We start from the raw sequence: 72,089 nt of genomic DNA, 5'->3' as shown, positions 1-72,089 counted from the left end.
TGCGGCAAGGAGCATGCTGGTCGTTGTGCTTCAGGTCAGCTGATCTGTTTCCAGTGTGGACTCTAGAGACTGTCCGTCGTCGACGGCGAGAGCTGCAGTTGTTCAGGCAGTTCCTTTGCAGATGGTTCTGATGGCTTCTACTTCGGCACCTGCGGTGCCACCTTCAGTTGGGCGTGTGTACACCTTGGATAGGCAGCAGTCGGACCGCGCTCCGAACCTTGTTAGAGGTACTGTGTCTATTGGTGGTATTGCTGTTGATGAATTGTTTGACTCCGGGGCTACGCATTCGTTTGTTGCTACCCCGATTGCTTTAGGGCTTGAGTTGCCCATGTATGTGCTTTCTCCACCGTTGCGGGTGACTACCGCCACCGGAGAAATTTGTGATTCTACCACTATACATCGCGACGTAGCGTTTCAGTGGGATGGCCGTGAATTCTCGGTGGATCTGATAGGATTGCCGATGGCCAACTTGGAGATTATTCTGGGCATGGATTGGTTGTCTAGAAACTATGCACTGATTGATTGTTGTGCAAAGCGCGTGGTGATGTCTCCGTGTGATTCCACAGCTAGTTCCTCGCCATATATTTCATTGCTGCAGGCTAGGAAGGCCTTGAGAGTAGGGGCATTCGGGTATGTCATGTTGGGAGGTTTGGTGAGTGTGACACATGAGGATATCACTGGCATTCCTGTGGTGGGGGAGTTCCTCGAGGTGTTTCCTGAGGAGATTCCTGAGTTTCCGCCACAGCGGGAGATAGAGTTCTCCATTGATTTATTGCCTGGTGTGGGGCCGATTTCATTGGCTCCATATCGGATGTCGCCACCGGAGTTGGCTGAGCTTAAGAAGCATATTGAGGATCTTTCAGCGAAAGATTTCATCCGGCCGAGTGTGTCTCCTTAGGGAGCACCGGTCATCTTTGTGAAGAAGAAGGACGGGACAATGCGATTGTGCACCGACTACAGGCAGTTCAACAAAGTGACGATCAAGAACAAGTATCCCCTTCCTTGGATTGATGATCTGTTGGATCAGCTCAGGGGTGCTTGCGTGTATTCCAAGATTGATCTCTGGTCCGGATACCATCAGATTCGGGTGAAGCCGGAGGATGTCCCTAAGACCGCGTTTCGTTCGAGATACGGTCACTTTGAGTATTTGGTGATTCCTTTTGGACTCACAAATGCGCCAGCAGTGTTCATAGATTACATGAACAAGATTTTCCAGCCGTATCTGGATCAGTTTGTGATCGTCTTTATTGATGGCATTCTGATTTACTCCAAGACTGAGGAGGAGCATGTGGAGCATCTGAGGATTGTTCTGCAAGTGCTGAAGGAGAAAAAGCTTTATGCTAAGCCTTCTAAGTGTGAGTTCTGGCTCAAATCAGTCAAGTTTCTGGGGCATGTGATTTCAACGGATGGAGTTGCAGTGGATCCCAACAAGATTGAGGCCGTGCTGGATTGGGAGAGGCCCAAGATAGTTAAGGAGGTGAGGAGCTTCTTAGGTTTGGCAGGTTATTATCGGAGGTTCATCAAAGGGTTTCTCCACGATGGTTCTCCCTTTGACTCGCCTTACTTGAAAGGAGACTCCATTTGTGTGGATTCACGAGTGTGAGGCGTGCTTTCAGGAGTTGAAGGAGAGATTGACTACTTCACCTGTGTTGATCCTTCCTGATCCTGAGGAGCAGCTTGAGCTTTACTGTGATGCTTCTGGAAAGGGGCTGGGTTGTGTGTTGATGCAGTCTGGTAGAGCTGTTGCTTTTGCTTCGAGGCAGTTGAAGCCTCATGAGGAGAACTACCCGACTCATGATTTGGAGCTGGCTGCGATTGTGTTTGCTTACAAGATTTGGAGGCATTACCTGTTCGGTATGCAGTTTGCGGTGTTCAGTGACCACAAGAGCTTGAAGTATCTGTTTGATCAGAAGGAGCTGAACATGAGGCAGAGGAGATGGATGGAATTTCTGAAGGACTACGACTTTGAGTTGAAGTACCATCCTGGCAAGGCCAATGTGGTAGCTGATGCTTTGAGTCGGAAATCCATGAGTCTATCCAGTTTGAAGATGGGTGACTTCGACCTCATAGAGAAGTTTCGAGATCTGAAGGTGACAACCTTGTTTGGGGGTGCACTTCTTGAGATGGAGACTGTGAGAGTCAGGAATGAGCTTATGGAGAAAATCCAAGAGGTGCAAGTGCAGAGAGAGTGTCTCGACTACGTGAAGAACCAAGACGGTGTGTCTTGGAATGAGGATGGACTTCTGTTGTTTCAGAAGCGTGTGGTGATTCCTCGAGGTTCTTTGACCGAAGAGGTTATGGCGGAGGCCCATAAGGGACAGTTTGCTGTTCACCCTGGTGCCACAAAGATGTACCAATACCTAAAGAGGAATTTCTGGTGGCCAGGAATGAAGAAGGACATAGCTGTGTATGTGTCCAAGTGTTTGATCTGCTAGAAGGTGAAGATTGAACACCAGAAGCCGTCTGGTAAACTTCAACCTCTTGAGATTCTGGAATGGAAATGGGAGAGCATTTCCATGGACTTCGTTGTGGGTTTGCCGAAGACTCAGGTTGGCTGTGACTCGATATGGGTCATTATGGACAGACTGACGAAGTCTGCCCATTTTCTTCCAGTGAAGGTGAGCTTCACTACTGAGCAGTTGCCCAAACTGTATGTTCGCGAGATCGTGAGGCTTCACGGGGTGCCCGAGAGTATCATCAGTGATAGGGACCCGAAGTTCACATCTCGGTTCTGGGAGGCGCTGCAGGGAGCTTTTGGTACTCAGTTGAGATTGAGTACAACCTATCACCCTCAGACTGATGGACAGACTAAGCGGACTATCCAGACCATGGAGGACATGTTGCGGGCTTGCACGTTGGAGCAGGGCTCGGCATGGGATAGGTACCTTCCGTTGGTGGAGTTTTCGTATAACAACAGTTTCCATGCTAGCCTGGGCATGGCACCCTACGAGGCGCTCTACGGTAGAAGGTGTCGTACACCTATCTGCTGGTCTGAGGTTGGGGATCGTGAGTTGTTTGTCTTGGACTTTGTCCAAGATACCACCCTGCAAATCCAGATGATCAGGGAAAAGCTGAAGCAGGCGCAGAATCGCCAGAAGAGTTACTACGATGTCAAGCATCGTCCACTGGAGTTCAGTGAGGGTGAGCATGTGTTTGTGAGACTTTCACCTGTCACCGGTGTTGGACGGGCACTCGGAGTGAGGAAGCTGAGCCTGCGATTTATTGGGCCATACCAGATTCTTGGTAGAGTAGGACCTGTTGCCTACCGGCTTGCCTTGCCTCCGAACCTAGCCAATATCCACGACGTATTTCACGTGTCACAACTTCGCAAGTATGTAGCGGATCCTTCGCACGTGGTGCAACCGGATGATGTGGAGGTTCGGGAGAACTTAGAGACTCTCGTCGGACCACTCAAGATTCTCGATCGTGGCGAGAAACAGCTGAGGAGCAAGATCATTCCGATGGTCAAAGTGCAATGGTCAGGAAGAACTCCTGAGGAGTGTACCTGGGAGCGAGAGGACGAGCTTCTTCGGCAGTATCCCGACTTCCGAGACAGGTATATTCTAATTTTGAGGACAAAATCCTAAAAAGGTGGGGTGAATGTAAGAACCTGCACCGTTAATTAAGGAAGTTAATTAATTAAATATGTGAAATTAGAAAATAATTTCATAATTGACTCTAATAGTTATTTTGAGGCTCTAATAATTATAGTAAGTGAGTAAGAATGCTGAAAGTCGCTTTTCGGAAGAAAAATGCAGATATCGGTTCTGCTAGTCGGTATAAATGCGTACCGAAAAAGTATCCCGCAAAATTATAATAAGTGCATGATAATTACTAGAATAATATGTAGGACTTGTAAAACGAGTTTCAAGTCAAGATAATGAGAACTGGTGCCAGAAACTGGTACTGGCTATGAAAAGCGCGTACCGGAAAGGTGCTCCGAAAATTATAAGAAAAATATGTTAATTCTTGTAAAATTGAGTAGGTTAAGAATCCAAAGTTTGGGATTAAAATGCTAAGTGTAGCAATTAAAGTTAATACTGTGTGTTTAAATGTTAAATGGCTATATATAGGCTTGTTAGCACAAAACCCTAGGCCATAACACATTCTCTACGTGAGTTTGGGGCTGGCCAGCTGCTGAGTACTGTTCCATTATTTTTCCTCTTCCATTTCTTGAGCTTTGAGGCAACTTCCTTCACAAATCCTTCTCCTAAACACTTGGTGTGAGTGAGAGTAGCTTTGGGGCTGTGTTGTTGACCTTGTTCTGAGTTGGGGTTGCTATTTGTGAGAGTTGGAGGGGTTGTCCTCTTGAGTGGAGGTGGTGAGAGTCTTGTTCTTGGCTTGTGAAGCTCCAAGGAGCTCCCTTTGTGTTGAAAGGGCCAAGCTTTGGTAGCATTTTCGTGTACCCTTCAAGTCAGACTTGGAGAGGCAGTGTGTTGAGCTCCAAGAGCCTTTGCTTCTCTGTTTTGAACCTTTGGTAAGTTGTACCAACCTTGGTCTTGAGTTTTCTTGCTTAAAGATGAAGTCTTGGCATGATTAATGAATTAAACAAGTAACCAACTGTCATATGAACCTCAATGAACCTTAAGATGCATGTTTAAGCTTCTGGAAGTGTTAAAAATGGAACCTTGGAAGGATATCTTCGCGAAATGCAGAAACTGCATTCTGTCGCGAAATATCCAGCAATATCCAGAAATATCCGGATATGGATATTTATCCGTGGATATCCGAATATCCGGATATTATGGGTTTGTGGACCCTAGTTTGAGGAAGTTGATTCTGTAATTAATTGATATAAGTCAGATTTGCATATGATCTTAAGGGCTTATGGCTTGTGAGAAGCCTATCCGGATATTGATCCGAATATCCGGATATGGATATCCGGATATTGCCAGAGTGATATCCGGATATTGGATATCCGGATATTGCCAGAGTGATATCCGGATATTGGATATCCGGATATTGCCTGTGAGATATCCGGATATGGCATATCTGGATATGTCCCCGAGGAATATCCGGATATTCTGGGTTTGCGAGGAACAGTAATGTACTGTTCATCCAGAACTGATCTATGGGTTTGTGGACCCTAGTTTGAGGAAGTTGAACTTCTGTAATTAATTGATATAAGTCAGATTCATATGATTAAGGGCTTATGGCTTGTGTGAAGCCTTAAGACGTAAAACGTAATGGAAAGGCGTGTCTTAATATTGTATGCTTGCGGTGCATGTTTATTGATATATTATTGGTCCATAACAGATTGTGAATCTGTTGTGTTTGGACTTTGAGCTGTGGACTCTTGGCTTTGGGTGTTAGCTTGCAAGGTAAGCTTTCGTGTCCTCGTTTTAGCAATGTTTGGAGTATGTTTAGGAGGAGCCTTGTGCCAAGCTTTTGGGTGAGTTTCCTTGTGTTCCAATGGTTTAATTTTGTGGTTGAATTTATGAACCCTAAAGAGGGCTTGTTGGATTGATGTGTTTAGAGAGCTCAATTGGAAAATGTTTGTACATGAATGTGTCTTAGAATGATGTGTAGTAGCCATAAATGCAATAAAAATTATTGATGAAAAATGTGAATTTTTAACTTAGAAAATTTTGAGGTTGTCATGACTTTGAGTTTTGAAAATGTGTTAGGATTGGATTGATGAGTTGTTGTATGATTGTATGTTGATATAATAGGATTGTATGAGGTGTGGAATGATTAAAGTTGTATGGAAATTCCTTGGAATGCCATAGGGTAAAATTCGATTCTTTGAGGAAAGATTGAGGAATTGATGTTGAAAAATGATTTGGATGATGATTTGTGTAGTTATATGGTGCTTAGATGGGTTGTGTTGTGCTTGGAGAGTGTTTGAATCAATGGAAAAAAATGAATTGTGTTAGAGACCTAAATGAGCCCAGAATGAAATATTTCGCAAAACGATGCGTAAATGTCGGAAAACGGAAAAACGACGATTGAACTAGCCTCTAAACAACCTAAGGGAGTGTTATAAAATGAGAAAGAAAATTTAGGAAAATAAATCTCAAATTTACACCTACATGGCCGAACCTCCAAGGGAAAAGCGGTGATTTGGCGATTTCCGCGTTTTGATGTAATTCGACGCGAAAATGACGAACCGGCACTTGAACTGGCCTATTGACAACCTAATGAGACGTAACAAAATGAGAAAGAAAATTTAGAAAAATAAATCTCACATTTACACTACAATGGCCGAACCATCAAGGGAGGATGGGGAGGATTTTTGTGTTTTTGCGTTTTGATACTATTTGACGAGTACTGATGGATGTACGTTATTGTATAGGTTGCCGTACGTCGACCTGAATCCCGAATCTTGAATCAGTGAATTGCCCTTGGTCCGGGACCAAGTGGATTGAGGTAAGAAATTGGTTCATTGCATGTGTAATTATAAATTAACATGTATGGGTTGAACTGAGAGTGATTGGGAATGTCCTCTGTGTAGGCATTCCGCTGTGTACCGAGTTGAGGGATAAGCTGCTGCGGAGCTTGTGGAAACACGAATTAAGGTAACCTCTTGGTACTGGGGCTTGTTCCCCTTTTCTGTTCCACCTTGCCAGTTGATGGTAACGGTAGGAAGTGTGTATGAATAGTATATAACACATGAGCATGCATGCATTATTGCTATGGGTACTTATGTACCGAGTCTCTGGCCAGTAGACAGTTTTATTAGCCTTCGGGCATTTTCGGACTTCCGCTGGATAGGTCTCCAGGAGGGAGTTCCAGTTGACTGCGTGTCATGGTGTGTGATCCGGGTAGGAGCACACTAGGAATGTCTTTGGCGTTTTGGTTGGTTTGGGCATCATGGTTGTGGTTTCTGTGAACACACCTTGGATGATACCCATAGGCTTATATATGCCGAGGGCGTACGTGGAATTGGGGTTACCATCCCGTATCGTCGTATTTTGTTTTCTTTATATTCCCCATTCTCTAAATCCCTTGCTATATCCCGTTTTCAAAGTGGTTGTTGTATTCTATTGATATGCATCGAAGTGAATCATTGGGTGGAGTTTTCTCCAGAACCTCTTGGTTACTGAGATATATTCGTATATCTCACCCCGTCTCGGGGCATTTATTTCAGGAGGTAGCAGTGGAGCAGGAGCCTCGGGCAAGAGGCCCGCAGAGTGAGCGATGGAGCGTTTCTTATTTTGCATTTTGTTGGCCGTGTGGCCTAGGCTAGACTTAGGGCATGAACATGTCATTTGTATTTATTAGTAGCTTCATTAGCATCTTGTTCATGCCATTTTGCCTAAGTCTAGTAGTGATGTATTTGGTTATGTTGTCTTTTAAATTAAGTTGAAATTTTAGAAGAATGTAATTTGAAGTTTTAGTTTCAAGTTGTAATTTGTAAAGCCATATTGTAATAGTATTGATGCATGTCTAATTATGATGGAAGGGCCTTAGGCCTATTTTAGGTTATGATAATATGTATGATGGAAATATGCATGAAAAAGGTGTTAGTGATTGCAACTACTTAAGAATGATTAATATGGACTCTATGTTTAATAACTATAAACTGGATTGGGTTGTAAGTGCCCCAAGGCGTTGTTGGTCCTTGTGTGTGCCACCCATTGGATTATTACTGTATTATCATGTGTTTTTTAGGTACATTTGAGGTTTAAATGATCTTTTACAAATTTGGGATTATTGGAAAAACAAAGGAAACTCTGGCGAATTTTCTGTAGAATTGGCAGATTTTAGGCGAACTTCGGGAGAGCATATCTCCCTCCATAGAGGTCCCCTAGGGACGTGCCATACGCCATTTTGAAGGTTGAGATGTCCTCTACCTTGTGTCAAAATTTGAGGAAATTCTGGGTTGATCTTCGGCCTGAAAAAAATAGAGAAACACGGACTGCCCATGTGCCCCTGCACCTGAGGCAGATTCTGGACCGGATTTGGAAAATTAATTCCCGCTTCGTTTCTCCGCCAAATTAAGCGTGTGATATATCAAAATGAATTTTTAGATGTCTAGTTTGTAGGATAAAAATTTGAGAGCAAATGGTTGAGTCGATTGAGTGCAGTAATTCGAGCAATGTGAGTGGTTTGGAGCTGTTTTTGGGGTTGTTTGGGCTAATTGCTTATCCAACTTCAAACGGCGATAACCGGAGCAAATGAGCTCCGAATTGAGCGTATGTTAGCTTGTTAAAAAGGTAATTAAGTAACACAAAGATATAATCTGAGAATAAGGGTTGGTTGCGATCGGTTTGGTCGCAGAAAAACTTAGAGTGAAACATGTTAGAATTGGTAAAAAACGTAAAGTTGGAAATTGGCTAAGTGGGTTTATGGGAACTCCTTAGTAACTTATAATAAGTAACGTAAGTGATAAAAATAGTTTAAATAAGTCTTCCGCAAGAGTTTACGGTTACGGTCACAGCTTTTAATTATTACGCCTTTTATGTTTTAAATGCTCGCGTAATAATCGGAAAAAAATTTATTCGCGTTTTATAAATGAACTGCTGTGATTGTAACTGCGCTTAATATCATAATTAATGTTAACAATACCGGTACGTAACGGGCTGTTACATTTTATGGTATCAGAGCAGTTTTGTTAGGGAACTCTGATAATGTATATATAGTTGTGTTGTGTGTTGCATAGTTGTATGTAGATTCTTATCGATTACTGCATATGTGATTCCTTAGTGTGGGTCTGATCAACCCATTCCTTTGTGTTACATGCGTAGTCATCGTAAGAAGCCTACGTGGCAACTGTGGAGCACCAAATGTAAGTCTTTAGCCTGATGTTGTGGATGCAGTGTTGACTGCTTCATGGACAAGAGATGGCAGTAAGTAAAATATGAATATTATAGGACTTCAGGGAAACATACTTAAATGTTTTGTCTGACCTTGTAGATGAAATTTATAAAGCTGGATTGTAAGTGAAAGTTGTAAACAAATCTATGATATGTACGGTATTGCATGGATGAACCTTGTAGTACCATGAATAATAAAGATATATAATTGAGATGAGTCCATAGTATGGAAAAGGTATTGGTGAAGCTTCCAAGTATATGTGTTGTATAGTAAAAACAATTATGTCCAGGTGGACGTGGTGGAGGGACTTCATCAAGGTGGAAGATTAGAACCTGTTGGGTTATTGAAAATGATGAACATATATGCTTAGGCATGAGTTTGAATATTTTATGTTGACTAGAAGTTATAAGTCCTTGATGGATGATGTACACTTAAACAAATTGAGATGGTTCATGCAGAGAAATAAATAGAATAATTGATGATTAATCCTATGGGATTTGACCACTTGAAATTATAATGCTGGTCAATTGTTAAATTGAGATATATTGAAATATGGGATTTAAACTCATAAGGAGGTAGTGCTGATTAAACATAGGCGAGATGAATTAATTATGTATTATATGTATAAGGAAGAAGTTGAGAGAATCGCCATGGATGGCATTGAACAAGGTTCATTGAGAGTATGATTGTCCGTAACGGAATAATGGTTTAGCTTGACCGATATGCCATGAAGGAAACAAATATGACTATATGTGTGCGTTAATGTGTGGAATTCTCCTTGGAAATGGCTACTATGTAGAGATTCAGGTGTTACGAAGCATAAGAGGATTGATCCATGATGGAGGTCTCTTGGAAATCTCAGAGAATGAATATCGTAATTTAAATGGCCTAATTACTTGTGGATGTTGTAATGCATTGTGAATAATACCTAATGGCCTGATGGCCAGTATACCTATTCTGATGAATAAACGGATAATAATCCAGTGATGGCCTAAGTGCCAGTATACATATATATGTATGTACACCTTGTGACGGCCTGAGCGCCTAATTATCCGTGTTGAGGTAAATTATTAAATTTTTTTGTAAAAGGACAATGAGGCCGAATGAAATCCCCGATGATGGGAAGTATCTGAAGAGATTGTATGATTAGAGAATGAGCTAATGTACAACCTGATGGGAAATCATGTGATTAGTGTATGAACTAAGTTACAATAAAGTGTGGAATTATGTGTTTAGCAAAAGAGCTAATGTGTAATGTCAAAACAAAAATGATAAGATTAGTTAATGAGTTGAGGTATAAGTGTTAGTGCAAAGATTGATATAATTTTCCAGTGCACGGATTGAGGTGAAATTAGTCTTTTGTGATAGGACGAATATGTTTAGAAGATCCCTGTGTGATGGGAAGTATATGTGAGATGTGTACAGAACTTTGAGAAAATTCTGGATTCACGGAATAGAGATTATGTTATGAACTATGCCACTTGAATAGTCAAAGTAAGAGAGAAAATAATCTGTGAGAAGAATAAGCAAGGAAGAGATAATGGACTATGGATTTGAACGGTAACATGACAGAAAAAACTATTAAAAGTTAGAAAACGTGTACGAAATTACGAAGAGAATGTGAATTATGATAATAGTGACTTATGTGTAAACTATCAGTGAGAAGAATGAAATGAGAGAGTAAGACGAATTGACTTATATGTAACAGGGTATATTATACCACTACTGCTATGATTATGGGGATAGCCCCATGTGAATATACCAAAGATATTTTGCTGTTATATATACAGAGGTGAGACAGACACCAAATGGACTGGGTCCATGTGTGATCTGGAGTGTACGGAGTACCAGTTTTGCCGTTATATACGGATATGTTATAAGTATGAACTCCCCTGTGTACTGGGTACACGTTTGCTGTTGTATACAGATGTGATATAAATATGAACTCCTCTGTGCACTGGGTGCACGTTATGAGACTTGATATTACCATCTCTGTGCGGCCTATGTGCCCGGAGTGTGTAGCCATCTCCGTGTGGATTATGTTCCCGGAGACTATTATTATGTTATATGAGTGATATGAGAAGAGGAAGTATCCCGCAGTGATGAGACTGCTATTATAGTTGAGTTGGTCTACATAAGTGCTCAAATAAGAAACGTTGGGAATACTATTAGAACACAGTCAGCAGGTGGTAGTTTATCATTAGTGCATGGATCATATGGGTGGATTCTCTGATCGGTGGGTCATTACATCTGGGGCCCTGAGGACAGCAAGAGCTCGAGCGGTTAAAACCTAAGAATGTTTTTACCCACTGTATTGAGAGAGTTCTTCCATGTGATTAACGCAAAATATGAGGTCAGATATTTGTAAATGGACAATAGTATGTCAGAATTGGATACAAGAGGTGAGGCATAGTGTGTAAATTTTTTTTGAAGTGTGATAGTGAAACACTATTGTGGGTGTAAAGTAAGTTTGATGAAATAATTTCGGCTCCAAGTGAGGTAGTAAATTTGTTGGAATTCTCGTCTTATGATGAAAGAGATAATAACGAGATTGATGTTGACAGATTGAGTGAGTGTCCTTCTAGGAAGGCTGGTAATGATCAAGAGTTCAGGTTAAAACGGTGAATTATTAGCCCTTATAGAAGGTAAATTGTCATGGAATCAAGCGCGAATGTGTAATAATAGTTGGAAACTGGAATTGCGATCGGTTGCCTAAAAGTTGATAGCTTGGTTGTACTGATAGAGTGGATTGAGGAGTGTTATATATAATCGCATATGCCACTTATGGTGGAAAGTGTGTGGAAAATGCACAATGATAATATTGTTTTGGTTAAGTATTAATGAGGTATGACTGAGTGTTTGTGGTAGCTTTGAATATTCTGAGAGATTGAGATACCAATCGGTGGGGAATTGTATAAGTAGTGGCAAGGATGGATTTAGTTTTATGTGACTTGATAATTAAGTTTCAAAGATTCCTATAGAACGAGACTTGCATGTGAGAGACATGGCATTTTAAGGGTCCATCAGTTAGTAGTGAAATGGCTTGGTGTGGTTGATTGATTCGAACAACCAAGATGATTGGTGAAAGTTGGTGAAAACTGTAAGGTGATGTTATATTGAGTTTGACATTCAGGATTAAATGACGATGATTACGAAAAAGTGGTATAAATAAGTTGAACATATGGTTAAGTTGCAACGTCGGAGTGGAATAAAAGTTGAAAATAGTTAGTGGGAGAAAATATTAAGCATGAGGCCTTGATGTGGAGGTCATTGATGAGTGTTGTGTTTAGACTGTGAGAGGTCTAAGTATGGAGTTGAGCTGGTTGAGTTGGTAAAGTTGAGATGGTTAAGCTAATAAAGAGTTTAACAATGAGTGTAAATTATGAATATGAGTTTGTAGATGGAAAAATTTCATGAGTATTTGTGGTCGAAAGGCCTTATAGGGCTAATCGAAAATATAAACTAGTATGGGTATTGCTAGTTTCGTATCACAAAGAGAAAGATATAGTTGTGAGTACCTAAAAAGAGGTGAAGACACGTGACAAGGAAAAATAAAGTATATGAGTATAGAATTTAATGTGAGTCGTAATTGTAGGACACGACAAAGTGCCTTTGAAACTAGAAAGTATGTGCTTGGGTGAAAGCCAAGAAAACAACGAAATGATAAGAGTAGTAACAGTAATAGAAAGAAATGGTTGTTGGGGTATTGTGAAAACAGTGAGGACAGCGAAAAGAGTTAAGTACTAAAGAACATGTGAGTTGGAAATACTCCAGGAATAACTAGTGAATGTGCATGAGAACAGTTAGAGCCTAGTATGAAAACGATTAGGTGCTTTTGAGAACGACCATGGGTCAGAAGGATGGATAAAGATGAGAATGAGGTAAATTGATACCGACAAATCCGTAATATGGTTATATTATTACCTACAAATCAGCGAAAGAGAAACGGTAAACCAGAGAAAGTTTAAAGTATTGGGAATTAAAATGTCACAGAACCATGAGAGACGAGTAATTATGAAGGATCAAAGGATAATGAGTATCATAAAAAGGAGATCATGCTTGTGATAAAAGTAATATGGTAAAGATACACACTTGAGGATGCTACTTGGGAGCGGGAGGATGAGATTCTCCGGCTGTGTCCTGAGTTAGCGGGTGAGTATGATTTAATTTTGCGGACAAAATTCTAAAAAGTTGGGGTGAATATAACACCTCACAATTTTAAATCAAGTAATTAAAATATTAAGTGAGCAATCAAGTGATGGATTAGTGAAAATCCAAAAGATTAGGCCAAAATACAAAGAAAGGGCAAAACGGTAATTAGCCAACACGCAACCCTAGGAAGATAAAAATTGAGTAGAAGGTCTCAGATGGTAAAAATAACCCTGGAAATGGGTTCAGAACGAAAAATTGAGTGGACAGGCAAGTTTCAGAAAAATCAGTGAATAGTGTTTTTCGCGGGTAAAAATACCGCGGTACGATTGCACCGTAAAACGTGCCGATTGAGTTTTGAGCTCTAGGTTTCAAATATGAGTTAAAAATGGTCTAATGAGTTAGGAAATATGATTTCTTATAATATTCGATGAAATTAAGACAGTTTGGGGAAGCGTGCCAATGGCGCGCATAATAGCTTAAAACAGTGTTTTCTCCGAACGAATGGAGGACTCTTAATTCATCTGATCAAGCCTAATTAAAGGGGAATAGTTAATGTTAAAAATTTGAGTTTCTAAATAGGTTGTGAATTTACGGACGTTTAGTGGAATCGGAGGAAAATTCGGATTAGTTTTAAATCGCGTGAGGTGGCGGTGGGACCCACCCCACTTAAGTGACTCAAGCCACATGTGCTTGGCACTATTCATGCATCACTTTCCTCCCTCTTCTTGCTCAAACCCGCAGCCACCATAGCCCTTCCCCTCCAAGATTTCATTTCACCATAACTTAGCCATTTCTTCACCAAATCCATTGATTCTTGTCTTGAAATTTGATGGAAATGGCCTTCTAAATCCATTGGTGGTACTCCCAAGCCTTGAAAGCCACTAGATTTTGAGAAAAACCCTCCCCAAAGCTGCGGCCCTTTCCTTTAGATTTGTGAAAATGGTGTTGATTGATGCTCCAATGGTGGAGTATGTTTAGGAGGAGCCTTGTGCCAAGCTTTTGGGTGAGTTTCCTTGTGTTCCAATGGTTTAATTTTGTGGTTGAATTTATGAACCCTAAAGAGGGCTTGTTGGATTGATGTGTTTAGAGAGCTCAATTGGAAAATGTTTGTACATGAATGTGTCTTAGAATGATGTGTAGTAGCCATAAATGCAATAAAAATTATTGATGAAAAATGTGAATTTTTAACTTAGAAAATTTTGAGGTTGTCATGACTTTGAGTTTTGAAAATGTGTTAGGATTGGATTGATGAGTTGTTGTATGATTGTATGTTGATATAATAGGATTGTATGAGGTGTGGAATGATTAAAGTTGTATGGAAATTCCTTGGAATGCCATAGGGTAAAATTCGATTCTTTGAGGAAAGATTGAGGAATTGATGTTGAAAAATGATTTGGATGATGATTTGTGTAGTTATACGGTGCTTAGATGGGTTGTGTTGTGCTTGGAGAGTGTTTGAATCAATGGAAAAAAATGAATTGTGTTAGAGACCTAAATGAGCCCAGAATGAAATATTTCGCAAAACGATGCGTAAATGTCGGAAAACGGAAAAACGACGATTGAACTAGCCTCTAAACAACCTAAGGGAGTGTTATAAAATGAGAAAGAAAATTTAGGAAAATAAATCTCAAATTTACACCTACATGGCCGAACCTCCAAGGGAAAAGCGGTGATTTGGCGATTTCCGCGTTTTGATGTAATTCGACGCGAAAATGACGAACCGGCACTTGAACTGGCCTATTGACAACCTAATGAGACGTAACAAAATGAGAAAGAAAATTTAGAAAAATAAATCTCACATTTACACTACAATGGCCGAACCATCAAGGGAGGATGGGGAGGATTTTTGTGTTTTTGCGTTTTGATACTATTTGACGAGTACTGATGGATGTACGTTATTGTATAGGTTGCCGTACGTCGACCTGAATCCCGAATCTTGAATCAGTGAATTGCCCTTGGTCCGGGACCAAGTGGATTGAGGTAAGAAATTGGTTCATTGCATGTGTAATTATAAATTAACATGTATGGGTTGAACTGAGAGTGATTGGGAATGTCCTCTGTGTAGGCATTCCGCTGTGTACCGAGTTGAGGGATAAGCTGCTGCGGAGCTTGTGGAAACACGAATTAAGGTAACCTCTTGGTACTGGGGCTTGTTCCCCTTTTCTGTTCCACCTTGCCAGTTGATGGTAACGGTAGGAAGTGTGTATGAATAGTATATAACACATGAGCATGCATGCATTATTGCTATGGGTACTTATGTACCGAGTCTCTGGCCAGTAGACAGTTTTATTAGCCTTCGGGCATTTTCGGACTTCCGCTGGATAGGTCTCCAGGAGGGAGTTCCAGTTGACTGCGTGTCATGGTGTGTGATCCGGGAAGGAGCACACTAGGAATGTCTTTGGCGTTTTGGTTGGTTTGGGCATCATGGTTGTGGTTTCTGTGAACACACCTTGGATGATACCCATAGGCTTATATATGCCGAGGGCGTACGTGGAATTGGGGTTACCATCCCGTATCGTCGTATTTTGTTTTCTTTATATTCCCCATTCTCTAAATCCCTTGCTATATCCCGTTTTCAAAGTGGTTGTTGTATTCTATTGATATGCATCGAAGTGAATCATTGGGTGGAGTTTTCTCCAGAACCTCTTGGTTTCTGAGATATATTCGTATATCTCACCCCGTCTCGGGGCATTTATTTCAGGAGGTAGCAGTGGAGCAGGAGCCTCGGGCAAGAGGCCCGCAGAGTGAGCGATGGAGCGTTTCTTATTTTGCATTTTGTTGGCCGTGTGGCCTAGGCTAGACTTAGGGCATGAACATGTCATTTGTATTTATTAGTAGCTTCATTAGCATCTTGTTCATGCCATTTTGCCTAAGTCTAGTAGTGATGTATTTGGTTATGTTGTCTTTTAAATTAAGTTGAAATTTTAGAAGAATATAATTTGAAGTTTTAGTTTCAAGTTGTAATTTGTAAAGCCATATTGTAATAGTATTGATGCATGTCTAATTATGATGGAAGGGCCTTAGGCCTATTTTAGGTTATGATAATATGTATGATGGAAATATGCATGAAAAAGGTGTTAGTGATTGCAACTACTTAAGAATGATTAATATGGACTCTATGTTTAATAACTATAAACTGGATTGGGTTGTAAGTGCCCCAAGGCGTTGTTGGTCCTTGTGTGTGCCACCCATTGGATTATTACTGTATTATCATGTGTTTTTTAGGTACATTTGAGGTTTAAATGATCTTTTACAAATTTGGGATTATTGGAAAAACAAAGGAAACTCTGGCGAATTTTCTGTAGAATTGGCAGATTTTAGGCGAACTTCGGGAGAGCATATCTCCCTCCATAGAGGTCCCCTAGGGACGTGCCATACGCCATTTTGAAGGTTGAGATGTCCTCTACCTTGTGTCAAAATTTGAGGAAATTCTGGGTTGATCTTCGGCCTGAAAAAAATAGAGAAACACGGACTGCCCATGTGCCCCTGCACCTGAGGCAGATTCTGGACCGGATTTGGAAAATTAATTCCCGCTTCGTTTCTCCGCCAAATTAAGCGTGTGATATATCAAAATGAATTTTTAGATGTCTAGTTTGTAGGATAAAAATTTGAGAGCAAATGGTTGAGTCGATTGAGTGCAGTAATTCGAGCAATGTGAGTGGTTTGGAGCTGTTTTTGGGGTTGTTTGGGCTAATTGCTTATCCAACTTCAAACGGCGATAACCGGAGCAAATGAGCTCCGAATTGAGCGTATGTTAGCTTGTTAAAAAGGTAATTAAGTAACACAAATATATAATCTGAGAATAAGGGTTGGTTGCGATCGGTTTGGTCGCAGAAAAACTTAGAGTGAAACATGTTAGAATTGGTAAAAAACGTAAAGTTGGAAATTGGCTAAGTGGGTTTATGGGAACTCCTTAGTAACTTATAATAAGTAACGTAAGTGATAAAAATAGTTTAAATAAGTCTTCCGCAAGAGTTTACGGTTACGGTCACAGCTTTTAATTATTACGCCTTTTATGTTTTAAATGCTCGCGTAATAATCGGAAAAAAATTTATTCGCGTTTTATAAATGAACTGCTGTGATTGTAACTGCGCTTAATATCATAATTAATGTTAACAATACCGGTACGTAACGGGCTGTTACAATATGCATGTTGTGTTATAAGCTTTTGATATATGAAATGTTGTTGAGCTTTATGTGTTAATGGCTTTTAATATGCATGTGTTGTTCCATCTTGATGGTAAGCCTGAGTATGTAACGTCATACAAGACGGTGATCCGGGGTGGATGCAAGTAGCATCTTGCACTATTTGTGGGTATTAGACGTATATAAATCCTGCATTTCTCTGGCCAGTAGAATAGAATTGACACACATGACATGATTATCTGCTGCATTGCACTGTTTTAGAAATGATATTGATGAACTGCTTTTCAACTTATATTGCACATGTAAGTGAGCTTGGGGTGGAAGATCCTTGAGGACCCCTTGTCTTACTGAGATTTCTTGTTTAGAGATCTCACCCCACGTTTGGGGAATGCTTATTTCAGGTTCAGGTAGTATGGTGACTGATGCCTCTGGCGGCAGGAGGCGCTTAGCTGATTCTGATATTTATGTTGTATTGCTGACATGACTGGATTGGATGCAGTTTATGTTTTCTGCTCTTTATGTTTTGAGTTGAGACTTATGTTGGACTTTGTTGCCTTATTTGGGTGAGCATGGGAGTTGTCCATGCCATTATGTTGTTAGTACTTTTGAGTTGAGTTGTATAAACTGCTAGTTGGTCTGGTCTACGTGTTGTAGTTCCGTGACTAGAGACATATATTATGTTATTTTAATTAATGAGGTGTTTCAGTTAGCTGTTTTATTGCAATTGCATACAGGCGATGTTTTATTAATTGATTAATAAGCAAGTTGATAATGATAATGACTTCATAATTGAAAAGAAAAAGATATTCCATAATTTTTAATTAAGCGCAGCTTAATACGATAGTATGATAACATTACCGAATATATACGGAGTGTTACAGAATCCACAAGGTGCAACATATTTATTGACCATGAATTTAAAATAATAGCATTCCCAAAAAAAACAAGTGCCTCATTAGCCTGCAGATGAGCTTTACTCAAAAGATTTTCATCAAAGGTATCATGGATTTATGTATTTTTATTCATGTTGAATTTAATGTATGTAACCCACATAACTACTAAATAGTTTTTATTTTAAATCATTGATTCCAAGTATTTTTAAACTAAATACAAAAACACCAACGGTAATGTATTTATTTCTATCCAAATATTTTCCTTAACCTACAATCACACACATAAAGATATATCTCTAAAGCTTTCAATCAAATCCAACAAGAATTTTCTAAATCCATAAAAATGCTATCTATTATGGATTTAAATTCCAAAACAAAGAGAGCTTCTTCTAAATTAACCATGTCAAAATCTCATTTTTTTTCTTACAGACTATGCTTTATGAAATCATTTATTTCAATCATTTTCTTTAATATTTCTCTACATTCATACTGAGAGGAAATCCATTCCAATGGTTTGATTATTGTGATTAATTCACTTATGTGATTATTCTCCGTAGAAATTGGTATCACTAAGGTAATTATTTACCACACAAAAAATTAGTTAACTATCACAATCTCTTTAACATTATCTCAAAATTAAAGCGCTAGTGAAATTTTTTCTTCTCATTACGCGGTTCTTCATGCCTCTTTTGTGTTTTGCCTTAATTCCAATTCCCCTACAATTTTTAGTCATCTTGCATGCACCATGTGATGACTTGGCCATCATTAATGTCAACCACAATTAATAATATTTCCAGACTCAAATATGGTCATCAAAGTTCGAGATTAATTAATGTTTCTATTGGGATGTAAACGGATAAAGTAGATTTAACAGATTCCTTATTATACGCTTCAGTTATAACTGATTTAGTTATTACAGTTATTATCAGCATTGTATATATGTAACAGTTCACATTATGATTCAATTCAAGATTTCTATTATTCAGTTTATTTCTTTCTTCTTGTTCATCCTCTATTCTCTCCATCTCTCTCTCTGGTTCTGATACCTTACATGGTATCAAAGCTCATTTGATCCATGGAGACCAATACCACTACTTCCGCACAACATCCATTAATGGAGACCAATACCACTTCTTCACAACCTACTCTACACACCTTTTCAAATCCAGTTTCATTCAAATTGGATGAAGGCAATTTTCTGCCATGGAAGCAGCAAGCTATGGCGACTGTAAAAGGTTTCAATCTGCAAAAGTTTATTGAAAATGAAGTTCAGCAATCTTCTCAACAGCAAGATCAGCTACTGATGTCTTGGCTTCTTGCGTCAATGTCTGAATCCTTACACACAAGGATGGTTGGATGTGAGTCATCTTACCAAATCTGGAACAAGCTTGAAGAGTTCTTTGCATCTCAGACTCGTGCCAAAGTGAAACAATTGAAGATTCAGTTGAGGAATGTCAAGAAAGACTCAACAGTGTCACAATATCTCCTGCAAATCAAGAAAATAATTGATTCGCAGCAGCTACAGGATCACCAGTAACTTCTGAAGACCATATCGATGTTGTTCTTAATGCTCTTAGTGAGGAGTATGATGCTTTCATCACATCAGTTATCTCAAGAACTGATCCATACTCAGTGAGTGAAATAGAAGCGCTACTCATGGCTCAAGAAGAACGACTTGAGAAACACAGAAAGAATGAAGTTCATATGTTACAAGCCAATTTAACTCAGATGAATATGAGAAGGCCTCAAGGATTTGTCACTGGCAGAAATCCTCAAAGTTTCTACAGAGGCCGCAACAACAATAACAGAGGAAGATTTGGCAGAAATGGAGGAAGATCAAGCCAACAAAGCCAACAAACAGGAAGACCTCAATGTCAAGTATGTGGTAAAACTGGCCACATAGCTTGGGATTGTTACAATCGGTTTAATTAAGGATATCCAAATCCTTTCAACCAGTTCAACAATAAGTTTGAACGTGGTGAATCATCAGCACCAAGTTTACATGCAAATGTTGCAGTAGTGACTGGAAATGCAGCAGGCAATGTTCTGTCTGTGAATCAAGATGACACTACATCTGAATACTACTCTGTGTTTGACCCAATGTGGTATCCTGACTCAGGAGCTTCAAACCACTTCACACTTGATGCTTCCAATTTGCACTCCAAAGCCAGTTACAAAGGGCAGAACACAGTTCAGATAGGTAATGGTGCAGGTATGAAAGTTCAGCATGTAGGTCATTCTATTTTACATTCTTCCAATTCCTTATCCTTTACCTTACCCAATTTACTTCATGTTCCTGGTCTTTCTAAAAATCTTCTCAGTGTATCACAATTTGCCAAGGATCACAATGTCTTTTTTGAGTTCCATGCTAATCATTGTCTTGTTAAATCTCAGGCTACCAAGGAGATTCTTCTCCAAGGCAAGCTTAAAGATGGACTCTATGTCTTTGAAGGAGCCACTACTCTACCTACTTCAAATTACTCAGCATTACAAGTGCAAGCTGTTTCAAATAAGTGTCAATCAGATTCAACACTTGAACTGTGGCACAGTAGATTAGGTCATGCCTCATTTTCCACTGTAAAATCTGTCCTATCTCATTGTAAAATTCCATTTAATAATACAAAGAGTTCCTTGTGTTGTGCCTGCTGTTTAGGAAAAATGCACCAGCTTCCATTTTCTATTTCCACCGCTGTCTATCATAAACCTCTTGAATTAGTATATTCGGATGTTTGGGGTCCATCTCCTACTGATAGCATAAATGGATCCAAATATTACATATGTTTTGTTGATGCATTTAGCAAATACACTTGGTTATATCCTATGCGATCTAGATCACAGGTCCATGTTGTCTTTATGCAATTTAAAACTATGACTGAACTTCAACTCAACAGCAAACTAAAAGTCCTCCAAACGGATAATGCCAAAGAGTATCTTACTCTCAAGAATTTTTTTCAAACTGAAGGAGTTATCCATCGTATGTCATGTCCTCATATTCACCAACAAAATGGAACTCCAGAACGTAAACATAGACACATAGTTGAAATGGGTCTATCAATGTTAGCAGCCTCACATTTACCACAAAAATTCTGGGAGGATGCCTTTATCTCAGCTTCATACATCATTAATCTTCTTCCATCACCCACACTCCAAAATTTGTCACCATTTCAGGTTCTGTTTAACCGTGAACCAAACTATTCTTTCCTACGCACATTTGGTTGCCTTTGCTTTCCCTATCTTACACCATATAATTCGCACAAATTGGATTATAGGTCTGCACCTTGCACTTTCATTGGCTACAGTACATCACATAAAGGTTACAAATGTTTAACTCCATCAGAAAAAATCATCATTTCAAGAAATGTATTATTTGATGAACAGAATTTTCCTTTTGTTTCCAAGTCTATACCTATAGAGTCCATTGTCCCTCCTTCTAGTGCTGCCTCTGTTCCCTTTATTCCTATAGTGTCTACTGTTGTCCCTCCTCCACCATCCAGTGATGTACATGCTGAGGTTTCTACTAACCATATTACTCATGATTATGTTTCAACTGCTAACATTAATTGCAGGTCTCCTTCACCTCTTTCTACACCACCTATATCAACAAATTTACACCCAATGCTTACTAGAGCAAAAACTGGTACCTTCAGACCTCGGGTCTTCACTGCTTCTTTAGAACCAAGCTCAGTTGATCAAGCAATGGCTGATCCTCAGTGGCTACATGCAATGAAGGATGAATATCAAGCTCTCATGAAAACAACACATGGGATCTTGTCTCCTTTCCTAATGACAGAAAGCCCATAGGGTGTAAGTGGGTATTTAGAGTGAAGTACAATCCCGATGGCTCAATTCTCAAATACAAAGCCCGTCTTGTTGCAAAGGGCTTCCATCAACGTAAAGGCATAGACTATGCTGAAACATCCAGCCCAGTAGTTAAACCTGTCACCATCCGAATTGTCCTCACACTTGCACTCTCCAACAAATGGCCTATACATCAACTTGATGTAAACAATGCGTTTCTTAATGGAGACCTCACTGAGGAAGTTTTTATGACTCAGCCACTTGGATTCTCTGTCACTAACACATCTCTTGTGTGTCGATTGCGCAAAGCTCTGTATGGCCTCAAACAAGCGCCCAGAGCATGGTTTGACAAGCTTTCTGCCACTCTTCTTCGTCTTGGCTTCTCTGCAACCAAGTGTGACTCTTCCTTGTTTGTTTCCTATGCCAATTCAGCCACCACGTATGTCCTGGTATATGTGGATGATATCCTTATTACTGGATCGTCTTCATCTGTCATCTCCACACTAATCCAGTCTCTTCATAAAGCCTTTACTCTTAAGGATTTGGGCAACCTCCATTACTTCCTTGGCATTGAAGCTCAATCTTCATCCAATGGTAATCTGCACTTAACTCAAACGAAATACATCACTGATCTGCTAAACAAAGCTGGTATGACGAGTTGCAAGTCTCCCAACACCAATGGTTGCTGGTGTCAAACTCTCTGCCAGAGATGGATCTCCCTTTCATGATCCCTCTTTGTATCGTTCCATAGTGGGTGCACTCCAATATGCAACAGTGACACGTCCAGACATCACCTTTAGTGTGAACAAGGTCTGCCAGTTTATGCACTTTCCTCTTGACACCCACTGGCATGCTGTCAAACGGATACTGAGGTATCTAAATGGTACACTTCATCTGGGCTTAACCATTTCTCCTTCCTCCCATCTTCATCTCAAGGCATTTTGCGATTCTGATTGGGGTTCTGACATCGATGATAGACGCTCCACTTCAGGGTTTTGCATCTTTCTTAGGGGGAATGTAGTATCATGGTCCTCCAAGAAGCAAGCAGTTGTGAGTCGCTCTAGCACCGAAGCTGAGTATAGATGCTTGGCTGCAACCATGACTGAACTAACTTGGATCAAGTCCTTGTTATCTGAACTTAGAGTAACATTATCTCAAACTCCCAGCATTTTCTGTGACAATTTAAGTGTTGTTTTACTTACTGCAAATCCCCTTTTTCATTCAAGGACAAAGCATTTTGAATTAGATCTTCATTTCGTTCTTGAAAAGGTGCTGGACAAGTCTGTTTCAGTACACCATGTTCCTTCATCAGATCAAATAGCAGATGGCCTTACGAAGGCAATAACACGCTCAAAGTACTTGGATTTTAGAGACAAGCTCAGTCTCTCTGTTCCTCCGACACTGACCTTGAGGGGGAATGTAAACGGATAAAGTAGATTTAACAGATTCCTTATTATACGCTTCAGTTATAACTGATTTAGTTATTACAGCTATTATCAGCATTGTATATATGTAACAGTTCACATTATGATTCAATTCAAGATTTCTATTATTCAGTTTATTTCTTTCTTCTTGTTCATCCTCTATTCTCTCCATCTCTCTCTGGTTCTGATACCTTATGAGGGGGCGTGTTGAGATATATAGTCTCACATTGATTGTGTGGGCAACTAATGTGGCCTTTATATGGCCTTGGGCACTCTCACCCTTTGAGCTAGCTTTTGGGGTGGTGTATCCCAAGGTTCTTTACATGGTATCAGAGCTTGAGTTGACTATAAGGTCACAAGTTCGATTCTCACGGCCCCCCACTTTCAAGTGGAATTAAAATAAAAAGCACAAAAAGGTAAACCAAAAATTGGGCCTGTGCAATTTCACGCTTCTCGCCCAAAGGGCTCTTGCGTGAGGGGGCGTGTTGAGATATATAGTCCCACATTGATTGTGTGGGCAACTAATGTCCTTTATAAGGCCTTGGGCACTCTCACCCTTTGAGCTAGCTTTTGGGGTGGTGTATCCCAAGGTTCTTTACAATTAAATTACAGCTGATGTTTTGGCATGGATCACAAATATGGCTGTACATATACAAGCAACTGAAAACTAAAATGTAATATAATAATATCAAAATCCCTAAATTTGGTTCTCGGCAATACAAGGAATTTCTAATCACAATTATGTTTAAACCCATGACTGCAGCGACTTATCATGGAATTGGATCTATGAAAACCGCAAGGTTATTGACTTAGTTTATTAAAAATATTGATTAATAAATTAATAAATAAAATATGCAAGAGCAAAGGATCATTATGTGGGTGAGGTACAATCTTTAGGGGTATGTGTCCATTCTCCGTTTGTGAAGATTTTGAAAAATGGTACTGTAAAAACTGCCACAAACATTGGGAAGATTATATGCCTGGGTAATATATCGCTGCTAATCTTTAAACTGTATTTGTATCGGTTGAGTAATTATCTGTTTGTGATACATGTCTTTTTAAATATTTATAGATTTAGTGTTCAAGTCAGAGTTGTAGATAACACAGATTCTGCTTCTTTTTTGCTGTTTGATCGAGACTGTGTTACTTTGTTGGGAATGAGTGCTGCTGAACTGTGCGAGTTGCATTTCAAGAGGGTTTGTATGCTTATTTGGATCAATTAGTTATGCAGTACTATATGAGTTGTGTTGCTATAGCGTGGTCTGTATGTATGCTTTTTTCACAAATATGGTTGTACATATACAAGCAACTGAAAACTAAAATATAATATAATAATATCAAAATCCCTAAATTCGGTTCTCGGCAATACAAGGAATTTCTAATCATAATTATGTTTAAACCCATGACTGCAGCGACTCATCATGGAATTGGATCTATGAAAACCGCAAGGTTATTGACTTAGTTTATTAAAAAATATTGATTAATAAATTAATAAATAAAATATGCAAGAGCAAAGGATCAACAAATTCAATCACCTCCAATGTTAAAGAATTGGGTTCTAAATCATATTACTTAGGCTCTGATAACAAATGTAAGAAATTTCAAAATATGATTATATGAAATTAGAACACCAAGAGATTCAGGCTTACTTCTTGTTGAAGACATGATTCTTGATTTCTTCTTGCTTCTTGTTTGCTCTCTGACGCTCCTGCAAGATCGAAAAGACTAGGATCTTCCTATAATTTCAGTTACTTATAGATAGAATTCTTATATAATGCAACTTAAAGCTGCTTTATGTTGGAAATCGACAAAACACAAATCGAAAACGGAAAAGAAAAAGAGAGAGAGAGAGAATAGACACAACGATTTACCCTGGTTCACCCAATTTAGGCAATGTCCAGCTTGTTTGTACTATATTCACCTCACCGCCACTCGTTACTAGTCACTCGGTTTACAAGAAAAATATAAATAGGATTAGAAAATCCTAACAGCAGCTATTCATGGGCCCAAGCCCAAACTGCTAAGAAAATTACAATACAACAGAGGCCCACAACAGTACCTAGCCTCTACGGGCCGGGGGGGCGCTTTCCCCCGGACCCCTGCCCGCTCACCTGGGAGCAGGATCCCAGTTGCCTTTCTGTTGACCCCGAGAACTAGGGCCATCATCAACAAGCGAAGTATGAGCCATACCTAACATTCTCCTACTTGGTGAATGCTTTGCATGTTTCTTCAATCCCAATGCAGCTGTACACCATTCAAACTTCTCTGAAGTCACTACCTTGGTCAGAAAATCAGCATTCTTGACCTTTGTGTCAACCTTTTCCAGCAATACAACCTTGTCTTCGATCTTCTCTCTGATGAAGTGATACTGTATGCCGATATGCTTGGTCCTCGCATGGAAACCTGGGTTCTTAGCCAAGAAAATGGCGCTTTGACTGTCACATCCAATGATCATCTCTCCTTGTGCAAAGCCAAGCTCTTTGCACAACCTCCGTAACCAAATAGCCTCCTTAACAGCATGTGTCAAGGCCATGTACTCAGCCTCTGTAGAAGATAAAGCAATAATGCTCTCCCTCTTACTCATCCAACTGATAGCTCCGCCAAATGAAGAAACAACATATCAACTTGTAGACCTTCTACTATCAATATCACCTCCCCAGTCAGCATCCACAAAGCATCTCAGTTTTAATAATGTCTGTCCCATTGAGCCCTTCACGCCTTCATAGCATAACCCTAGGTCAGACGTACCACGAAGATAATGGAACACACGCTTCACAGCCGTCCAATGCTCCTTTCCTGGCTTGGACATATACCTGCTCAATACTCCCACTGCTTGAGCAATATCAGGTCGAGTACAAATCATGGCATACATCAGACTCCCAACTGCACTAGCATTAGGAACTGATGCCATCTTTTTTTCTTCTTCAGTCTTGGGATACTGGTCAACCGATAACTTAGAACCAGTAGACATGGGAGTCAACACAAGCTTGCAGTCAGTCATCTTGAATTTCTTCAGAATATCCTCTATACACTTTCGCTGACTTAACCATAATCTTCCTTTGTCACGCTCCCTCTTAATCTGCATACCCAATATCACATTTCCAACACCTAGATCTTTCATTTCAAACTGCTTTGCTAGCAGTCCTTTAACAGTGATGATCATCTTCAAACTGTTTCCAACGAGTAACATGTCGTCAACATACAAATTAAGAATAACAAAGTCACCTTCTAACCTTTTCACATAAACACAGTGATAAACATCACAGCGGTCAAAGCCTAGCTGCACCACATAAGTATCGAACTTCATGTACCACATCCTTGGGGACTGCTTCAGGCCATACAGAGATTTATTCAGCTTGTAGACTAGCTCCTCTTTGCCTCTTGCAATGAACCTCTTTGGTTGCTTCATGAAAATAACCTCCTCCAAATCACCATGAAGGAAAACCGTCTTCACATCCAGCTGCTCCACCTCTAGGTCATATGTACCTGCTACAGACAAAATCAGTCTTATGGAATTTAACTTTGCAACAGGTGAAAATACCTCACCATAATCAACCCCTTCTGTCTGTGAATATCCCTTTGCAACCAATCGAGCCTTGTAGCACTCAATCTCCCCATTGGCACCAACCTTCTTCTTGAACACCCACTTGCAACCAATTGCTTTTCGGTCTGCAGGTAGATTCACCAAACTCCAAGTTTGATTTTCATCAGAGACTTCATCTCTTCTTTCATAGCTTCCTCCCACTGTTTGCCATCCTCCGAGCTCCTAGCTTGTTTTACAGTGCTCGGATCATCACCTGTAATACTAAATGCACAAACATCATCACTAGCACACAGGATATAATTTTTAGGTGTATACCTCTCAGATAATCTTCTTTCCCTCGTGGATCTCCTCAGCACTGGTGCTTCAACCTCATTCTCGGTTTCAGAAAATTCATCCTCTACCTCGTTATATTCAGCAGCTTCAGAATTCAAATTTCCCAATTCAACCTGTGAGTTTACTGTATCCTCTTTCAAACCCACATCCAACTCCACTGTCTGTGACTTTTCAGGAGCTTCAGGAAAAATTTGATTCAACTTAGATTCCCTGAATACAACGTCTCTGTTGTAAGTTACACTTCTAGTATCCGGATTCCACAACTTATAACCTTTGACGCTATCAGAATATGTTTAAACCCATGACTGCAGCGACTTATCATGGAATTGGATCTATGAAAACCGCAAGGTTATTGACTTAGTTTATTAAAAAATATTGATTAATAAATTAATAAATAAAATATGCAAGAGCAAAGGATCAACAAATTCAATCACCTCCAATGTTAAAGAATTGGGTTCTAAATCATATAACTTAGGCTCTGATAACAAATGTAAGAAATTTCAAAATATGATTATATGAAATTAGAACACCAAAAGATTCAGGCTTACTTCTTGTTGAAGACATGATTCTTGATTTCTTCTTGCTTCTTGTTTGCTCTCTGACGCTCCTGCAAGATCGAAAAAACTAGGATCTTCTTCTGCAGTTCACACCACTCCCTAATCACAACTCTAGATAGGGCAAGCTGTGGAGTGACGGTTTTTCTACACACTGTTGTGAATGCAGAGAGACACTAATCAGTTTACAGATATCTAAACCCAAATCAAAAGGATCACTAATTAATTGGGCTTTATACTGCACCCCTATATGGATCATGACTTAGTCCGTTTTTTATTAAAATAAGAAAAACTATAATTGATTGAAGCCCACAATTATTATAAAAATTTCTAACAGTATCTCGATCGAGCCAATAACCGAATCGGATTTAATAACATTGGTTTTTGGAGTTAGAGACTGCATATTGTTATGTCCTCAGTAGTGGTTTAGTATATGTTCCACATGCTCCCGAAGTTGTAACGCAATTTCATGCTCAAATGTATTTGATTGTTGTTTGTGGTGTAACACGTTAATTTTGAGTGAACGATTAAAATTTTGCAAGTGATCTCATAATATGCTGTCAGGTCTATTAAAGTGGTCATTACGTTTTCTGAAATGCAATATACTTTACATGTGAAAATCCTTTTGATGATTTGTATTTGCGATGACAGGAGGGAATGATATGATTTTATTGTGAGTGCCAATCACGAAAAAATGTTATGGCTGTATTGTGTTTTCTTTTTTCTTTTTTCATTTGGAGATTTTGCACCCGGTTCATCAATTTTTTGATTAATATGATCGAGTCAGGTAAGACTATACTGCCGGCAAAACTCTTTCTCATGGTCTTTACGTTGTAAGTGTCAAGCAGGAAAACATCTTATGGATGTATGATTGAGTCTTTTTCTTTTTTCGAGATTTTTTTCACTGGTTTATTGATTATTTAACTAATCCAGTCTAGTTAGGTAGGACTTACAAAAATAACAAAATTCTTCCAATCAAATTTTTATCATAATTACATATTCATAACTCTAACTCTAACTCTAACTCGGGACTTCTAATTCTTAGCACTCATGCATTTACCGTTAGATACACAACATATCTCCTAAATTTGTGAAGTTTGAATGTAAATCCGTTGAATTTCGGGGTCTGGAAATATGAGGAAACTATCAACCTGTGCAGAACGAGTCCTATATTTCTTGGTATATAAATATGGTATAACTCTTCCAAATGCAATAATACAAGAAAAAGAAGAAGAAAGAAAGCAAATCTTGATTAAAACTAATTAAAAGGATATTACAAAGAAAGAAAGATGCAAACACTGCATTTTGACAAAAGAAAAACCAAGAATTTTTACAAGAACCACAACCTCTAAAGCTAATTAAAAGGAAACCATACAAATCCATGGGACACGACAGAGCAACAGTCTCCAAGAAATCCCAAACAGCTAGCTTACTACAAAGAAAAGTAACTGAACTAGAACAATACAAAAAATTAAGAGACAAGCTAGCCACAACCTCTGAAACTAAGTACAAGAATGCAAAAAACAGCTAGCGTACGTTATGTATGTTTACTTATACCCCTTAATTTGATCTGTTACATTAATTATTGTTCTGCATGTTGTGGTTGTAAACCAAGTCTAGCGAATCCAAGAGGTGAACAGAATATCTACCGTTGTTTAGCATGCTGAGGTTGTAACCCAATTCCAGACGATATCGGATATTGCTGTTTAGCATGCTGAGGTTGTAACCCAATTCCAGACGAGATCGGATATTGCTGTTTTGCATGTTGTGGTTGTAACCCAATTCAGCATGAGATCGGATATTGCTTCTTAGCATGTTTTTGTTTTGGTTGTAAAACAACTCACCACGAGATCGGATATTGCTTCTAATTTGCATGTTGTGGTTGTAACCCAATTCCGCACGAGATCGGATATTGCTGCTTTGTATGTTGTGGTTGAATGAATCTAAGACCAAAACGTCGCCGTCCAAAAGCTTCCCCTGACGTTGAGCATTCAAAACCAGAGTCTCTATTGAGAAAGAAGTAGCCATTCTTGGCATGCAAACAGATAGATGTACAGAGAGAGACAGAGAGAGATATGTATGTAGAAAGAGAAGAGAAAGTTTACTTGTGAGGAGATGAAGTGGTGTGGTATAATTTATAGAATTTGCACCTCACTTAATTAGTCACTTGTTGTTCTGCGTTGATTAGCTGGATTTATTAAATCTAAGATTGAAATTTGATTTTGATTTTGATTTGATTTGATTTGCGTCATAAAGTTATTCTGTTTTTTTATTACCGTTTCAATTATTACCGCTTTTAGGTTTCTTTATTGAAAATTACATGTTTATAAAAAGCTTGCATTTATTACATGCGCTTATTGTATTTATTCTTCATGATTTTCTTTCCTTTTTGTTTGTTTTTTTAATTTTAATGACCTTCATTATTTCCATTAAATGGACATCTGAGGTATGCTCCTGTTAGCACTAAATTATTTATATAATTATTGCATTATTTTATATTATTTTATATCTTTTTGGGTTGACAATTACACGAAAATAGGCTGAAAGAATATGAAATATAGCCCAATTCCAATAAAGGAAGTAACCAAGCCCAAGTTAATTTAATTTTTGCTGATAATTGTAATTATTCATATTTTTTAGGTATTTTTGGAAGAAGGCACATGGATCAAATTTTTTGGAAGAGGGGACAATTCAGAACCATTGGTTGACAAGAAGATAGACGGCTATTAGCTTTTAGAATTTTTTAGTTTTTAGTTCCTTTTGTGGGTTGTAAAAAATACACAGTTTTAGATTTAGAATTTTTCAATCTTCGTAATCTTCGTTGTTTTTTTTAGAAAACTTTGAGTGTTGTTAGATTCTGTTTGTTGAAAGCTCAATGTGCTTTTCATTTCTTCTTGAACTCGAAGTGCAATGACGAAGCATCTTCGCTGGAAGGAAGAATCAATGGTGCATGCAAGTGAAGTTTAATATTTTTGTTCCTCGTTTAGGGATCGAAACATTGGTTTGTACGATTAACCTTGATCTTTAATTTTGAATGCATGTTTCTTTTTCTGATATCTCTTATTTGTTGTTTTTAAAAATGGGTTTCTAATTCCTTTCTTTTTCTGGGTTTGTCAAAATGATTGGGTGAAATTTTTGATGTGCATTGTTATTGTTTCTTTTATTTCATTCGTTTGATACTTTCATTTTTTCACTTAAGAAATCCATGGGAATGGGACTTGAGTATTTCAACAAAAGGGAATTGGGAAATGGACTTTTGTTAAGTGTTAAATGAACCCTTTTGTTTAGGAATAATCGAAGGTGTATTCTGATACAAATTTCTATAAAGATTCAAGAAACTTTGGGAAAAGTCTTTCTTGAACCTTATTGTTGAATCTGGAAAGCTTCAGCTAAAATTGCCGTAATAACTCATAAATTAAAATAAACATGCTATAGCAATGTACGAATTTGCAGTAATGCAAATAACTTTTGTCATCAATGAATTGAGATATACTCAGAAGCTTTTAATATTGATAAATCAATTCTTTACTTTTTAGATCAATTTTAATGATTAATAAAAACTATACAAAAATTTCTTGTTATAAAAATAATTAAATTTCAATTCAAGAATCTTTATATCAGAAAAATACAAAGAAAAATAATTCAACCTGTTCCCTAAGGACGATAACTCTTTCTTCGGAAATTACTACCCAACAGCTCCAGGCCTCCAGCAACATTATATATTTTAGGCAATACTTTAAAGGGATAGGTTATTGTGCCTACTCCTATTTTACCTACTTTTGCCTACCTCTTTCGTTGCCGTTCGATTACCATCTCATCTAACGATCCATATTTGTGATATAAAATAAACTTTTTTTTCCTTTTCTTTCTTCTCACTTTCTCCCATACCCTTTCTCTCTCCTCTCCTTTCTCTCTTCCTCTACGCCATACCTAATTTTTTTTCCCTTCTGCCGCCGTGGACCTCAATCTCCTGACAAACTGTTCAATTCTAATGATATTTTTAATCTTTATAAATTAATACGATTGAATGGATGACTAACAAAGAAGTTTTGATGTGATTCAAAGCGGTGGTGCCACACAAGGTCGATCTGTTCACAGAATCCTCCTTGTCTCTGCTTCAATATGTCGATCTGTTCTTCCATATGATAGATACTCTTAATTTCTAATAACTAATTGGCTATCCGTATCAACATAATTGCTGGAATGGCACCAATTAACCCTCTTTCCGGATTTTTCCAATATCAATTTTTTTTATTCTTTAATTTTTTTATTTATTTTGAATTTTTTCCAACTCTTCACAGATCTTTTGAATCACATTAAGGATTACCTGATTTAAATTTAAATTATGTTTGTGAGAAATAAAATATGTCAAATAAGATGTTATTGCGTCGATCTCGAAAATTTATGTGGAATCAAAAAAAGAATTACCCGATTTGGATACCCGAGTAAAAAATTATGGCCTTCAGAAGTTTTATGATTAAATTATATTTTTTTGAAAAAAAATATGACACATGTCAACACCTGATGAGTGACGCCTAAATTAGGCGTGAATCTTTGAGCCGGCTATGGGACTAATCCGGAGTGCGGGGGAACAGTGACCTTACACAAATTTCTGATATTCTTCTTGACTTTCTCCCTAATTTGTTCCCTAATTTCTATCTTAGGAATTTCCTTCATCCAATACCTGACTTTGTTTTTTCTTGAATTTCCTTTATTTGATTTCTCTTAATTCATATCAGGAATTTTTAAAAAATAAAATAATATATACTTGATAAATGGGTGTTCCCATTCCTTGATTCCAATTTAAATTCACAATAATAATAAAAGTGCTCTGTTTCACTTCTATGAGAATAAATGATTGTTTGGATGAGTTTTCAAAAAAAATATTTTTATATTTTATTTATTTTAGAAGTACTTTTTATAAAAGTTAAAGTTATTTAGATTTTTAAAAAATATTTAGTTTTTGAAAAAATATTTGTGTTTTAACTTATGTTATTTTTAGAAGCTAAAATTTTCATTTTAAAAAAAAAAATTTTAACTTTTTTTTATGACTTTTACTCTTTTTAAAAGTAGACGTCCAAACATATTTCTCCCATACATGTTTTTTTTTCCTGAAGTAAAACAACTTTTGAAGAGAGAAAAACCCATCCAAAGAGGCCCTAATAATTTTTTAATGACATGGAAGAAAATGAGAAAAAAAGATTAAAAAAAGGATGATGCTAATTTTTTTAATTTTTTATTTCTATTATTTTAGTTCCTTTATTTTTTTTTCTCTTCAGTCAATTGATAAAAGATTTGAAACTTTAAAAACTTTCTTCCCTTTTCTCCCCTCAATCCAAAGATAAGGTTAAATTATAGAGAATCATCCCATTCTTCTAATAAAAACAAAAAGAGAATTATCTCGTATTTTAATTAAAATATATCATTTGTCCTCTCTTTATTGACAAAACTATTTATGTCTAAAAGGACATAATTTACGTCCTTTAAAAGGACACACTAAATCCCTCTCTTTTTTCCTGATTTGATCGGAATACTTTGAGCCATGAGAGTAAAAATGAGGGCAAAAATTCATGAATCAATTTTATTAGTAAATTATGTTTAAGATATATCCATGAAATTTTTATTCTTATTTTACCATAATACATAGTTGACTCAAAACGAAAGTAGAGTAAACACTTATACCTCGATACCGGAGTTGTTAAATTGAGTCATGACTTATCAATTAATCTGGTTTAAGTTACCAAAATTCAATCCATATTAATTTACTTTTCTCTCAACTTGTAATGAGCTAACCAGAAACTTTGGGTTTAAACATTTTTAAATTCACAATTTTCATGAATTACTAATTGTTTTGATTATATTTATAAAAATTATGAATTCAGTTTGGTGATTGGTTATGTTTTGATGATTTTTACTACAATCTAGAAGTAATTTATTATGATTACATATTTTTCTATTCTTTTAACTAATAATAAACAAATTTGTTTAACATTAATTTCAATCTAGCATTTTATGAGCCAATCCTAATCATCATGACTCATGAGAGATCTAAATAATAAATTACCCTCTTCGTTAAAAAAAATATTCCAAAGCATATGCACCTTTTCTTTCTTTTTCCGAGCATATGATTCACTAGGGGTGTTCGCGGTCTGGATTGGATCGATTTTGGAAGCAAAATTCATCCGATCCAATCCCTTCGTTTTGATCATATAATCATCCCTTCGGTTTTGATTTGTTTTCAAATCCGATCCGATCCGATCCAATCCAATTTTTTTCGGTTTGGATTGAATTATCTAATGTTTCCTTTTTCAACTATACCCTCTTCCTAAATATGTTCCTACCTATTATCTAGATTACCCCTTAAACTCACCTTAACAGATAAAGAATCTCAACTTTTATAGCCTTTCAAAATCTATCCCCCGGTAGTTAAGATTCGCCTCTTCTAAACACAAGTAGCTGTACTTTTTTTTCCTTTTTTTTTTCAGTGAAAATAAGCAAGCAGCTGTCAACTCCATTTTCAAAGTAAACGCCATTGCTATATATAATTGACTCAAGGTCAAACTCCTCGCTACCATCTGTACAAAAAAGTATGTCTTGAAATACAAATTGCCAACACTAAATAAGTACACATGCAGCGCGTTATGGGAGGGATAACATACGCTTATGCACTCATGGTTTCAGATTAAAATCTTCCAAAAAAACATATGAGTAGGGTCAAGTTTTCACTGAAGTGAAATCATAGCATTCTATTTATCATGCTCCAGCAAGAGCAAAAACATGCAGTGACACACTAATATCATATTCACAGGTTCTGTACAACTAGCTGAGTTTTCTCAGTAATCATTATTTAGAGGAAAAAAATGTAATCCACTTTTGCCAACTGTAGAATGTGTTGGGCAAAGTATACTATAAAACCCCAGCTAAAGCAGCAGAGATAGTGGTTTATGGGGTGTCAACCTGTCAGTAGGTCAAAATGCTTTACAGAGGTTAGCCCTCATGTTAGATAAACCTTGCTGATGAATTGGAACTGCCCACAACTTGCTCCTCTTGTGTTCAGATATCCTTACATGTGAAATTGCATTGGCAAGTGCATCAATCCACACACAAACATTATGATATTCTGAATTGCAACTTTCAGATGATGAAGAAAGGCTTGAAACCTCATTAAGGAACCCATCATCCATCCTGTTTCTTCCTAACCTAGGTTCAGGTGCAGCAACAAAGTTGTGGCAAGCAGCTCCATTTTGGTGCTTCAACTTTGATTCAACGGGAAGGATCTTCAATGTACGTTCTGTGTAGAAAGATATCCATGGATGTCCTGAAATTGAACCACATAATATTAATTTAACATGCAAACAATCGAACAGTTCTTAAAACTTAAAAGTACTGTCATTTTATTTCCTGTTTAAAAACATTAGGGAGAAAAAGAGAGCCTCAACTACATAGAAGAACACATAATAAAAACTAACAAAAGTATGTGAGAATTAACAGATTCCCACCACTGTTATCCCAACCAAAACAAGGCAATCCTTCTAATTATTAAGAATTCATGTGAACGACAAAGATACTTTTCAACAAAACTTGGAAATTTCTAATTTTAATTATTTCAAGATTAAAAAACAAAAAATCAGACCAAATACAACTAGTCTTTGGTGTATTCATCATTGAGGAAGAGAGATAAAGCACGCTACAAAACATTAATAATCTACCATAAACTTACTAAGTACTTCATCAGCTGTTATCCTTGCTGAAATATCCCTTGTCAGCATTCTCCCAACAAGATCTCGTGCAGGTTTAGATATTGATTCCCACATCCCGGTTTGGAACTCTAGCTTGGAATTCTTAATAGCCTCAAAAACTGCTTCTTGTGAATCCCCTTTAAATGGAAGAACACCAATCAACAGAGCATGCAGGAGCACTCCAGCACTCCATATATCCGCCTTTTCTGAGTATCTACCCAACAACACTTCTGGTGCAACATATGCAGGGCTCCCAACCAAACCCGTCAAGTTCTGACCTGCAATGCAAATTTCTAGACAATGAGGCTATGCATAAATTACTCATGTATGCATGTATGTATCTTTTACTTATGTGTGTGTATTTATATATATGTCAATTGAATTACTGATATTTTTAAATGCTTAAAAATTAAACAAAGTGACCTTAGAGTATGAATGGTTAGCTTCAAACTATTATAAGCATTTTCTCTAGGACCTCTTATTCTTAGACCGCTAGCAAATTTAATTGAATACTGAACATAGTAAACTTAAGGGAGATGACCATCTGAACTCTCCAATTTTTACTCCTATGTACAGGGTAACATTAGTAAAGTACAATTCAGTTGAAAGCTCATCATGATGAACTTCTTCAAACTTGCCTAGACATTTTTTATTAACAGAATGACTAGGATGGAATTTTACACAAGGCAGGTTGTGTAAGGATTCTATTCATAGAAGTTAGCACATATATATACCATAGGATAACAAAAAAAGAAGATCATCCAAACAGGTTTAACATATTACCCTTAGAAATTCTCATGGCCAGGCCAAAATCAGCAAGCTTTATTTCCCCCGAAGCAGTAAGCAGAATATTCTCAGGCTTGATATCTCTGTGCACAACTCCCATATCATGACAATACTTGATGACCAACATCACTTCCTTAAGTATATTAGCAGCCCGCTGTTCAGAACAAGGGCCCTCCCTAAACATCTGGTCGACAAGTTTTCCCCCAGAGCACAATTCCATCACCAGATGAGAGCAATCAGCTTCCTCATACACTGCCAGCAGAGTCACAACCCCAGGATGCCCAGACAAGTGCTGCATTATCTCCACCTCCCTGTAAACAGTCTCATCCCCCTTCTTCAGAGTCTTACACGCATACTCCGCGCCGCCAACAAGAGACCTACACAACAAAACAGATCCATACTTTCCTTGCCCGATCCTCACCCCAGTAACATAATCATCTTCAATCTTGTTCTTCCTCCCCATCTGGGTAGCCACGTCAATGCAACCTATCTTCCTCTTTAGGCCTCTTCCCGCGGTCATCAGAGACAATGTCCCACAAGGAGGAGCAGTGGCAAAACCCGCCACCCTACTCTTGTAGGAACCAGCTGAGTCTATCTTAGTATTTTCTCTACACCTCTTCTTCAACCTCGAACAATCTTCCATCGAATAATGGGTCTCAAAATTGGACGACGGAGACCCATGATTGGATCTCAAAATGTCAGTCAATTTCGAGGACTCGTCACACTCACTTCCTTTCCTTTTCATCCTCATAGCATCTATCAGTAAAGTACCAACGCAACACCAATCTTTGTGTTGATCACGTGTGCAAAATCCGATTTTTGCCGCAAGACACAATTCTGCAGTCAAAATAGAGAAAGATCAGTCAACGAATTCTAGTCAGATTGATCATGAATGAACGCAAAACCACAAGGAAAGCATCCAAACACAAATATTAAACTTCAAGAAAGTAAATCGAACCCCGAAGCTTTCTCGCAACGTAATGGCGCCAAAAAGCGCCATCACATCACGAGACCTCTGCAAAAAAGAAGATGCCAGAACATAGAAAGAAAAAGAAACAAACCTTCGCAATCCCAGCCAATGATCCTGTAATGCGTTGCGGAGAGTATAAGCAATGAGAAAAAAGTCACAAATTGGGAAACTATTACGACGTAGTTTCTCAATCAGGGACTGAAACCCTAAAAATCTGCTATCAAAGTTTTAGGGGAATACGCGAACGACAAGCACAGAAAAAAGAAAGAAAGAAGACGGGTACTCTCTGAGAGTCACACTCTTTTTGCTTAGCTAACGTTGTTTCCTTTAATATAATATAGGATGTTCCAGTTTATGTTCTCCTGCGTGCGTCACTATTTCAAGGGTGTATTTGATTACGATTTTAAAAAATTTCCTCAATCAGTGGAATAAAAAAATCAACAGGGTCAAATTAGGTAAGAAAAATAATGAACTAGTAAGAAAAAAAAATGAATATCGTCAAATTATATAAGAAAAAGCATTGAACGTGTATAAAGTAGGAACTGTTTTAAAAAAACTAATGAATAACTTTAATTTGGATTTTGAAATGGTAATGCAAATATTGAATTCTGGAAATTATTGGTATTTATTCCCTTCTTTATATTGTTCAATACCAGATTAATTACCATTTAATAGTCATCATATTAACGAAATTGGACTTTTTTCCTTACACACGTTTCTCATTTTCATCATATTAATTACCATTCAATAGTCAACAAATTTCACATAAATGTTTGACTTTTTTGCAATTTATGCTTTTTTTAAAATAGAAATCGCAACTAACGTATAGTGAAAAATATTTTTTTCCTTAAAAATGCAGTTTTTGAAAGAAAAAAAAATTCAAACAAGTCCTTAATTTTCACCTCTGCTATTTTTTAAATTGTTGAAAAGTTAAAAAAAAAAAAAAAGATAAAAAGCTTTTTTTGTAATATTGCTCTTAACTTTGATCCAATCTGATACGCCAATCCCATGGGAATAACAAATTGGATTTTTTCCTTACACACATTTCTCATTTTCATCATATTAATTACCGTTCAATATTGTCATCATATTAACATTGAACATGCATAAAGTAGGAGTTGTTATAAAATACTAATGAATAACTTTAACTTGGATTTTGAAATGGTAATTCAAATTTGAATTCTGAAAATCATTGGTATTTATTCTCCCTTTATGATTGGTCAATACCAGGTTAATTACCATTCAATATTGTCATCATATTAACGAGACTGGACTTTTTTCCTTACATAATTTTCTGATATTCTTCTTGACTTTCTCCCTAATTTGTTCCCTAATTTCTATTTAATTTCTATCTTAGGAATTTCCTTCATCCAATACCTCACTTTGTTTTTCTTGAATTTCCTTTATTTGATTAATCTTAATTCATATCAGGAATTTTTTAAAAATAAAATAATATATACTTGATAATGGGTGTTTCCATTTTCACAATAATAATAAAAGTGCTCTGTTTCACTTCAACGAAAATAAGTGTTTATTTGGATGAGTTTTCAAAAAAAATAAAAATTATACCTTACTTATTTTAGAAGTGCTTTTTATAAAAGTTAAAGTTATTTAAATTTTTAAAAAATATTTAGTTTTTGAAAAAATATTTGACTTATGTTATTTTTAGAAGTTAAAATTTTCAGTTTAAAAAAATAAATAGATTTTTGACTTTTTTTATGACTTTTGCTTTTTTTAAAAGCATGCGTCCAAACATATTTTTTCATACATGCTTTTTTTTTCTGAAGAAAGACAACTTTTTGAGAGAGAAAAATCCATCCAAACGGCCCTAATAAATTTTTAATGACATGGAAGAAAATGAGAGAAAAGATTAAGAAAGAGATGACGCTAATTTTTTTTAATTTTTGATTTCTATTATTGTAGTTGCTTTATTTTTCTTCTCTTATTTGAGAAAAGATTTGAAACTTTAAAAACTTTTTTTCCATTTTTCTCCTCTCAATCCAAAGATGAGGTTAAGGCATGACAACTATATATTAGCATATGATATTAAAAAAAAAAATGGTCAAGGGAATGAGAAAAAAAAATGTGAATTGTGAAGACGATTGAAAAATAATAGTTAAAACTATATATTAGCAATTGTCGTAAAAAAAACTATATAATAAAATATTATAAATTTTTATATAATTTTTTAAATATAAAATTTAGTATTTCGGTTAAAATCTATTGTCATTTGCAATTTTATACAGTTGATGAAATCTATAAACAAAAGTAAAGAAATAGATTTTTATTGTGTTATCAAACGTAATTTTGATTATCGGAATAAAAAAAATGTGTTATCAAACGTAATTCTGATTCTCGGAATAAAAATAAAATATGTTAACAAACGTAATTCTGATTCTCAGAATTGTTCCAAGGCACAGAAATAGAAAAGAATCATTCCTTTTCAGAAACAATGCCAGGAATCAGAATGATTGTCATGCGCAGCCTAATTGTCGTTGATTATATATCAGAGCAAACATACAAAAATGCACTAACTTTTTCGATAAACATTTCAAACATAAAATTTCACTTTCCTCCCACAACATAATAAGTAATGAACCAAACATTATTCTAATTGATCTCAGAATATGTTTTTAAATGAATAATATAAATCATCATATATTATATTATTAAAAAATAAAAGGTATGTGTAATTATGATAAATGTTTGACATGTCAAATTTTTTGCCCCAACTAAAGTTAAATTCTGGCTCCGCCATTGTGTGGAGCCATTCTTTTGGACGTTAGACGGTTTTTTTTTTTTTCTTGCCCATCAGTGGCGGAACCACATTATGCTTAGGTAGGGTCGGAGCCCCAGCTACATTTCAGTAAATTTTATTTATTATATATAATTATATAAGTAACTGTAATTTTTGCTTTTTTTATAATAGAAATCTAAAATAACTTATAGTGAAAAATATATCTTTTTACTTATAAAATGCAATTTTTGAAAAAAAAATTCATTCAAACGGGTCGTTAATCTTCACCTATGCTATTTTTAAAATTTTTGAAAAGTTAAAAAATAAAGAAAGAAAGATAAAAAGTTTTTTTTTAATATTCTTAACTTTGATCAATCTGAACTTTCCCATGGGAATAACAAATTACATGTTATGGAATAAAAAAATCAACAGGGTCGAATTAGGTAAGAAAAATAATGAACTAGTAAGAAAAAAAAATGAAGATCGTCAAATTATATAAGAAAAAGCATTGAACGTGTATAAAGTAGTTTTAAAAAACTATGAATAACTTTAATTTGGATTTCGAAATGGTAATCCAAATATTGAAAATTATTGGTATTTATTCCCTTCTTTATATTGTTCAATATCAGATTAATTACCATTTAATAGTCATCATAACGAAATTGGACTTTTTTCCTTACACACGTTTCTCATTTTCATCATATTAATTACCATTCAATATTGTCATCATATTAACATTGAACATGTATAAAGTAGGAGTTGTTATAAAATACTAATGAATAACTTTAACTTGGATTTTGAAATGGTAATTCAAATTTGAAATCTGAAAATTATTGGTATTTATTCCCCCTTTATGATTGGTTAATACCAGGTTAATTACCATTCAATATTGTCATCATATTGGACTTTTTTCCTTACACAAATTTCTGATATTCTTCTTGACTTTCTCCCTAATTTGTTCCCTAATTTCCTTCATCCAATACCTGAATTTGTTTTTTCTTGAATATCCTTTATTTGATTTCTCTTAATTCATATCAGGAATTTTTAAAAAATAAAATAATATATACTTGATAAATGGGTGTTCCCATTCCTTGATTCCAATTTAAATTCACAATAATAAAAGTGCTCTGTTTTACTTCTATGAGAATAAGTGATTGTTTGGATGAGTTTTCAAAAAAAATATTTTTATATTTTATTTATTTTAGAAGTACTTTTTATAAAAGTTAATGTTATTTACTTTTAAAAAATATTTATTTTTTTAAAAAATATTTGTGTTTTAACTTATGTTATAAAATTTTCATTTAAAAAAAAAGAAATTTTAATTTTACTCTTTTTAAAAGTAGACGTTATTTCTCCCAAAGTAAAACAACTTTTGAAGAGAACATGGAAGAAAATGAGAGAAAAGATTAAAAAAAAAAGATGACGCTAATTTTTTTAATTTTTTATTTCTATTATTTTAGTTCCTTTATTTTTTTTTCTCTTCAGTCAATTGATAAAAGATTTGAAACTTTAAAAACTTTCTTCCCTTGTCTCCCCTCAATCCAAATATAAGGTTAAATTATAGAGAATCATCCCATTCTTCTAATAAAAACAAAAAGAGAATTATCTCGTATTTTAATTAAAATATATCATTTGTCCTCTCTTTATTGACAAAACTATTTATGTCTAAAAGGACATATTTACGTCCTTTAAAAGGACACACTAAATCCCTCTCTTTTTTCCTGATTTGATCGGAATACTTTGAGCCATGAGAGTAAAAATGAGGGCAAAAATTCATGAATCAATTTTATTAGTAAATTATGTTTAAGATATATCCATGAAATTTTTATTCTTATTTTACCACAATACATAGTTGACTCAAAGCGAAAGGAGGGTAAACACTTATACCTCGATACCGGAGTTGTTAAATTGATACCGGAGTTGTTAAATTGAGTCATGACTTATCAATTAATCTGGTTTAAGTTACCAAAATTCAATCCATATTAATTTACTTTTCTCTCAACTTGTAATGAGCTAACCAGAAACTTTGGGTTTAAACTTTTTTAAATTCACAATTTTCATGAATTACTAATTGTTTTGATTATATTTATAAAAATTATTAATTCAGTTTGGTGATTGGTTATGTTTTGATGATTTTTACTACAATCTAGAATTAATTTATTATGATTACATATTTTTCTATTCTTTTAACTAATAATAAACAAATTTGTTTAACATTAATTTCAATCTAGCATTTTATGAGCCAATCCTAATCATCATGACTCATGAGAGATCTAAATAATAAATTACCTCCTTCGTTAAAAAAATATTCCAAAGCATATGCACATTTTCTTTCTTTTTCCGAGCATATGATTCACTAGGGGTGTTCGCGGTCTGGATTGGATCGATTTTGGAAGCAAAATTCATCCGATCCAATCCCTTCGGTTTAATCATATAATCATGCATTCGGTTTTAATTTGTTTTCAAATCCGATCCGATCCGATCCGATCCAATCCAATTTTTTTCGGTTTGGATTGAATTATCTAATGTTTCCTTTTTCAGCTATACCCTCTTCCTAAATATGTTCCTACCTATTATCTCGATTACCCCTTAACCTCACCTTAACAGATAAAGAATCTAAATTTTATAGCCTTTCAAAATCTATCCCCTGGTAGTTAAGATTCGCCTCTTCTAAACACAAGTAGAAGTACTTTTTTTTCCTTTTTTTTTCAGTGAAAATAAGCAAGCAGCTGTCAACTCCATTTTCAAAGTAAACGCCATTGCTATATATAATTGACTCAAGGTCAAACTCCTCGCTACCATCTGTACAAAAAAGTATGTCTTGAAATACAAATTGCCAACATTAAATAAGTACACATGCAGCGTTATGGGAGGGATAACATACGCTTATGCACTCATGGTTTCGGATTAAAATCTTCCAAAAAAACATATGACTAGGTCAAGTTTTCACTGAAGTGAAATCATAGCATTCTATTTATCATGCTCCAGCAAGAGCAAAAACATGCAGTGACACACTAATATCATATTCACAGGTTCTGTACAACTAGCTGAGTTTTCTCAGTAATCATTATTTAGAGGAAAAAAATGTAATCCACTTTTGCCAACTGTAGAATGTGTTGGGCAAAGTATACTATAAAACCCCAGCTAAAGCAGCAGAGATAGTGGTTTATGGGGTGTCAACCTGTCAGTAGGTCAAAATGCTTTACAGAGGTTAGCCCTCATGTTATATAAACCTTGCTGATGAATTGGAACTGCCCACAACTTGCTCCTCTTTGGTTCAGATATCCTTACATGTGAAATTGCATTGGCAAGTGCATCAATCCACACACAAACATCATGATATTCTGAATTGCAACTTTCAGATGATGAAGAAAGGCTTGAAACCTCATTAAGGAACCCATCATCCATCCTGTTTCTTCCTAACCTAGGTTCAGGTGCAGCAACAAAGTTGTGGCAAGCAGCTCCATTTTGGTGCTTCAACTTTGATTCAACGGGCAGGATCTTCAATGTACGTTCTGTGTAGAAAGATATCCATGGATGTCCTGAAATTGAACCACATAATATTAATTTAACATGCAAACAATCGAACAGTTCTTAAAACTTAAAAGTACTGTCATTTTATTTCCTGTTTAAAAACATTAGGGAGAAAAAGAGCCTCAACCACATAGAGCTAACAAAAGTATGTGAACCACATAGAAGAACACATAATAAAAACTAACAATACACCAAAGACTAGTTGTATTTGGTCTGATTTTTTGTTTTTTAATCTTGAAATAATTAAAATTAGAAATTTCCAAGTTTTGTTGAAAAGTATATTTTCCGTTCACATGAATTCTTAATAATTAGAAGGATTGCCTTGTTTTGGTTGGGATAACAGTGGTGGGAATCTGTTAATTCTCACATACTTTTGTTAGTTTTTATTATGTGTTCTTCTATGTGGTTGAGGCTCTCTTTTTCTCCCTAATGTTTTTAAACAGGAAATAAAATGACAGTACTTTTAAGTTTTAAGAACTGTTCGATTGTTTGCATGTTAAATTAATATTATGTGGTTCAATTTCAGGACATCCATGGATATCTTTCTACACAGAACGTACATTGAAGATCCTGCCCGTTGAATCAAAGTTGAAGCACCAAAATGGAGCTGCTTGCCACAACTTTGTTGCTGCACCTGAACCTAGGTTAGGAAGAAACAGGATGGATGATGGGTTCCTTAATGAGGTTTCAAGCCTTTCTTCATCATCTGAAAGTTGCAATTCAGAATATCATGATGTTTGTGTGTGGATTGATGCACTTGCCAATGCAATTTCACATGTAAGGATATCTGAACCAAAGAGGAGCAAGTTGTGGGCAGTTCCAATTCATCAGCAAGGTTTATATAACATGAGGGCTAACCTCTGTAAAGCATTTTGACCTACTGACAGGTTGACACCCCATAAACCACTATCTCTGCTGCTTTAGCTGGGGTTTTATAGTATACTTTGCCCAACACATTCTACAGTTGGCAAAAGTGGATTACATTTTTTTCCTCTAAATAATGATTACTGAGAAAACTCAGCTAGTTGTACAGAACCTGTGAATATGATATTAGTGTGTCACTGCATGTTTTTGCTCTTGCTGGAGCATGATAAATAGAATGCTATGATTTCACTTCAGTGAAAACTTGACCTACTCATATGTTTTTTTGGAAGATTTTAATCCGAAACCATGAGTGCATAAGCGTATGTTATCCCTCCCATAACGCTGCATGTGTACTTATTTAGTGTTGGCAATTTGTATTTCAAGACATACTTTTTTGTACAGATGGTAGCGAGGAGTTTGACCTTGAGTCAATTATATATAGCAATGGCGTTTACTTTGAAAATGGAGTTGACAGCTGCTTGCTTATTTTCACTGAAAAAAAAAGGAAAAAAAAGTACTTCTACTTGTGTTTAGAAGAGGCGAATCTTAACTACCAGGGGATAGATTTTGAAAGGCTATAAAATTTAGATTCTTTATCTGTTAAGGTGAGGTTAAGGGGTAATCGAGATAATAGGTAGGAACATATTTAGGAAGAGGGTATAGCTGAAAAAGGAAACATTAGATAATTCAATCCAAACCGAAAAAAATTGGATTGGATCGGATCGGATCGGATCGGATTTGAAAACAAATTAAAACCGAATGCATGATTATATGATTAAACCGAAGGGATTGGATCGGATGAATTTTGCTTCCAAAATCGATCCAATCCAGACCGCGAACACCCCTAGTGAATCATATGCTCGGAAAAAGAAAGAAAATGTGCATATGCTTTGGAATATTTTTTTAACGAAGGAGGTAATTTATTATTTAGATCTCTCATGAGTCATGATGATTAGGATTGGCTCATAAAATGCTAGATTGAAATTAATGTTAAACAAATTTGTTTATTATTAGTTAAAAGAATAGAAAAATATGTAATCATAATAAATTAATTCTAGATTGTAGTAAAAATCATCAAAACATAACCAATCACCAAACTGAATTAATAATTTTTATAAATATAATCAAAACAATTAGTAATTCATGAAAATTGTGAATTTAAAAAAGTTTAAACCCAAAGTTTCTGGTTAGCTCATTACAAGTTGAGAGAAAAGTAAATTAATATGGATTGAATTTTGGTAACTTAAACCAGATTAATTGATAAGTCATGACTCAATTTAACAACTCCGGTATCAATTTAACAACTCCGGTATCGAGGTATAAGTGTTTACCCTCCTTTCGCTTTGAGTCAACTATGTATTGTGGTAAAATAAGAATAAAAATTTCATGGATATATCTTAAACATAATTTACTAATAAAATTGATTCATGAATTTTTGCCCTCATTTTTACTCTCATGGCTCAAAGTATTCCGATCAAATCAGGAAAAAAGAGAGGGATTTAGTGTGTCCTTTTAAAGGACGTAAATATGTCCTTTTAGACATAAATAGTTTTGTCAATAAAGAGAGGACAAATGATATATTTTAATTAAAATACGAGATAATTCTCTTTTTGTTTTTATTAGAAGAATGGGATGATTCTATATAATTTAACCTTATATTTGGATTGAGGGGAGACAAGGGAAGAAAGTTTTTAAAGTTTCAAATCTTTTATCAATTGACTGAAGAGAAAAAAAAATAAAGGAACTAAAATAATAGAAATAAAAAATTAAAAAAATTTGCGTCATCTTTTTTTTTAATCTTTTCTCTCATTTTCTTCCATGTCATTAAAAAATTATTAGGGCCTCTTTAGATGGGTTTTTCTCTCTTCAAAAGTTGTTTTACTTCAGGAAAAAAAAAGCATGTATGGGAGAAATATGTTTGGACGTCTACTTTTAAAAAGAGTAAAAGTCATAAAAAAAAGTTAAAAATCTTTTTTTTTTAAATGAAAATTTTAGCTTCTAAAAATAACATAAGTTAAAACACAAATATTTTTTCAAAAACTAAATATTTTTTAAAAATCTAAATAACATTAACTTTTATAAAAAGTACTTCTAAAATAAATAAAATATAAAAATATTTTTTTTGAAAACTCATCCAAACAATCACTTATTCTCATAGAAGTGAAACAGAGCACTTTTATTATTATTGTGAATTTAAATTGGAATCAAGGAATGGGAACACCCATTTATCAAGTATATATTATTTTATTTTTTAAAAATTCCTGATATGAATTAAGAGAAATCAAATAAAGGAAATTCAAGAAAAAACAAAGTCAGGTATTGGATGAAGGAAATTCCTAAGATAGAAATTAGGGAACAAATTAGGGAGAAAGTCAAGAAGAATATCAGAAATTTGTGTAAGGAAAAAAGTCCAATATGATGACAATATTGAATGGTAATTAACCTGGTATTGACCAATCATAAAGGGGGAATAAATACCAATGATTTTCAGATTTCAAATTTGAATTACCATTTCAAAATCCAAGTTAAAGTTATTCATTAGTATTTTATAACAACTCCTACTTTATACATGTTCAATGTTAATATGATGACAATATTGAATGGTAATTAATATGATGAAAATGAGAAACGTGTGTAAGGAAAAAAGTCCAATTTCGTTAATATGATGACTATTAAATGGTAATTAATCTGATATTGAACAATATAAAGAAGGGAATAAATACCAATAATTTCCAGAATTCAATATTTGGATTACCATTTCGAAATCCAAATTAAAGTTATTCATTAGTTTTTTAAAACAGTTCCTACTTTATACACGTTCAATGCTTTTTCTTATATAATTTGACGATATTCATTTTTTTTTCTTACTAGTTCATTATTTTTCTTACCTAATTTGACCCTGTTGATTTTTTTATTCCATAACATGTAATTTGTTATTCCCATGGGATTGGCGGTATCAGATTGATCAAAGTTAAGAGCAATATTAAAAAAAAACTTTTTATCTTTCTTTCTTTATTTTTTAACTTTTCAAAAATTTTAAAAATAGCAGAGGTGAAGATTAACGACCCGTTTGAATGAATTTTTTTTTCAAAAATTGCATTTTATAAGTAAAAAGATATATTTTTCACTATAAGTTATTTTAGATTTCTATTATAAAAAAAGCAAAAATTACAGTTACTTATATAATTATATATAATAAATAAAATTTACTGAAATGTAGCTGGGGCTCCGACCCTACCTAAGCATAATGTGGTTCCGCCACTGATGGGCAAGAAAACAAAAAAAAACCGTCTAACGTCCAAAAGAATGGCTCCACACAATGGCGGAGCCAGAATTTAACTTTAGTTGGGGCAAAAAATTTGACATGTCAAACATTTATCATAATTACACATACCTTTTATTTTTTAATAATATAATATATGATGATTTATATTATTCATTTAAAAACATATTCTGAGATCAATTAGAATAATGTTTGGTTCATTACTTATTATGTTGTGGGAGGAAAGTGAAATTTTATGTTTGAAATGTTTATCGAAAAAGTTAGTGCATTTTTGTATGTTTGCTCTGATATATAATCAACGACAATGGCTGCGCATGACAATCATTCTGATTCCTGGCATTGTTTCTGAAAAGGAATGATTCTTTTCTATTTCTGTGCCTTGGAACAATTCTGAGAATCAGAATTACGTTTGTTAACATATTTTATTTTTATTCCGAGAATCAGAATTACGTTTGATAACACATTTTTTTTATTCCGATAATCAAAATTACGTTTGATAACACAATAAAAATCTATTTCTTTACTTTTGTTTATAGATTTCATCAACTGTATAAAATTGCAAATGACAATAGATTTTAACCGAAATACTAAATTTTATATTTAAAAAATTATATAAAAATTTATAATATTTTATTATATAGTTTTTTTTACGACAATTGCTAATATATAGTTTTAACTATTATTTTTCAATCGTCTTCACAATTCACATTTTTTTTTCTCATTCCCTTGACCATTTTATTTTTTAATATCATATGCTAATATATAGTTGTCATGCCTTAACCTCATCTTTGGATTGAGAGGAGAAAATGGAAAAAAGTTTTTAAAGTTTCAAATCTTTTCTCAATTGACTGAAGAGAAGAAAAATAAAGCAACTACAATAATAGAAATCAAAAATTAAAAAAAATTAGCGTCATCTCTTTCTTAATCTTTTCTCTCATTTTCTTCCATGTCATTAAAAATTTATTAGGGCCGTTTGGATGGATTTTTCTCTCTCAAAAAGTTGTCTTTCTTCAGAAAAAAAAAGCATGTATGAAAAAATATGTTTGGACGCATGCTTTTAAAAAAAGCAAAAGTCATAAAAAAAAGTCAAAAATCTATTTATTTTTTTAAACTGAAAATTTTAACTTCTAAAAATAACATAAGTCAAATATTTTTTCAAAAACTAAATATTTTTTAAAAATTTAAATAACTTTAACTTTTATAAAAAGCACTTCTAAAATAAGTAAGGTATAATTTTTATTTTTTTTCAAAACTCATCCAAATAAACACTTATTTCCGTTGAAGTGAAACAGAGCACTTTTATTATTATTGTGAAGGAATGGAAACACCCATTATCAAGTATATATTATTTTATTTTTAAAAAATTCCTGATATGAATTAAGATTAATCAAATAAAGGAAATTCAAGAAAAACAAAGTGAGGTATTGGATGAAGGAAATTCCTAAGATAGAAATTAAATAGAAATTAGGGAACAAATTAGGGAGAAAGTCAAGAAGAATATCAGAAAATTATGTAAGGAAAAAAGTCCAGTCTCGTTAATATGATGACAATATTGAATGGTAATTAACCTGGTATTGACCAATCATAAAGGGAGAATAAATACCAATGATTTTCAGAATTCAAATTTGAATTACCATTTCAAAATCCAAGTTAAAGTTATTCATTAGTATTTTATAACAACTCCTACTTTATGCATGTTCAATGTTAATATGATGACAATATTGAACGGTAATTAATATGATGAAAATGAGAAATGTGTGTAAGGAAAAAATCCAATTTGTTATTCCCATGGGATTGGCGTATCAGATTGGATCAAAGTTAAGAGCAATATTACAAAAAAAGCTTTTTATCTTTTTTATTTTTTTTAACTTTTCAACAATTTAAAAAATAGCAGAGGTGAAAATTAAGGACTTGTTTGAATTTTTTTTTCTTTCAAAAACTGCATTTTTAAGGAAAAAAATATTTTTCACTATACGTTAGTTGCGATTTCTATTTTAAAAAAAGCATAAATTGCAAAAAAGTCAAACATTTATGTGAAATTTGTTGACTATTGAATGGTAATTAATATGATGAAAATGAGAAACGTGTGTAAGGAAAAAAGTCCAATTTCGTTAATATGATGACTATTAAATGGTAATTAATCTGGTATTGAACAATATAAAGAAGGGAATAAATACCAATAATTTCCAGAATTCAATATTTGCATTACCATTTCAAAATCCAAATTAAAGTTATTCATTAGTTTTTTAAAACAGTTCCTACTTTATACACGTTCAATGCTTTTTCTTATATAATTTGACGATATTCATTTTTTTTCTTACTAGTTCATTATTTTTCTTACCTAATTTGACCCTGTTGATTTTTTTATTCCACTGATTGAGGAAATTTTTTAAAATCGTAATCAAATACACCCCTTGAAATAGTGACGCACGCAGGAGAACATAAACTGGAACATCCTATATTATATTAAAGGAAACAACGTTAGCTAAGCAAAAAGAGTGTGACTCTCAGAGAGTACCCGTCTTCTTTCTTTCTTTTTTATGTGCTTGTCGTTCGCGTATTCCCCTAAAACTTTGATAGCAGATTTTTAGGGTTTCAGTCCCTGATTGAGAAACTACGTCGTAATAGTTTCCCAATTTGTGACTTTTTTCTCATTGCTTATACTCTCCGCAACGCATTACAGGATCATTGGCTGGGATTGCGAAGGTTTGTTTCTTTTTCTTTCTATGTTCTGGCATCTTCTTTTCTTGTCTTGCAGGGGTCTCGTGATGTGATGGCGCTTTTTGGCGCCATTACGTTGCGAGAAAGCTTCGGGGTTCGATTTACTTTCTTGAAGTTTAATATTTGTGTTTGGATGCTTTCCTTGTGGTTTTGCGTTCATTCATGATCAATCTGACTAGAATTCGTTGACTGATCTTTCTCTATTTTGACTGTAGAATTGTGTCTTGCGGCAAAAATCGGATTTTGCACACGTGATCAACACAAAGATTGGTGTTGCGTTGGTACTTTACTGATAGATGCTATGAGGATGAAAAGGAAAGGAAGTGAGTGTGACGAGTCCTCGAAATTGACTGACATTTTGAGATCCAATCATGGGTCTCCGTCGTCCAATTTTGAGACCCATTATTCGATGGAAGATTGTTCGAGGTTGAAGAAGAGGTGTAGAGAAAATACTAATATAGACTCAGCTGGTTCCTACAAGAGTAGGGTGGCGGGTTTTGCCTGTAACAGCCCGTTACGTACCGGTATTGTTAACATTAATTATGATATTAAGCGCAGTTACAATCACAGCAGTTCATTTATGAAACGCAAATAAATTTTTTCCGATTATTACGCGAGCATTTAAAACATAAAAAGGCGTAATAATTAAAAGCTGTGACCGTAACCATAAACTCTTGCGGAAGACTTATTTAAACTATTTTTATCACTTACGTTACTTATTATAAGTTACTAAGGAGTTCCCATAAACTCACTTAGCCAATTTCCAACTTTACGTTTTACACCAATTCGAATATGTTACACTCTAAGTTTTTCTGCGACCAAACAGATCGCAACCAACCCTACTTCTCAGATTATATCTTTGTGTTACTTAATTCCCTTTTTAACAAGCTAAAATACGCTCAATTCGGAGCTCATTTGCTCCGGTTATCGCCGTTTGAAGTTGGATAAGCAATTAGCCCAAACAACCCCAAAAACAGCCCAAACCACTCACTTTGCCCGAATTACTGCACTCAATCGACTCAACCATTTGCTCTCAAATTTTTATCCTACAAACTAGACATCTCAAACTTCATTTTGATATATCACACGCTTAATTTGACGGAGAAACGAAGCGGGAATTAATTTCCCAAATCCGGTCCAGAATCTGCCTCAGGTGCAGGGGCACATGGGCAGTCCGTGTTTCTCTATTTATTTCAGGCCGAATATCAACCCAGAATTTCCTCAAATTTTGACACAAGGTAGAGGACATCTTAACCTTCAAAATGACGTATGGCACGTCCCTAGGGGACCTCTATAGAGGGAGATATGCTCTTCCGAAGTTCGCCTAAAATCTGCCAATTCTACAGAAAATTCGCCAGAGTTTCCTTTGTTTTTCCAATAATCCCAAATTTGTAAAAGATCATTTAAAACCTCAATGTACCTAATAAACACATGATAATACAGTAATAATCCAATGGGTGGCACACACAAGGACCAACAACGCCTTGGGGCACTTACAACCCAATCCAGTTTATAGTTATTAAACATAGAGTCCATATTAATCATTCTTAAGTAGTTGCAATCACTAACACCTTTTTCATGCATATTTCCATCATACATATTATCATAACCTAAAATAGGCCTAAGGCCCTTCCATCATAATTAGACATGCATCAATACTATTACAATATGGCTTTACAAATTACAACTTGAAACTAAAACTTCAAATTACATTCTTCTAAAATTTCGACTTAATTAAAAGACAACATAACCAAATACATCACTACTAGACTTAGGCAAAATGGCATGAACAAGATGCTAATGAAGCTACTAATAAATACAAATGACATGTTCATGCCCTAAGTCTAGCCTAGGCCACACGGCCAACAAAATGCAAAATAAGAAGCGCTCCACCGCTCACTACCACAACCATGATGCCCAAACCAACCAAAACGCCAAAGACATTCCTAGTGTGCTCCTACTCGGATCACACACCATGACACGCGGTCAACTGGAACTCCCTCCTGGAGACCTATCCAGTGGAAGTCCGAAAATGCCCGAAGGCTAATAAAACTGTCTACTGGCCAGAGACTCGGTACCGCAGTACCCATAGCAATAATGCATGCATGCTCATGTGTTCTATACTATTCATACACACTTCCTACCGTTGCCATCAACTGGCAAGGTGGAACAGAAAAGGGGAACAAGCCCCAGTACCAAGAGGTTACCTTAATTCGTGTTTCCACAAGCTCCGCAGCAGCTTATCCCTCAACTCGGTACACAGCGGAATGCCTCAATCCACTTGGTCCCGGACCAAGGGCAATTCACTGATTCAAGATTCGGGATTCAGGTCGACGTACGGCAACCTATACAATAACGTACATCCATCAGTACTCGTCAAATAGTATCAAAACGCAAAAACACAAAAATCCTCCCCATCCTCCCTTGATGGTTCGGCCATTGTAGTGTAAATGTGAGATTTATTTTTCTAAATTTTCTTTCTCATTTTGTTACGTCTCATTAGGTTGTCAATAGGCCAGTTCAAGTGTCGGTTCGTCATTTTCGCGTCGAATTACATCAAAACGCGAAAATCGCCAAATCACCCCTTTTCCCCTTGGAGGTTCGGCCATGTAGGTGTAAATTTGAGATTTATTTTCCTAAATTTTCTTTCTCATTTTATAACACTCCCTTAGGTTGTTTAGAGGCTAGTTCAATCATCGTTTTTCTGTTTTTCGACATTTACGCATCGTTTTGCGAAATATTTCATTCTGGGCTCATTTAGGTCTCTAACACAATTCATTTTTTTCCATTGATTCAAACACTCTCCAAGCACAACACAACCCATCTAAGCACCATATAACTACTCAAATCATCATCCAAATCATTTTTCAACATCAATTCTTCAATCTTTCTTAAAAGAATCGAATTTTACCCTATGGCATTCCAAGGAATTTCCATACAACTTTAATCATTCCACACCTCATACAATCCTATTATATCAACATACAATCATACAACAACTCATCAATCCAATCCTAACACATTTTCAAAACTCAAAGTCATGACAACCTCAAAATTTTCTAAGTTAAAAATTCACATTTTTCATCAATAAATTTCATCGCATTTCTAGCTTTAATACATCATTCTAACACATTATCATCTAATACACATTTTCAAATTGAGCTCTCTAACACAACACATCATCAAATCAAGCTTTAGGTTTCCAAAAATTCAATCACAATTAAACCATGTAAATGGGATGGAAACATACTCACAACAAAGGCTAGAAGCTAACCCAAGAATCCTCCAAGCAATGGAAGATCAAAAAGCTCCATGGACAACCATTTTTTCTCCAAAATTTCGTGGCTGTAAATGGCCAATATCTCCCAAAATCTAGTGGCTTTCAAGGCTTGGGAGTACCACCAATGTGTTTAGAAGGCCATTTCCATCAAATTTCAACACAAGAATCAATGGATTTGGTGAAGAAATGGCTAAGTTATGGTGAAATGAAATCTTGAAGGCAAATGGGCTTTTTGGTGGCTGCGGGTTTGAGCAAGAAGAGGGAGGAAAGTGATGCATGAATAGTGCCAAGCACATGTGGCTTAAGTCACTTAAGTGGGGTGGGTCCCACCGCCACCTCACGTGATTTAAAACTAATCCGAATTTTCCTCCGATTCCACTAAACGTCCGTAAATTCACAACCTATTTAGAAACTCAAATTTTTAACATTAACTATTCCCCTTTAATTAGGCTTGATCAGATGAATTAAGAGTCCTCCATTCGTTCGGAGAAAACACTGTTTTAAGCTATTATGCGCGCCAATGGCACGCTTCCCCAAACTGTCTTAATTTCATCGAATATTATAAGAAATCATATTTCCTAACTCATTAGACCATTTTTAACTCATATTTGAAACCTAGAGCTCAAAACTCAATCGGCACGTTTTACGGTGCAATCGTACCGCGATATTTTTACCCGCGAAAAACACTATTCACTGATTTTTCTGAAACTTGCCTGTCCACTCAATTTTTCGTTCTGAACCCATTTCCAGGGTTATTTTTACCATCTGAGACCTTCTACTCAATTTTTATCTTCCTAGGGTTGCGTGTTGGCTAATTACCGTTTTGCCCTTTCTTTGTATTTTGGCCTAATCTTTTGGATTTTCACTAATCCATCACTTGATTGCTCACTTAATATTTTAATTACTTGATTTAAAATTGTGAGGTGTTATATTCACCCCAACTTTTTAGAATTTTGTCCGCAAAATTAAATCATACTCACCCGCTAACTCAGGACACAGCCGGAGAATCTCATCCTCCCGCTCCCAAGTAGCATCCTCAAGTGTGTATCTTTACCATATTACTTTTATCACAAGCATGATCTCCTTTTTATGATACTCATTATCCTTTGATCCTTCATAATTACTCGTCTCTCATGGTTCTGTGACATTTTAATTCCCAATACTTTAAACTTTCTCTGGTTTACCGTTTCTCTTTCGCTGATTTGTAGGTAATAATATAACCATATTACGGATTTGTCGGTATCAATTTACCTCATTCTCATCTTTATCCATCTTTCTGACCCATGGTCGTTCTCAAAAGCATCTAATCGCTTTCATGCACATTCACTAGTTATTCCTGGAGTATTTCCAACTCACGTTCTTTAGTACTTAACTTTTTTCGCGGTCCTCATTGTTTTGACAATACCCCAACAACCATTTCTTTCCATTACTGTCACAACTCTTATCATTTCGTTGTTTTCTTGGCTTTCACCCAACCACATGCTTTCTAGTTTCAAAGGCACTTTGTCGTGTCCTACAATTCCGATTCACATTAAATTCTATACTCATATACTTTATTTTTCCTTGTCACGTGCCTTCACCTCTTTTTAGGTACTCACAACTATATCTTTCTCTCTGTGATACGAAACTAACAATACTCATCATAGTTTATATTTTCGATTAGCCCTATAAGGCCCTTCAACCACAAACACACTCCCGAATTTTCTTTTCCATCCACAAAATCATGTTCATAATTTACACTCATTGTTAAACTCTTTATTAACTTAACCATCTCAATTTTACCAACTCAATCAGCTCAACTCCATACTTAGACCTCTCATAGTCTAAACACAACACTCATTAATGACCTCCACATCAAGGCCTCATGCTTAATATTTTCTCCCACTAACTATTTTCAACTTTTATTCCACTCCGACGTTGCAACTTAACCATATGTTCAACTTATTTATACCACTTTTTCGTAATCATCGTCATTTAATCCTGAATGTCAAACTCAATATAACATCACCTTACAGTTTTCACCAACTTTCACCAATCATCTTGGTTGTTCGAATCAATCAACCACACCAAGCCATTTCACTACTAACTGATGGACCCTTAAAATGCCATGTCTCTCACATGCAAGTCTCGTTCTATAGGAATCTTTGAAACTTAATTATCAAGTCACATAAAACTAAATCCATCCTTGCCACTACTTATACAATTCCCCACCGATTGGTATCTCAATCTCTCAGAATATTCAAAGCTACCACAAACACTCAGTCATACCTCATTAATACTTAACCAAAACAATATTATCATTGTGCATTTTCCACACACTTTCCACCATAAGTGGCATATGCGATTATATATAACACTCCTCAATCCACTCTATCAGTACAACCAAGCTATCAACTTTTAGGCAACCGATCGCAATTCCAGTTTCCAACTATTATTACACATTCGCGCTTGATTCCATGACAATTTACCTTCTATAAGGGCTAATAATTCACCGTTTTAACCTGAACTCTTGATCATTACCAGCCTTCCTAGAAGGACACTCACTCAATCTGTCAACATCAATCTCGTTATTATCTCTTTCATCATAAGACGAGAATTCGAACAAATTTACTACCTCACTTGGAGCCGAAATTATTTCATCAAACTTACTTTACACCCACAATAGTGTTTCACTATCACACTTCAAAAAAAAATTTCACACTATGCCTCACCTCTTGTATCCAATTCTGACATACTATTGTCCATTTACAAATATCTGACCTCATATTTTGCGTTAATCACATGGAAGAACTCTCTCAATACAGTGGGTAAAAACATTCTTAGGTTTTAACCGCTCGAGCTCTTGCTGTCCTCAGGGCCCCAGATGTAATGACCCACCGATCAGAGAATCCACCCATATGATCCATGCACTAATGATAAACTACCACCTGCTGACTGTGTTCTAATAGTATTCCCAATGTTTCTTATTTGTGCACTTATGTAGACCAACTCAACTATAATAGCAGTCTCATCACTGCGGGATACTTCCTCATCTCATATCACTCATATAACATAATAATAGTCTCCGGGAACATAATCCGCACAGAGATGGCTACACACTCCGGGCACATAGGCCACACAGAGATGGTAATATCAAGTCTCATACGTGCACCCAGTGCACAGAGGAGTTCATATTTATATCACATCTGTATACAACAGCAAATGTGTACCCAGTACACAGGGGAGTTCATACTTATAACATATCCGTATATAACGGAAAAACTGGTACTCCGTACACTCCAGATCACACATGGACCCAGTCCATTTGGTGTCTGTCTCACCTCTGTATATATAACAGCAAAATATCTTTGGTATATTCACATGGGGCTATCCCCATAATCATAGCAGTAGTGGTATAATATACCCTGTTACATATAAGTCAATTCGTCTTACTCTCTCATTTCATTCTTCTCACTAATAGTTTACACATAAGTCACTATTATCATAATTCACATTCTCTTCGTAATTTCGTACACGTTTTCTAACTTTTAATAGTTTTTTCTGTCATGTTACCGTTCAAATCCATAGTCCATTATCTCTTCCTTGCTTATTCTTCTCACAAATTATTTTCTCTCTTACTTTGACTATTCAAGTGGCATAGTTCATAACATAATCTCTATTCCGTGAATCCAGAATTTTCTCAAAGTTCTGTACACATCTCACATATACTTCCCATCACACAGGGATCTTCTAAACATATTCGTCCTATCACAAAAGACTAATTTCACCTCAATCTGTGCACTGGAAAATTATATCAATCTTTGCACTAACACTTATACCTCAACTCATTAACTAATCTTATCATTTTTGTTTTGACATTACACATTAACTCTTTTGCTAAACACATAATTCCACACTTTATTGTAACTTAGTTCATACACTAATCACATGATTTCCCATCAGGTTGTACATTAGCTCATTCTCTAATCATACAATCTCTTCAGATACTTCCCATCATCGGGGATTTCATTCGGCCTCATTGTCCTTTTACAAAAAAATTTAATAATTTACCTCAACACGGATAATTAGGCGCTCAGGCCGTCACAAGGTGTACATACATATATATGTATACTGGCACTTAGGCCATCACTGGATTATTATCCGTTTATTCATCAGAATAGGTATACTGGCCATCAGGCCATTAGGTATTATTCACAATGCATTACAACATCCACAAGTAATTAGGCCATTTAAATTACGATATTCATTCTCTGAGATTTCCAAGAGACCTCCATCATGGATCAATCCTCTTATGCTTCATAACACCTGAATCTCTACATAGTAGCCATTTCCAAGGAGAATTCCACACATTAACGCACACATATAGTCATATTTGTTTCCTTCATGGCATATCGGTCAAGCTAAACCATTATTCCGTTACGGACAATCATACTCTCAATGAACCTTGTTCAATGCCATCCATGGCGATTCTCTCAACTTCTTCCTTATACATATAATACATAATTAATTCATCTCGCCTATGTTTAATCAGCACTACCTCCTTATGGGTTTAAATCCCATATTTCAATATATCTCAATTTAACAATTGACCAGCATTATAATTTCAAGTGGTCAAATCCCATAGGATTAATCATCAATTATTCTATTTATTTCTCTGCATGAACCATCTCAATTTGTTTAAGTGTACATCATCCATCGAGGACTTATAACTTCTAGTCAACATAAAATATTCAAACTCATGCCTAAGCATATCTGTTCATCATTTTCAATAACCCAACAGGTTCTAATCTTCCACCTTGATGAAGTCCCTCCACCACGTCCACCTGGACATAATTGTTTTTACTATACAACACATATACTTGGAAGCTTCACCAATACCTTTTCCATACTATGGACTCATCTCAATTATATATCTTTATTATTCATGGTACTACAAGGTTCATCCATGCAATACCGTACATATCATAGATTTGTTTACAACTTTCACTTACAATCCAGCTTTATGAATTTCATCTACAAGGTCAGACAAAACATTTAAGTATGTTTCCCTGAAGTCCTATAATATTCATATTTTACTTACTGCCATCTCGTGTCCATGAAGCAGTCAACACTGCATCCACAACATCAGGCTAAAGACTTACATTTGGTGCTCCACAGTTGCCACGTAGGCTTCTTACGATGACTACGCATGTAACACAAAGGAATGGGTTGATCAGACCCACACTAAGGAATCACATATGCAGTAATCGATAAGAATCTACATACAACTATGCAACACACAACACAACTATATATACATTATCAGAGTTCCCTAACAAAACTGCTCTGATACCATAAAATGTAACAGCCCGTTACGTACCGGTATTGTTAACATTAATTATGATATTAAGCGCAGTTACAATCACAGCAGCTCATTTATAAAAACGAGAATAAATTTTTTTCGACTATTACGCGAGCATTTAAATCATAAAAAGGCGTAATAATTAAAAGCTGTGACCGTAACCGTGAACTCTTGCGGAAGACTTATTTAAACTATTTTTATCACTTACGTTACTTATATAAGTTACTAAGGAGTTCCCATAAACTCACTTAGCCAATTTCCAACTTTACGTTTTATACCAATTCGAACATGTTACACTCTAAGTTTTTCTGCGACCAACCGATCGCAACCAACCCTACTTCTCAGATTATATCTTTGTGTTACTTAATTCCCTTTTTAACAAGCTATAATACGCTCAATTCGGAGCTCATTTGCTCCGGTTATCGCCGTTTGAAGTTGGATAAGCGATTAGCCCAAACAACCCCAAAAACAGCTCCAAACCACTCCCATTGCTCGAATTACTGCACTCAATCCACTCAACCATTTGCTCTCAAATTTTTATCCTAAAAACTAGGCATCTCAAACTTCATTTTGATATATCGCACGCTCAATTTAACGGAGAGACGAAGCGGGAATTAATTTCCCAAATCCGGTCCAGAATCTGCCTCAGGTGCAGGGGCACATGGGCAGTCCGTGTTTCTCTATTTTTTTCAGGCCGAAGATCAACCCAGATTTTCCTCAAATTTGGACACAAGGTAGAGGACATCTCAACCTTCAAAATGGCGTATGGCACGTCCCTAGGGGACTTCTATGGAGGGAGATATGCTCTCCCGAAGTTTGCCTAAAATCTGCCAATTCTACAGAAAATTCGCCAGAGTTTCCTTTGTTTTTCCAATAATCCCAAATTTGTAAAAGATCGTTTAAACCTCAAATGTACCTAATAAACACATGATAATACAGTAATAATCCAATGGGTGGCACACACAAGGACCAACAACGCCTTGGGGCACTTACAACCCAAACCAGTTTATAGTTATTAAACATAGAGTCCATATTAATCATTCTTAAGTAGTTGCAATCACTAACACCTTTTTCATGCATATTTCCATCATACATATTATCATAACCTAAAATAGGCCTAAGGCCCTTCCATCATAATTAGACATGCATCAATACTATTACAATATGGCTTTACAAATTACAACTTGAAACTAAAACTTCAAATTACATTCTTCTAAAATTTCAACTTAATTTAAAAGACAACATAACCAAATACATCACTACTAGACTTAGGCAAAATGGCATGAACAAGATGCTAATGAAGCTACTAATAAATACAAATGACATGTTCATGCCCTAAGTCTAGCCTAGGCCACACGGCCAACAAAATGCAAAATAAGAAACGCTCCATCGCTCACTCTGCGGGCCTCTTGCCCGAGGCTCCTGCTCCACTGCTACCTCCTGAAATAAATGCCCCGAGACGGGGTGAGATATACGAATATATCTCAGTAACCAAGAGGTTCTGGAGAAAACTCCACCCAATGGTTCACTTCGATGCATATCAATAGAATACAACAACCACTTGAAAACGGGATATAGCAAGGGATTTAGAGAAGGGGGAATATAAAGAAAACAAAATACGACGGTACGGGATGGTAACCCCAATTCCACGTACGCCCTCGGCATATATAAGCCTATGGGTATCATCCAAGGTGTGTTCACAGAAACCACAACCATGATGCCCAAACCAACCAAAACGCCAAAGACATTCCTAGTGTGCTCCTACCCGGATCACACACCATGACCGCAGTCAACTGGAACTCCCTCCTGGAGACCTATCCAGCGGAAGTCCGAAAATGCCCGAAGGCTAATAAAACTGTCTACTGGCCAGAGACTCGGTACATAAGTACCCATAGCAATAATGCATGCATGCTCATGTGTTATATACTATTCATACACACTTCCTACCGTTACCATCAACTGGCAAGGTGGAACAGAAAAGGGGAACAAGCCCCAGTACCAAGAGGTTACCTTAATTCGTGTTTCCACAAGCTCCGCAGCAGCTTATCCCTCAACTCAGTACACAGCGGAATGCCTCAATCCACTTGGTCCCGGACCAAGGGCAATTCACTGATTCAAGATTCGGGATTCAGGTCGACGTACGACAACCTATACAATAACGTACATCCATCAGTACTCGTCAAATAGTATCAAAACGCAAAAACACAAAAATCCTCCCCATCCTCCCTTGATGGTTCGGCCATTGTAGTGTAAATGTGAGATTTATTTTTCTAAATTTTCTTTCTCATTTTGTTACGTCTCATTAGGTTGTCAATAGGCCAGTTCAAGTGCCGGTTCGTCATTTTCGCGTCGAATTACATCAAAACGCGAAAATCGCCAAATCACCCCTTTTCCCCTTGGAGGTTCGGCCATGTAGGTGTAAATTTGAGATTTATTTTCTTAAATTTTCTTTCTCATTTTATAACACTCCCTTAGGTTGTTTAGAGGCTAGTTCAATCGTCGTTTTTCCGTTTTCCGACATTTACGCATCGTTTTGCGAAATATTTCATTCAGGGCTCATTTAGGTCTCTAACACAATTCATTTTTTTTCCATTGATTCAAACACTCTCCAAGCACAACACAGCCCATCTAAGCACCATATAACTACACAAATCATCATCCAAATCATTTTTCAACATCAATTCCTCAATCTTTCCTCAAAGAATCGAATTTTACCCTATGGCATTCCAAGGAATTTCCATACAACTTTAATCATTCCACACCTCATACAATCCTATTATATCAATATACAATCATACAACAACTCATCAATCCAATCCTAACACATTTTCAAAACTCAAAGTCATGACAACCTCAAAATTTTCTAAGTTAAAAATTCACATTTTTCATCAATAATTTTTATTGCATTTATGGCTACTACACATCATTCTAAGACACATTCATGTACAAACATTTTCCAATTGAGCTCTCTAAACACATCAATCCAACAAGCCCTCTTTAGGGTTCATAAATTCAACCACAAAATTAAACCATTGGAACACAAGGAAACTCACCCAAAAGCTTGGCACAAGGCTCCTCCTAAACATACTCCACCATTGGAGCATCAATCAACACCATTTTCACAAATCTAAAGGAAAGGGCCGCAGCTTTGGGGAGGGTTTTTCTCAAAATCTAGTGGCTTTCAAGGCTTGGGAGTACCACCAATGGATTTAGAAGGCCATTTCCATCAAATTTCAAGACAAGAATCAATGGATTTGGTGAAGAAATGGCTAAGTTATGGTGAAATGAAATCTTGGAGGGGAAGGGCTATGGTGGCTGCGGGTTTGAGCAAGAAGAGGGAGGAAAGTGATGCATGAATAGTGCCAAGCACATGTGGCTTAAGTCACTTAAGTGGGGTGGGTCCCACCGCCACCTCACGTGATTTAAAACTAATCCGAATTTTCCTCCGATTCCACTAAACGTCCGTAAATTCACAACCTATTTAGAAACTCAAATTTTTAACATTAACTATTCCCCTTTAATTAGGCTTGATCAGATGAATTAAGAGTCCTCCATTCGTTCGGAGAAAACACTGTTTTAAGCTATTATGCGCGCCAATGGCACGCTTCCCCAAACTGTCTTAATTTCATCGAATATTATAAGAAATCATATTTCCTAACTCATTAGACCATTTTTAACTCATATTTGAAACCTAGAGCTCAAAACTCAATCGGCACATTTTACGGTGCAATCGTACCGCGATATTTTTACCCGCGAAAAACACTATTCACTGATTTTTCTGAAACTTGCCTGTCCACTCAATTTTTCGTTCTGAACCCATTTCCAGGGTTATTTTTACCATCTGAGACCTTCTACTCAATTTTTATCTTCCTAGGGTTGCGTGTTGGCTAATTACCGTTTTGCCCTTTCTTTGTATTTTGGCCTAATCTTTTGGATTTTCACTAATCCATCACTTGATTGCTCACTTAATATTTTAATTACTTGATTTAAAATTGTGAGGTGTTATAAATACCATTTTATGAATTTAGATTATAAATATTACTTCTCTCGTATAAGTTAATAACAAGATAGTTATTCAATTTTTAAATTTTAACTGAATCTTCGTAATTTGCATTAATGATCATTTATTACATGGTTGTTAAACTAATTATTTGATTTTATTTTTTTAAATGTTTAACTTGTTTAGTACTCTAGTCTAAATTATTATTTTAAAAATTTATTTACAAAATAATCTTCTCAAATCTCAAGATTATAGCATATCTTTAAGGGATATGTTATTCTACCTACCATTTTTTCTGCCTACTTTTGCTCACCATCTTTCAACAACGTTAGATTAGAATCTTAACTAACATTTATTTTTCTCTTTCTTCTTGAGATTCTGATCTAACTGTGTTGGAGGGTGGTAGGCAATGGTAAGTAGAATAACCTATCCCTATCTTGAATTCAGATTTCTTTATATCACATAAATACTAAAAAAAAAAAAACCCTTGAATAGAAACTGCGTACGAGAGGGAACAAGAAATCCCATAAAAGAGCACTTAACAGACACTTTTCTAAAAACCCTAACGTACATTTTCTTTGCTTTGAATCCCTTCTTTTCCTTTTCGCTATTCTCTGTTCGTTCCGAAAAATCAAGAGTTGGAATTCTGAAAGGATTTCTCTGCGTTTTCACAACTCAGGTTTGCTTTTTTTTTTTTGCACCCCAAAATCTTAGAATACCCATTTTAGGATTCCCCCTCTTCTATAATGGATTATCTGCGAGAGTCTATGTTTTGTGTAATTAAATCGATCTTGGTGAAGTTTCATGCGATTCCCTACTGCAAATTAGTGGTTTTGATTTTAGGGTTCCTTTCAATTTATTTATTAGGGTTTTTTGAAGGATTAGGGATACGATAATTTGGGGGTTTAGGGTTGTCGAGATTAACGGGGCAGAGCAAGGTTTAATTATTGGTCTTTCGCCCAACTCTGATATGGGTTTTGACGTTGACGGACCGGGATCGAGTTGTTCTGCCCTTATTTTTTTTCCGTGTTCATCGTTTGCTTTATAGTTATAGGTATTTGTAAGTTTGGTTATGGAAAATTTGGGAGGGAAAAGTCTTAAGCTTTTTTATGGGTAAATTATTCTGTGGCTTGTTGTTTATGGATGAGTTAATGGAAGAAAACATGAGCTATGGATGATATTATTGATGGGATTCAGTGTCTGATTTGGGATGCCATTGGAATGTTTGTTTTTTAGAGTTCTATGGCTTTAAAATTGTCGAGGAGGACTGAACGAATCAGTGGTACAACATGTGTGTATTGACTAGCTGGGAGATGCAATAGAAATCCATGCAGGTTTTTGCATAGTGAAACCCCATCACCATCTCCAGTGTATTACAATGGCAATACTGCCTATCCTTATCCAAGGAAACCTAGGTATAACTCAAATACCTCAATGGTTAGAAAGTGTGTAGATGGCACAAATGTAGCTGAGGTTTCTAAGAAGCCACTGGAGAAGACCCCTAAGTATAACTCCAAGGCAATGTTGATTAGGAAGAGTGGAGATGGGACACGTGCCGCTGAGACTTCTCAGAAGCCACATGTGAAGACCCCTGCGCATAACACAAAGGAAGTGCTGATTAGAAAGAGTGTAGATGAGACAAGTGTGGCTCAGGCTTATCAGAATCCACCTCAGAAGACCCTGTACTGTGAGTCAAAGGCTGTATTGATTAGAAAGAGTGAAGATGGAGATGGGACCAGCATCCCAGAGGTTTCTCAGAAGCTGTCACGAAGTGTCTGCAGATCTATGAAGCACCGATACCGACACGGCATTTTCGATACGTTCCCGATATGCGATGTCGATACGTTACTTCAAAATACTAATATTTCGATACGTTCCCGATACGTCTTAGTATAAAAATATTTTTTTAAATATATAGTGTATTTCACATTAACAAAATATAATAAAGGAAAATCATAAGCACAATTAATAGATTATCCATACAAAATTGATAAATACATCAACTAGTATGTGGATATGGAGTGCTACTAATAATATTCGCCTCCAACTCTGGCTCATCTAGGGAAAGGGCAGCACCATCTAAAGCTCCAACATCATTAAAGGTATCAACTGCATCTCCACTAATGTCCCAATATTGACTTTCTCCTTCATTATATTTTGGACTCTTTCTTGATAAGAGCCGAAGGTTGCTATGTATGTAAACTAAGTCTTCAGCTCGTTTGGGATCAATTTTATTCCTCTTCATAGAATGCACAAAAATAGTAAGTACTCCAATTGTGTTCATCACACGATGAATAAGAGGGTTGTGCAGTGAGTTTCAAAGCTAGCTTTTTAAGCAAAGGTGCACTACAACCGTGAACTCCCCACCAATCATTGGGATTCATTGTATATCGATTTTCAATAGCCTCAAACTCTCTAAAATCTCCCTTCATTTGAACAAAGTTGACATACTCCAAATTTACTGTAGCCCTTTCCTCCATACTAGAAAAATGTCTCCTAAAGAACTTTTTTACTTCTAAATTAATCTCCACATCATTGTCTGGAGAAACTCGATTTGGATCTTCAGCAAGCCATTGATCACTGTAGTATCTACCAAAGAGAAAAAAAATTAAAAGTGCCAAAATGGTTTCAATTAATAAAATTATTAAACTAAGTTACAATTATAAGAAACTTACTTGGGATTCAAAGCATGTGCCAAACAATGAAGAGGAGTTGAACTTTTGGTCCAACGATCCACAAGAATTTTATACACCACATAATAAAACGTTGATGACTCACCATTCATCCTCCCTTCTTTCAAGTATATTACATTCTTTACCTTCTCAATCATCGCATCCCACATATCATAAACCAAATGAAGACAAGGTTTATCAGTGTCACAAAATCTGCTCATATCGTAAATGGGAGTAGTGAAAGCAAGGATGTAATCAATATCTGCCCAGAACTCATCATCCAATATCTTCTCCTTCACTAGTCTTGCCCTTCCTTGATGATCATCTTTATAAATACTCCATTTTTCACAAATGACCATGTTTTGTAGGCCAGCCTTTATCAACTTGAACCTCTTTAACATCACAATCATAGAAGCAAATCGGGTGTCAGCAATAGAAAGCAACTTCAATGGCACAAACTCATTAAACATGGACAATCTCATAGAATGACTCATGATGAAAGTCTTGATTGTTGAAACATGACCAATAATTTTAGATATCCAACTACATTCTCCATAAGTAATCTCATTATTCTCCACATTTTTGGCTGCACAAATGTTCTTTAAAGCCAAATTCAACGTGTGAACAACACATGGTGTCCAACTGATGGTCGGATATTCTTGCTCAATAAGCTGCCCTGCACCCTTATAATTAGCAGCATTATCCGTTATTACCTGAACCACCTTCACCCCAACCTCTTGAATTACTTCCTTTAGCAAGTTGAAGATAAAATATTTATCCTTCGTATCACCAGAACAATCAACACTTTTTAAAAACATGGCTACACCATCACATACTGCCATGAAATTAATTATTGGCCTCCTTTGGGAATCACTCCATCCATCACTGACAATACTCACACCATTTGATCTCCAAAGAGATCGGGCTGGGATACATAACCTATCAATATTATCCTTCTCCTGAGTCAAAAGAGTAGTTCGCAATAAGTTATAGCCAGGGGGCTGATAACCTGAAATGTTATGACTTGTAGCATAAGTGAATGCTTGTTGAAAGTATAGGTTCCTTGCCAAATGAAATGGCAATCCAGCAGAATAAAACATCCGAGCAATAATATGATTCAATTCTTCCCGCTCCCCCATATTGAAAGCCCTCTCAACAGGACCCATATTTGCGGTTCCTTCATCACTTATTTTTCTTTTAGCAGATGTACTAGCTGTAGTTGAAAAGTTACTGGGTGGTAAAGGAACAGATCTCGATGCATTATTCTTCACCCTTTCAGAATATTCCTCTTCCAATTTTCCCATTTCCATCAAAGATGCCCGCTTAACCTTCTTACACACTCCAATCCCTTTACATTTGATCTTTAACAAATGGGTCTTTACTCTTGTGTATGAACTTCTGTATTCAAGTTGGCAAAACTTACACTTCCAACTCATATTCCCTCCAGCATTTGTTCCATCCTCAACTCTAGTAACATACCTCCACAATGGTCTGTTCAAGTTTTCAACTTCAGTGTCCACAACTTGTACATTGGATTGTATTGAACTATTGCTTTCATTTATGTTTGACTCCATTCTATTAAATTCAAAACAGAATTTACAAATAAATTAAAAAAACATAATTTGCAAACAGATTAAAAACAGCATAAACAACATCATATAATATATTAAATTAAAATCAAAAAAATATAATTTACAAACATAATCATATTAAAAAAAACAGAATCATATTTAATAATAGAAAATATAAAATCATGTTAAAAAGGAAAATTAAAAGCAGCAAATATAAAAAATATATAAAGAAAAGGCACATAAATGGCAAATATAAAGAAATATAGAATCATATTAAAAATTAAAATTAAAAATTAAATCATATAAAATAAAAATTGGTAGAATCATGATTCTTTTTAATTTATAAAAAGCAAAAAATAAAAGCAAAACATAAAACGGCAAAACAAAACAAAATGGTAGAAGCAAAAGAAATTAAATAAAGCAAAAAATAAAATAAGCAAATATAAAAAAAATGAAACGCACAATCGCACATAAACGGAAAAAATAAAACGCACATATAAACGAAAGAGATGGTAGACGAATTCTAAGCAAATAAAACGAAAGAGAGATTAGAAAAAAACTAACTGAAAGTCCAACAGAGATGGACGCGCTGAGATGAAAGAAGAGCAGAGATGGCAGACGAGCAGAGATGACTCGAGCAGAGGCAACGAGCAGAGGTGACCAGCAGCAAAGACGACGACCAGCAGAGATGACTCGAGTCAGATTTCGATTTGGGAGAATGGTTTCAGACAATGATATAGTGAGTTACATCTAGTTTTAGGGCTTTTTTAAGCTAAAATCTTCACCCTTTATTTTTTAAAATTTTACAAAATTTTCCATTTGACCGAATTAATTTTTTTGACTTTTCTGATACGTGAAATAACGTCTGCAAAGCGTACCCGTTTAAAACGCGAATCCGATACGTGAATTTTTTTTTTTAGCCGTATCCGTGCTTCATAGCTGCAGATACTGGATGAATGGAAATTGTGTACACAATGACCAGTGCTGTAATTTACATTCATGGTTTTATGGTGATGGGATTTCTGCACTAGCAAAGCTTCATGAACACAAGAAGGTACTTTCTTCTAATACCATCTTTTAGTATTCAATACAACAAACATGTGCATGCATATCCAATTATGTGCTTTTATAAAAGTCTTTTTTACTAGCCTTGGCTTGTGTATTTGAATTTTGGATGGTATCAGAATTAATTAGATTGAACTGGATGTGGCTGAATTATTTTTTGACTGATATTAATAATTGCTAATTAGAATGGATTCTTTACTTTTACTATAAGCTGTTTAATTTAGGAACTACCTAATCAACCAAGTGTTTTCTGGAGTTTTTTTTTTTAGTTTATTCTCCAAGTTTCCTCGAAATGCTAGGAATTGTGTGGCTTTCTTTTATGTTAATATTTTTGGAGTACTTAAACTAAAACTTTTGAAAACAGGTTGTCACTGGAATTGCTCTTCCAGTTGGATCAAACAAACTTTATTATGGCAGCATTGATGGGACAGTTCGGATGTGGGACTGCAATTCTGGTCAATGTGCTAGCGTTATAAATCTCGGCGTCAAAGTTACCTCTTTGATCACTGAGGGGGTATAGGTTTTTGTTGGTGTCCGAAATTCTATAAAGGTAAGCTCTTAGTTTTCAAGTTGTTTCATTTTGCAGTCATGTCTTATATGTATAAGCATTACATGTAAGCTGATTATGCAGTCATGGTTATTTTGAAGGCTTGGAATATCCAGACTGCTTCAGAGTTTACTCTTGATGGACCTAATGGGCAAGTCCTTGCTATGACTGTTGGCAATGATACACTTCTTGCTGGAGCAGAGGTAACTTCCCATGCAGTGGTTTGTTGTTGTTATTTAATATTATTCAGACCTTTCATTTTTTTTTTTCTGTAATTAGTAACTGGATAGATTTGTTCTTTGATCAGGCTTCTATCATACTTATTAACAATTCTTTTATCTCATCTATCAATTTATGTATCATATGATGATTTAAATTGCAGGATGGTGTAATATATGCATGGAGAGGCAGCTCTGAAAGTAAGACCCCCTTTGAACTGATTGCGTCACTAAGAGGCCACACTGAAGCTGTGGTTTGTCTTAGTGTTGGTCGGAATATGCTCTACTCAGGGTCCATGGACCATAGCATAAAGGTATGTCTATAGTTTGGCAGTGAGGACTTTCCATTTTTTTTTATTAATATATGCATATTATAAATTTATTAATAATTGTACTTTGTAAAAATAACTGAATTATAATATTTCAACAATATTTGTATAATAATTAAAATATTGAATAAATATTTATTATGAATATTAATGAATATTTTTTTTATAATATTTCATTTATATTATTAATATTCATTTGATGGATAATAACTTGGTTAGTTATTTAATTTATGGTTTATACTATCTTTTAATTAGTATTAATGTGGATATTTATTAACTTCTAATACATACATATTTTTTAATTATATTAATTATAATAATTAATAAATGAGTAAGACTAAAAAAATGAATCAAATAATGTCAAAATGCATGTATTTGCTCCATGTGGATTTTGTTAAAAAGATGTGATTTCACTAGACTACAGATTCACAAATTTAAAAACATCTGATGGTCAGTTCTTCATATTGATGTAGACATTGCTAAAATGTTCTTGGTCTTTATTGTGTGATGTTCAAACTGACATTATGATGTGTTTTCTTATAGATGGTTTTATATATGTTTGTCATTATAAATCTTAGGTGGTATGTCGTTTTCCTCTGTTAGCCACAATTGCTTGTTGTTTGTCTCTACATGGTAGCTTGTTTGAAAGAATTATTTGTTATCTTGTTTTCTTCAGGTGTGGGACCTTGATACATTGTAGTGTGAAAGGACACTCAATGGACATACTGAGGTAGTCACATCCCTTATTTGTTGGGAGCAGTATTTGTTATCAAGTTCATCTGACTGCACAATTAAGGTCTGGGGTTTCACTAAGGAGGGAACTTTGGAAGTAACATATACACAGACAGAGGAAAATGTAAGTTGCGTTACCACAATAACATCTCGTGCATAAGTAAATTTTTGATTCTATATCAAATATCATTTAGTTTTATTTTCATTTGCGGAAATCAAGCTGAATTTTTTTTTATAATGGCCATAGAGTTAGTCGATTCGCACAATCAATATTTTTCGTTTTTGTTATAGGGTGTTCTTGCACTTTGTGGGATGAATGATGCAGAAGCCAAGCCCATACTGTATTGCTCTTGCAGAGACAATTCAGTTCGCATGTATGAATTGCCATCGTAAGTATACTTAAATTTGCATACATTTTTTTTCTTCTGTAACTGTCATGGTTATGTTTTTGTGTTGGGCAAATGTTGCAGCCCCTGACCATGTCTACATTTACAGATTTTCAAAAAGGGGTAGGCTATTTTCGCAAAAAGATGTTCGGTCATTACAGATAGGTCTTGATAGGGTTGGGCTCTTCTTCACTGGAGATGAGACTGGTTTGCTAACTGTTTAGAAATGGTTGGAAGAGCCCAAAGTGCCATGAGAAATGTCCATTTCCCCCATCAATTGGTTTCTTTTTTACATCAAATGGTCAGTTGATGCGAGTGATATTTTGCAGGAGGCAGAACAAGATTTAATTCACTTTTTCCTGTACAGCGAGCAATAGTGATTATAACAAGAAGTATATAATGAATGAAAATTTCCAATTCCAATGTTCTCTTTCTTCTGGTGTTAGTTCATTCTTAATAACGAATGTTATTGCCCTCCATTATACTGCTATTCTGAACTTATCCACTTATGAGTTAATGTTTCAGTTTTATATAAGTATGTTTCATGTCTGTTTTCTATCAACAATCTGTTTAATATTTTTCTTTAGTAAGCCTAATTTTCTTTTTGATAAAAATTAGTAAGCATCATAAATGTACCTCGTTTACAGTTTGTTACTTTTTATTACTTAAATTAGTAGTTGATACTATCCTCTAATATGCAATCAGATTTATGAAATTGGTGGTGGATCATGAACTTGTGCCAAGGGTATAATGGATTACATAATATTGAATGCTCTGCAAAAGTTTATAACAGTTTTGACTTACACGTACGTGCCTTGATAGTGAATATAATATATATTTTATTATAAAACCGAATTATAATGTTTCACCCAGTTTTTAGTTTTTACCTATTTTGTTAAGGAGGAGGGATATTTTAACTACTAAAATTTTTCACTACCAACTTACTACCTATCTAATCACCATTAGATTAACATTTTTTTCTCTCTTCAAATTTTTTTTAATATTCTCTCTATTTGATCCAATGGTGATGTGATGAGTAGTAAGTTAATAGTAAGAGTTTTTGGTAGTTAGAATATCCCCACTCTTTGTTAAGATAGTGGGCTTTGCTTATATTTTTTTGTACCTCTTTAAATGTACTTTGTGTGAAGAATTACTTTTGCAATCCAAACTATGATTTTGATAGAAGCAACATTTTGTTGTTGTCGTAAAAAAAGAAACAAGATTCATAATATTTACATATCTTTATTGATAATTACATACGTAAAAATGATTTTTATTAACATTTCCAATATATATATATATATATGAGGTAAGATTTTTTGACACCAGTGTCAAATTTAAAATTTGACACCTCATCTAAGAGTCATTGGATCAAAAAAGATCAATGGTGTCACATGATTACAAATCAGAGCCGTTAATCTTTTTTGATCCAATGACTCTTAGATGAGGTGTGTCAAATTTGACACACCTCATCTAAAATCCTACCTCTCTATATATATATTGGACGGAAACAAGTCTTATAGATACCAGACTATCCATGAATAAAATAATGTGATAATTATTTAACTCTGATCCCAAAAATCTTAATCTGGGAAGAAATCTTTATCCTTTTGACAATTCATTTATTCTAAAATTCATATTATTACTTGAGCCAATTTTTAAGTTTTGCTCCATATCTTAATCAAAAATTTTAAATTTTAAATTTATAAA

At 35.6% G+C, this 72,089-nt stretch overlaps 2 protein-coding genes and 1 pseudogene across 2 annotated transcripts; 1 reads left to right on the top strand and 2 right to left on the bottom strand.

Moving 5' to 3' along the window:
* Nucleotides 1-34,572: 34,572 nt before the first annotated feature.
* Nucleotides 34,573-36,883, bottom strand: LOC133308072 (serine/threonine-protein kinase PEPKR2-like). The gene is made up of 3 exons (XM_061508663.1): nucleotides 36,127-36,883; nucleotides 35,325-35,621; nucleotides 34,573-34,922 (listed from the first exon to the last, which is right to left on the bottom strand). Exons 1-3 carry the CDS (start codon nucleotides 36,878-36,880, stop codon nucleotides 34,573-34,575), a joined length of 1,401 nt encoding a protein of 466 aa, XP_061364647.1. The 5' UTR covers nucleotides 36,881-36,883.
* A 27,975-nt stretch (nucleotides 36,884-64,858) lies between these two features.
* Nucleotides 64,859-67,105, bottom strand: LOC133308064 (uncharacterized). Its single transcript, XM_061508641.1, has 3 exons — nucleotides 65,535-67,105; nucleotides 65,227-65,448; nucleotides 64,859-65,096 (listed from the first exon to the last, which is right to left on the bottom strand). Exons 1-3 carry the CDS (start codon nucleotides 67,103-67,105, stop codon nucleotides 64,859-64,861), a joined length of 2,031 nt encoding a protein of 676 aa, XP_061364625.1.
* A 591-nt stretch (nucleotides 67,106-67,696) lies between these two features.
* Nucleotides 67,697-70,633, top strand: LOC133308063 (zinc finger CCCH domain-containing protein 48-like; annotated as a pseudogene).
* The last annotated feature ends 1,456 nt before the right edge of the window (nucleotides 70,634-72,089 follow it).

Source organism: Gastrolobium bilobum, unplaced genomic scaffold (genome assembly GCF_033153095.1).
Source record: "Gastrolobium bilobum isolate Gb01-03AN ecotype WA unplaced genomic scaffold, APGP_CSIRO_Gbil_v1 utg4103, whole genome shotgun sequence".
NCBI lineage: Eukaryota > Viridiplantae > Streptophyta > Magnoliopsida > Fabales > Fabaceae > Gastrolobium > Gastrolobium bilobum.
The sequence above is the reverse complement of the archived record's forward strand: the minus strand, read 5'-3'. Positions and strand labels throughout refer to the sequence as shown.

Bases quoted from the DNA above. Each gene is read 5' to 3' on its own strand.
- LOC133308072 (XM_061508663.1), bottom strand. From the start codon at position 36,880: ATGAGGATGAAAAGGAAAGGAAGTGAGTGTGACGAGTCCTCGAAATTG. The intron at 35,622-36,126 runs GTAATATGTTAA...TTTGCATTGCAG, and splicing joins GGCCATGAGAATTTCTAAGG to GTCAGAACTTGACGGGTTTG. The intron at 34,923-35,324 runs GTAAGTTTATGG...GTTCAATTTCAG, and splicing joins AACAGCTGATGAAGTACTTA to GACATCCATGGATATCTTTC.
- LOC133308064 (XM_061508641.1), bottom strand. From the start codon at position 67,105: ATGGAGTCAAACATAAATGAAAGCAATAGTTCAATACAATCCAATGTA. The intron at 65,449-65,534 runs GTAAGTTTCTTA...TCTCTTTGGTAG, and splicing joins GCACATGCTTTGAATCCCAA to ATACTACAGTGATCAATGGC. The intron at 65,097-65,226 runs GTGGGGAGTTCA...TTCTATGAAGAG, and splicing joins ACAATGAATCCCAATGATTG to GAATAAAATTGATCCCAAAC.